Genomic DNA, 72,089 nt, shown 5'->3' on the forward strand with positions numbered 1-72,089 from the left:
ATTCTAAGACGATTTCTATGCAAATCGATGTAGAAACCAAGTTTCTAAGATGGTTTGAAAACCTTCGTACAAAGTGAATACTTTGCATGATGACAGTTTCAAAGACAGGTTAAAACCGTCGTAAAAAGTGTAAAATAACCGATGTAGAAAACTTTTTTTTGTAATAGTGGCTGAAACATATGGAATATTTTTCATGTGTTCCCACTCAAGATCATTTTTTGGGCATTGACCCAATTCAAGTCTATCACCCTTCACAATGGAAGCTATACTCGGTGAACAATCTTTCATGTTAACCCTCTCTAAAAATTTATTGATATTGGTTTCTTGAGACAAACCCAAAATGCATCAAGATATTTCAGTATGGATCTTAATGCCTATGAAATAAGATGCCTTACCTATATCCTTCATATCAAAGTTCTTTGAGAGAAACTGATTCACCTTATATAACATACCTTTATCATTAGTCGCAAGCAAAATACCATCCACATATAAAACAAGAAAAAAAATCTTACCCCCACTAATCTTCTGGTATATACATTGATCCATGACGTTCTCTTCAAAACTGAATGAAGATATAACCTCATGAAATTTTAAATACCTCTTATAGGAAGCTTATTCCAATCAATATATAGATTTATTAAGCTCACAAACTAAGTGCTCACCATTACTAGAGAAGAATCCTTCAGGTTGTTTTATGTAAACCTCTTCATCTAGATCCATAACTACTCAAAAAGAATATTTCTTAGACACAGGAGAAAATGTTTCTCTATAATCAATTCCTTCTCTTTGAGTGAAACCTTTAACAACAAGTCTTGTCTTATGTCTCTCAATGTTTCCGTGTGAGTCTTTCTTTGTTTTAAAGACCCATCTACACCCAATGGATTGTACACCATCTACATCTTTCATAGCATTATACCATAAATTTGATTCCTTGGAACTCATGGTTTGTGAAAACGTATTAGGATCATTTTTGGCTACAATATTATAGTTTGATTCTTGTAGATACACTACATAATCACTAGGAATTTCCGACTTTTGTACTCTAGTAGATCTTCTTAATGTTGCCTTATCATCTTGTGGAGGAGCAAGTTCCTCATTAGCAACTTGATCTACATGATCATCTTTAACACATTATAGAACTTCAATAATTGGTTTTCTAACACCCACTTAAACTTGAGGGTCGAGAATGACTATCAATCTATCACTTGATCCAGAAGATTGAGAAAGGGGTCCAAAGCTTCATCCTTAAAATGAAGTAAATGAAGATACATATATTATAAGTAATCATATATGAAGGTGATAAAGTATCTCAGGCCACTTGTGTCCATGTCTGGAAAACAAATATCTGTATGAATAATCTCAAATAGGTTTGAACTCCTTTTTGCACCCATTTTAGATTTGTTAGTTTGCTTACCCTTAATCCAATCCACACAAGTCTAAAAATCGGAAAAATTTAAAGTACCAAGTACCCCATTGTCGCAACCTACCTCACAATGGGACACATGAATGTCTATACTTTTTGATTTGGAAACACAATCAATCAAATGTTTATTCAACTTTACTCGTCGCTTATGACACCCCAAGGGTCTATTCATGTAAGCTTATCAGCCTCTACAAATATCATCTTCTTAGGTAATACACTATGGCGATAGGGACTGTCAGCGACAATGCATCACCAAAAGAGGAAAACTCTAGATGAGGCTTCACTGTTATCAAGCGAGTCAGGGACCCATCACGACCACAGATCAACCTCCACTCCCTATGGCTAACACAGACCCTGGTATAGGGCCCAATATCTCAAAGTGTGTGCAAAAAGTGTGGGTGTCATATGTGAACCGAGGAATCTAAGAATTACCCAACCCCACCTGCAAAACAACCAGAAAATTCCCAGGCAGATACAAGAAGTATAACACAGGTTGTCTATCCTACGATTCAATGGCACAATTTATTTACAACTACAAAGGTAATAGATACAAAGATACACACCAAGAAGTAACAACATAGCAAAGGTTATTTACAAACATGAGCGAAACAACAAATAAAAGAAACGAGTTTGAAGCTAAACCGCAAGATGAACGATAATGGAATTAAACTTTAATGAACATGAGCACCAAACAGGGATTAAAGAGAAAGGAAAAAGAAACAAATAAAAGGTCACGATAAAATTGCACACTCGATCAAATGACTTAATTGTCTAACGAGGTCCCCAGTGGAGTCACCATTTGTCGCAACCTACCTCACGACGGGACAATGAAAGAAAATAAAGAACAAGCGCGTTTGTCTCCTAGGGAGAAAAATGAGTGGGAGTCACCACCAAAGTTTATTCGAGGAAAACGTTAGAAAAACCAAAAGAGGTCTGTAAATTTTGAAAAGAAGGGTTCGAGAGTTGTTTACGCTTAGGGAAGGTATTAAAACCCCACGCGCCCGACACAAGGGATGACAACCTTTAATCGAGTGTGCAAAATGTGACTTCAAAATTATTTATTTTCCCTTATTATTATTATTATTATTATTATTATTATTATTATTATTATTATTATTATTATTTTGAATTGACAAGGGTGTTTCCCTTGCTCCTACGTATCCCCAGGTGCAACGAGGAAATCAGACCTACGTAGTTCTTTAAGTCTGAATGTTTTTTGAAAGATTTATTTCAATTGCGAACAAAGAGTCGTTAAGGCGTTAGACCTTGAAACGATCTCAAGTGATATTTGATGAAAAGAAGTTGGGTTGTGAATTGATTTTTTTTTTTCATTTTTGTTGTGTTTATTACCTTCCAATCTCACTAAAAAAATGAATTTTCATGACATTAGTGATTGACTAGAATTAAGTCTTACAAAAAAAATGAAATTACCAATGATAAGCAGAGAAGATAAATGCACACAAAATATCACAAAGGACCCATAAGGGTATATAGATTACATCAAAACCTTAAGAAAAACTAATCGACTGTTGCACAGGGTACAAGGTTAGCAACAAAAAAGATGTAGGAAACGATCCACGATTTAATTTGACAGCGCCTGGGCTTTGCTTTTTTCTTCTTCTCTTTCTTGTTGCATTTTTTCCTTTTGTTCCTTCAATTTCTAGCCCCTAAACCCTTCCTCCTGCATGCCTATTTATAGAAAAAAGTCATTTGGGGCAGGGGAAGCTCGCCTAGGCGAGCTGGAGCTCGCCAAGACAAGCCAGTTGCTTAGGCTTAATGGTATCAGCTCGCCCAGGTGAGCTGGTTGCTTAAGGTTGAAGGTATTTCATGGCCCAGGCAAGCCATATGCTAGCCTGGGCGAGCTAGGGTCCACAAAATTCCAAAAAATGACCATTTTGCCCCTTTCCATGTGGCTTTGGTTTTTGGGTCTGACAATCAAACATCAACCCTAAGCGACCCCTCAGCCTTGCGCCGCAACCGGTGCAAAACACTACAATTTGATTAGCAATGATCAAAACATCATACGTTAATGATAAAAGCATTATACTTAGATGAAATTAGGGTCTGACACCCATCATTTACTAATTGCTTAATTCTCTCAATGGAGATGTGTCACAATCTTTGATGCCACAACATAGAGGAATCCTCATTCACAACACATTGTTTTAACCCAACAAAAACATGTATTGAATTATAAGTTGCATCATTTGGTAAATTAGTAGAGTAAAGACCATTACATAGTTCACCAAAACCAACAATTTCATATTTATTCGTTAAAGTAAAACTAAAATCCGAGAAATTAAAATAAAATCCCAAAGGTGCTAGTCTTGAAATATAAATCAAGTTCTTACAAAAACTAGGAACATAAAAAGTCTTTTCTAAATGCATAATAAAACCACTGCTTAAAACTAAATTACACGTCCCAACGGCCTCCACGTGTGCACTCATCTTGCTTCCTGAATAGATGAATTGCTCACTTCCCATTGGCTTCCTTAGGTTTTCCAGACCCTGCAAGGTATTAGAAACATGGATTGTATAACCAGAATTAATCCACCAAGTGTTATGATTAACATTAACAATATTAGATTCATAACAGACAAAAGAAAATGGAGTACCTTTCTTTTCGAGCCAATTCTTAAACTTTGGGCAATCTTTCTTCATGTGTCCCTTCTTCTTCCAGAAGAAATACTTTGGCTCCTTCTTTATCATTGATAGAGCAGGAATCTTTCCCTTCTTCTTCACCCTTTTGCCCTCTTTCGTTTGTAACATTTCCTCTTTTTGAACACGCATGGTCAAAATCTCATTCACAGACCACTTGTCCTTATGTGTGTTATAAGAGATATTAAAAGGAGCATACTGATGAGGCAAGATACACAAAATGTAATCTACCAAGAAAGAATCAGACTTGGTCACCTTTAAGGCTTTAAGTTAAGCCACTATATCCCTTATGCACATGATGTGATCGCATACTCCTCTTATCCCTATGAGCTTCATGGATAAGAGCTGCATTATAAGAGTGTTGACAGGGGATTTATTCATCGATAGATTTCAATAAATCCTTGACATTATCGTGTTGATCAATAGAACCCTGGGTACTAGTATAAATGTTGGTCTTTATGAAAGTCACAAAAAGGTGATTAGACGTCTCCCACTTTTCACAAAGATCAACTGCATCTGAAGTGTTGGTCTCAGTAATAACTGATGGTTCTTTTTTCTTTATAGCATAATCAACATCCATGCAACCCAAATGGAGAAGAACTCTCTCCTTCCAAATCTTATAATTGTCACTCCTTAATTTGGGAATGCCATATTTGATATCAGAAAAATTCACAGATTGAGAAACTGCAAAGTTCAAAAACACATGCTCATCATCACAATTTAAGACTGAATAAATGTCATGTTTCGCCAATGCAAACATATCCTAATTCATGAATCTAGCTACATAAAACTTATTTGTGGGCTAAAGTCCTACTCAATTAGACTCATTGAATAACCTTGTGACAAAACTATCAAATTATGCTCATTTCCTTAATTCTTGTGGGTAGATTAAGAAATATAATTTGATATTCTATCCTAATTAATCATACAAACATGATAAAAATTTTGTGGGTATATTTCATCACATTACATATTACAATTAATGTTTCCAAAATTTAAATATAATTCTAATCAATTAAAGATGTTATGTCTACTCTCTAATTCATTAAAATTATATCCATCACTTAACATTAAATCTTTAAAGACCTAAATATTTACATTAACATCCTTAATAATGCAAAAAAAAAATGCATAAACATAATTTTGCATGTACAGCAACAAGTAACATGTGGGAGCTCAAATCCTGCATATTAATTAATGGACCTTTAAACTATTAACACACATTGTAGATAATTACTTTGAGTATAGGTATGTGATAGTAAGGTCAATTTGGCTCACATATTTCTTTGGACTACTGAATAAAGAGTACTTAGTGGAGTAAATATCTACATATGTGAGTGCAGCCAAAGGGAGGTCCTTACGAAGTTGAGCTATGGCTTCCTTCAAGTTCTGGTTAAATACTGAGCCACCTCATTATATCCTTTGCACAACCATAGCTATCTCTTTCAGTGAAGAGAAATTTTGCCAAAACCTTAGGGAGGCAACCAATGGGTTCTATATGTGTATCCAAAATGATCTAGTTGCCATATATATGTTCTTCATCATATAAGTTTCATTAATTTAGCCCAACAAATTAAGAAATATCTACTAACTAGAAATATAACTAAAAGGGTATTCAATATTATTTCATTAGCTTGACATTTGATGTGAAACTATTGACTATGTAACGTAAGATATTTAAAATGTTCATGGGCAAAAGTTATGTTACTACCCTTAATACGATACTTCTCGGTTTCTATAGTTTATGGTAGTTTTTTTCCCTAAATTTGTTTGCTAATATGAGCTTGTAAATAAGATTGAAATGTTTCTTGCCAATAGCTATATGAGGCTATGATGGATGATTTAACAAAAAGGTGAATATCATGTATCTTACACAATTCTTATGGAATACGGACAATTGTCTACATTATATGAAACTATGATTAATATATTGGGGAAGTGTATTAAAAAGAAGCTTTGTTTAAGACACTAAATTGTAATAGTGGCCTAACTTTCTCTATAGGAGTCACATAAAACATTATAAAAAAATTAATATATTGTGATAGTGGCCTAACTTTCTCTTATGTGAGAGTGACATCTACATTATTCAAAGTTTATTTTACCACTCGTTGGGGAAGTGTATAACAAAGAAGCTTTGTTTAAGACACTAAATTGTAAACATATAAATTTGAATGAAATGGAAAAATAATGATACCTATGAAATCAATAATGATTCATCCATCACTGAACCTTTTGACAGGTCTATGAAAATAGGTTTCTCTATATGGTGGTGATGGTGGTGCAAGAAAAAAAAGAGGAAGCAACCAAGATACTAGTGTCAGCATTTGAGGCACTGAAGTTAAAGATGGCAAGGAAATTACAATCTTTGGAGGACATTATAGGGTTTAGTATTATGGTAGCAATTGCATAAAATCACAAGGGAAGGCACATGTTTAATGTGAAACTTGGTAATGCTAGGAAGCTCCATTAGAGACATTAATTTGATAAAGAACAAAGCAAATTTGGATCTTTTATATTTGTTACTTGTTGTTACTCTCATAATATGGTTAGTATTTTTCACTCGTGAACTAATGCCCCAAATTCCCTAAAATAGTATAAATAACTAACAATAACAAAGGGATGGTACATCAAATAATAAAAGGTCAACACAACACAACATAACAAATTGGGTTAAGACTGGGAAAATAAGTTTAGGATAAGGAAGAAGATTATTAGAGTGGAAAAAGAAGAGAGTAACACATGATGTGTATGTTATTACTGACAAAAAGCTTAATACAATGAATGGGTTTAAAAAACACTTCCTTAGAGTCATTCTAACTAACTCCCATGTATAGGAGGAAAAACAAATCGAAAACAATTACAACAGAAAATGGTTACAAAATAGAACTAAATATAACTTGTTATCTGAGCCATCTAACAACTAACTAAGAGGACGAGATGCTCCTCCTGCAGCGCAATTGCACAAGCTCCACCAATAGACATTGGATGACTATACAGAAGAGCATTGGACTGAACGGTTCAAGTAGTGTCGTCCAAACACCTCTTTTGTCCAATAATTTCAACCTTGGTTTAGTAACAATTTTGAATAAGATATACAAAGTTATTTCCATCAACTTACATTAAGTAGATCCAAACAATGCATAAATTTGCTTTTGGGAATAATGTCAACTAGGTTTTCTTTTGTATCAATTTTATGGACTGTGAGTCTCTTCAATTCTCAATACGCATGAAGTGGCATCTAACATCAATATGCTTAGTCCTTTCATGATGAATTTGATCCTTGGCTAAATAGATTGCACTCAGACTATTGTAGAAAATGATTGCTTTGTTCTGAGGAAACCCAAGATTGTTGATAAGACCTTTTAGCCAAATACCTTGCTTTGCCTCTGTGTTAGACAAAGCAACTATAGGTTAAAGTGTAGCCTACCAACTAATAAGGGGATTTTCAATTGTGAAGACATAGCCTATCATTGATCACCTTGCATCTAAATATGTAACATAGTTAAAGTCTATATATCCAACAAGCGCCAAGGTGTGTCACATTGGTAGAGAGTCCAATATCAAATGTACCCTTAAGGTAATTGAATATCTATTTAATTGTTTGCCAATGTTCCTTCCCAGGTTTACCCATATATCTAGTCACCACATTGACAGCTTGTGCTAGATATGACCTTGTGAATACCATGGCATACAAAAGACTTCCAGCTACACTAGTATAAGGAACACAAGACATATATTCCTTTTCTAATTTTGAAAGAGCATCATTGAGTTTAGAGAGACGAATGAACGTTGTCAAAGGAGTACACATTGATTTTTTTTGTTACCATCCCAAAGCGATTCAACACTTTTTGAATGTATTCCTTCTAACATAAGAAAAACTTATTTTGAGCACGATCCCTCTTAATTTCCATGCCCAAAATCTTATCAATTGCTCTCATATTTTTCAGACTTGTCTCGAGATGTTATGAGCATGTCATCCACATAGAGAAACAAATAGATTTATGAACCATCTCCACCATACTATGATAAACACATGAACCATAAGGACTTTTGTTGTACTAATAAGAGACAATAAACTAATCGAATCTCTTATACCTCTGTCTTGGAGATTGCTTTAGTCTATAGAAAGACCTTTTCAACCTATAGACAAAATCTTCCTTTCCTTGCACCTCAAAACCTTCTGAATTGTTTCATCATAAATTCTTCCTCCAGTTTGCCATGGAGAAAAGATGTTTTCATATCAAGTTGCTCTAAATCTATGCCCATGGGTTCAAAAGAACAAGTAAAACACAAATGAATGCATGTCTTACAATTGGAGAAAAGATCTCATTGTAGTTCACACTTTCTTTTTTATCGTTGCCTTTAGCTACAAGATGTGTTTTATACTTGATGACTTCAATGCTTGACAACCCAAACTTCTTCTTGAAGATCCATTTGCATCCAACAACTCTTCTACCTTTAGGTAACTCAACCAAATCCTAATTCTAATTTTTCTGAAGCGATTCCATTTCCTCATTCATAGCCACCATCTACTTATCAAATTTAGCACGAGTGATTACTTCATGATAACTAGTTAGTTTGAATGAGTCAACTTCTTCAGCCACCTGCAATGCATTGAAAATGATATCATTAAAGTCATATCTTTTACATGCTTTGATTTGCCTTTGATAGTTCCTTAGAGCTGGAGAATGATTCACTAAGTAGAATGTTGTGCCGACTACCTTAGCCCAAAAACTTTTATTCAGTCCTGAATTTGATAGCATGCATCTGGCCCTTTCCAATAAGGTCATGTTCATTCTGTCAGCTACTCTATTTTGCTGAGAAGTATTTTGGATAGTATGATGTTTTAAAGACAAATATCATAAGAAGCGGGATTGAATTGTGATTTTAGTAATTTTTAAACCTTTTCGCAAACAAACAAAAAAAATTGTCTAAAAAGGAAACTTTGTAAAAATAGATAGCAAATCTTTTGAAAAAACATACTCAGATGATGCAAAATAAATACTTAAAACACAAGAATCGATTAAGCAGAACAAAAACCTAATAAAAAAGATATAGAAAATTTCTCCACTTTAATTCACGTCAATAAAGCCCACAATTAATTCAGCATTTCTCCTTCATTCACCACCAAATAGACACAATTTAAATTAGAAAAATATCAAGAATTGATCAAATAAAAAAATATAAGTAAAAAACACATAGACACGACTTTGGTGGTTAGAAAGACAAAGATTGGTGGTCTAAAATGACGTTATTAATAAAGTAGAACTATGATGTACTTGTATCACCCTCTTCTTTCCTTACCAACATCACCATGGCTACTCTTCTTCTGGTTCTAGAATTCAAATAGAGTAGGGATTAAAAATAAAATATTGAAATTAAAAAAAATCCAAGGAAGAGAAGAACATTCTCAAGTCAATCTGTATTGGAATTGTAACAAAGTCTGAAATTCTAGAACATACACATAAGCCAAAAATTGAAGCCATGTAGAATGCATAATGGTAGAATGAAATGTTGATCGACCATGAAAACCCACTCACCCTCCCTATGAATGTTGTTTGAAGAAGGCATAGCAAATCATTGGGGGGTGGGGTAGAATGGTAGTGGTTTTGCAGAAGAAGAGGAGTGACAGGTAAATGAAGAAAAGAGGGAGAAACTGGGGAAGTTGAACAAAAATTGTGGTTTGCTTGAGAGTGAGAGACATAGAAGTAGGAGAGGTGCAGTTACATTAAGAGGATGAAATGTGAAAAATTGTTCCAACCTAGATAAGGCAGTTACATTTTTACACGTACTTAAAAATGGAGAATGGTAAATATAATGTGTTACGTTTAAAAAAGTATCTAATTAAGATCCCAAGGTTGAAGATTGAATTTAGAGTCTTTTTCTTTTCGACCTTGTAATAACCATGCATAGAAAAATATCGAAAAAAATTACGTGATGAGATATGTCATGTTTCCATGGTTGCAAATTACGCAAACTATGTGAATTGGTATGTTGGCTTTTTCTTATAACCCGATGTAGATATGAATGCCAAGGGAGACATTGATGGTTGTAGAGAAAGGTGAAGAAGAAAGTTTGAGAAGATGCAAAGGTGGAGATAAGAAGGGGATAAATAAAATTAATTAAAAGAAGTGAGGAAATCAATTTTAAGTATTGTGCATGATATAAGGCACGATTAGTGGAATAATAGTTCTTCTTTCAATTGTTTCTTTCTTTCTTGTCTAGTGAGAGGAATATCCACATGACTTGATCACACAATCAGCACATGACACAAGCCTGTGCCCCTCTTTTTCTCTTTTTCACTCATACGAGCCTTACTTTAGCATATACTTGCTTTGCTTTTCTCACACATATTCTTACTTGAGCGTTGGAGTTCTTTGTTTTGCATGTCCCCCTCTCCAAGCCAATGTGTGAAGCTCGGGACCCACTCAACCACGTCCACCCTGACATGTCACAGTTTCAAATTTTGATAAGAACAATATAATAAGCATAAAATGTGTACACCAAAACATCACATTCCCTATATATGTGTGTGTGTGTGTGTATGTGTGTGTGTTAAAAAGGTAAAGGGTATGAGGAAATTTGCTAATTATTTAGGGTCACATTAAATTTGTCAATTATTTATATTTTTATTCAAAAATTATTCTTCATTTCTCTCTCCACTTAATTACTTCTTACCAAGTAATTAATATTTAGAGAGGGAATGCTATTATTAATATGATAAAAATAATTAATTCACCTGATTTTTACAAGAGAGTCTAATTAAGAGTGACAAGGAATAAAATGAAAATGATCTTATATATATATCATCCAAGGTAATAATAAATACTTTGTCGGATTGTTTGGATAGTAGTTGGTTTCTGAACAATATAATGGTTACTTGGATTCTGAAATGATATTTTCAGGATTCTTATATGTTGGTCGTGGTTGTAATATTACAACCACTAAATTCTACTTGTTTTCTCTAATTAGTCAAGTAGTTGGTTAGTTAGTGCATAAAATGTTGAGTAATTTCTCTTCTCTTGCTATAAATGTATCATAACACTACTAAAAAAAGGGCTTTCCACGATGCAATTTTTACGATGGTCGTGATGCAAATGTCTTAAAAATATACACAATGGCATTTTCGTAATTTGAAGTTGCTATACAAAGACAGTGTTACTCAAACCCGTCTTAAAATTACTTGTTCAATGACGAGTACTGCAGCATCGTTGTAGAAAGCACAATGACATTTATTTTATAAAATAAATTATTTTATTTAAAATGATTTAAGACGATGCAGATATTCACCGTCTTTGAAGCCGAGAGAGACAACGACGGTGATTTTATAAACACCGTCTTTAATTGGTTTAATTAAAATTAAAAATAATGCCCGCGTCTCTTTATCTGCTCTTACTTTTCACTCTGAAGGTTCTAGATCGAGAGAAGTAGCTGTGAAGAAAGAAGTTTGGTGCTCGTAGGTGAACAGCTCAAAGTTGCTCTACACCGGAACGACACCATCGGTGATGGCGGAACTTTTCTGCTCCGTCTTTGGATCCATGGCCGCGTAATCCAAATCTATGTAAGGAGCCAGTTTGGTTTTGAAGAACAAGTACTGAGATGAATTTAGATCTGTCTTCGGATTAGGTAGCAGCCAGGACGCGGCCTCGGCCTCCTCGATGCTGATGTCAGCGTCAGTTTCAGCGTCGGAGAAGAAGCGGTGGTGGAAGTTGATCGGCAAGGAGGCCTTGACTGAGTGTATGGACTCGAAGAATGGCATGATAGGGATGCGCTCGTGGTGGCTGGCGAGGGGGTTGGCGGAGTGGATATCGCGGTCGCAGGCGAGGCAGAGAGTGGCGACATCGGCCTTGTAGGTCACATGCGCCGGCGCCTACTCGCACACCTCACAGAGCACGACATGCGGGTGGGACGACGTGAGCTTGTTGGCGGCATGAACCTTAGAGTAAGGTCTGAGAGTAATTACTCATTATAGTGATTATGTTACTGTCATATATTAATTACTCATTATAGTGATTAAATCAATCTATTGTTGAGGCTCTAGAATGGCAGTGTAAGGTCCGAGAGTAATTCATCATGTTCTTTGCAGTTAAATTTTTGCTTAATTAACAATATGTCAATGAATAAGTACATAGGTATAATTACATTTGTTATGGAAAATAAATTTCTTCATTTCTAAGGCAAAGATTGTTTCATGCTAATGCTGCCATGATCCAGACCAAAGAAAATTACTACTATTGATATCTGACCAAGGCTATACAGTTTGTTGTTGTTTGGAATTATATTACAAGCCTTTATTTATGGTCAATTTGATACACAATTGGGTATGCAATTTAATATTGAATGAGTCCTAGTATCTATGGTCAGAACCTCGCATAACTCTCATACTCTGTATTGGCTGAGCCATATGCATAGAGCCATGCTTTTCACATGAACAAGGACTTAAAATGTAGAAATTATCTATATGTCTCTAGACTTTATAATGATTGCAAAAAATTGTAATTCTACACATTAAATAAAACTTTCATTGATTAATATCCAAATGCATGTTACTTATAATTTAGAATTTACATTCAAAGAATGAATTATTGTTTATTTAATTACTTTTTAGCTAAGGTTATTTTGTATCACTTCCATTGGCATTCACTGAAATATGTAATTTGCTCTAGACTATTTTCTGTCCCTAAATAACATAAATGTGGTGAAAAATCTTGTTGAAAGTCATTATTTTCTTTTCTTCAAATAGACACAACAATAATTTCTTGATCTTAATTACTTTATTGTGTCAGCTGATGCACTGAATGTTGCAAGGCTTGAAGCTAGTTTGAGACTACTGTAGTTTACTAATTAGTAATTACCAAAAAATATAACAATACTTGGAAGGTTCTGTTTGTGATGTTTCATTGTTTATATCTTGCAGTGTGTGGTATTGCTGCTTCACAAGATTTTTGGGAGGCTGGAATCATCATATTCCTATTCTCCATTGCTCAATGGCTTAAGACAAGAGCAACTCACAAGGTTGGTGACATCACTTTCCCCTTTCTCATTGATAGTTTGCTGCATTTTCTTACTTCAGTATCTCTTCCTACTTGATTAATGCCAAATTGTGTGCCTTTAATGTGGTTATCTTTGTACTCTGGCTTCCTTCTGAGGCATAAATGTTAATTCACTTATTTAATGTTTTGACAACTTTGCCAATGACAATAGGTGGTTGAGTATTCCCCGACAAATGTTCTATGTGCCAAGTTACATGTAAACTAGAACTGATTCTTAAAACATTGTAAGGATTTGTTAGAGGCATAACCAAGCTCCAATTTAGTCTTCTTGCTTAGGTCTTAACTGAAGGTCACTATATCGGATCTTGAAGAATTTCTATTTTCTTCTTTCTCACACACAAATCCCTGCTATTTAATAATATTGATATGAATTAATTCTATATGTGTCAAATTTATACTCATGACATTGTTTAATATTGATTAGCTTCTAGCTTATGGGATTATTTGCAACTATTATGTATTGAAATATTTTATGTTCTTTTAACATATATGAACTTATGCAGGGCATACTCATGTAGCTGAATACTATATTTGCAGGCCTACTACCGAATTTCCTCATCTTCTTTCCCATGTTAAGAAACCAATTGGCTACAGAGTGAGTTCTACAGTCTCTGTTTATATTTTTTTAATTTTAATTTTTTTAAGTACGAACTTATAAGCACTACTAAAAAAAGGCTTTCTACATCGCCCTATTAACATCGGTTATTGCTAAAACTGATGCTAACGAAAGCGCGGTGGCATTTTTGTAATTAAATGGAGTTACTTAACATCGGTTTTAGCAAAACCGATGTTAACTACTTCAAGTTAACATCGGTTATTTAAAAAACCAATGTTAACATGATGTTAAGATGAATATGGTAACATCGGTTTCGGCAAAACCGATGTTAACTTCATAGAGTTAACATCGGTTTTGAGAAAGCCGATGTTAAGGAGTTGATTTTAACATCGGTTTGTTAAAAAACAGATGTAATGTATTTGATGTTAACATCGGTTTTTACAAAACCGATGTTAACTATATTCAGTTAACATCGGTTATCCATAAAAAACCGATGTTGTTATGTTTATAAGTTAATAAAAATTGAGATTTCACAAGCCGCGCGCGCTCGAAAACCTTGCCCTCCCTCTTCTCTTTGTCATCCTCCTGCCTGAAATCGCTCTTCTGTTTCTCCTCCCGCCTGAAATCTTTCGGAAACCGCTCCCTCGACATCCACATTGTCCTCGCTCGAACCCACAGAACCCCCTACACTGCCGAAAAATCCACATTGTCCTTGCTGGAACCCACAGAACCCCCTACACTGCCGAAAAACCCACATTGTCGTCGCTCGAACCCCACAGAACCCACACTGTCCTCGCTCGAAGAAAACCCTACATACACTGTTGCTACTAGGGTGTTGAAACACTCGTGGGTGCTCAAAGCTTAAAGCTTTCTCCGCGAGGTACGTAGGTCAACTTCGGGTATGCTAAGTTTCCTTGGGTGTTCATGTTTTATTGATGATAATAATAATAATAATAATAATAACACGTCTTCAGTTGCAGTATTGCTGATTGAGGTACAAGGAAAGCTTAAAGTTTCGTGTCATTTTGTTAGATCTCACTGCCATTGTCATTGTTTGGGTTCGAGGTAAACTTAGTCTCTTTTTCATTTGTAGTTTACTTAGGAAACATGTTGAAGTTTGTCTCTGTTAAATCTATAGACTGCTTGGAGCACCAGTAGAGATAACTAGTGATAAGGATCCTGTTATTGTGAGTAATTTAGCTCACTATCTCATTATTTTGCATTAAGCAGGTTCATAACAAGTTAATGACACTTCTTGCAATTATTTTGGAGTTTGGGGCACTTGTTTGCTATGTCACAAATTTTCCAAATGCCTTCCATATAAATTTGTTTGATATATAACTTGTTTGGCATGTGTTTTATCTTCTATTAAAAATATGAAATACGAATGGTGATTATGCCTACTGCATGGTGAGCCTCTAGCTAGTGATGTTCATAGCAATATTATTTGCATACTTCTTTGGAATGTTTAATGACTAAGGTCTATGTTTAGTTGCGCTGGTAAGAGTTGCTAGATTTTTTGGTGGTTTTGCTTATTTTTATCATTAGCACACTTTCCTTCCCCGAGTTGAATGGTTATGTACGTTAGATCAATTACAAGCTGTTTCTGTCTCCCTCTTTAATCCATTTGGTTCTAGACTTCTGTCTCATGATAGATTCATGGAGATTAGCCTTTTCCCAAATTTCAGCTTGAATTTTCTTCAACTGCTGGACTTGCTGGTCCGAAGGCTGAGATGTCATATTGACCTTGTAGCTGCTATCCACCATATTTTCCTTCTTTTATTGGAAACCTTCGAGGCTGCTATGGAGGAGTGCTGGAAGAAATTATCCATGGGCCTACAATGAAGAACTCTGTCCTCCCTAACCCAGGAGTTGAATTCCCACCACAGAGGCATAACTTTTGGAAACCTTAACTCTGTCCTCCCTAACCCTTCACAAAGACACACCCACACACACACACACACGTACACACAGACACACACCCACACACACACACACACAGACACACACCCGCACACACACACACCCCCTCCATAAATAAAGAAATAAGGCCCTTACAGTAAAGTCACAAAGACACAAACACACAGACACACCCTGATGATTGGTTTACACACACCCTCATCACACACAAAGACACAAACACACAGACACACCCTCATCACACACAAAGACACAAACACACAGACACACCCTCATCACACACAGACACACACACACACATCGTAATCACACACAAAGACACAAACACACAGACACACCCTCATCACACACAAAGACAAACACACAGGCACACCTTCATCACACACAAAGACACAAACACACAGACACACCCTCATCACACACAAAGACGCACACACACACACACACACACACACACACACACCGTCATCACACACAAAGACACAAGCACACATACACACCCTCATCACACACAAAGACACACACACACACACACCCTCATGATAGACACACACACACATACCCATCTACAATAATAAACCATAAGCACCCTCCAAACCCATAATTTGAAATTTACCTTTTGTATGTTGTTTTATGTCATGAATGTAATTTGCTATATACACAACTGTTGTTCATGCTAAGTGAACCTTAGATTTTCGTTTGATACTGAATGCAATGATTCTTGCGGATAGTTTGCATTAGTCATTGTATTTAGTCTTGAATTTTCCGTTTGGATAGTTTGGGGAGACTGGTATTTTTATGTTAGATTCATTCGTGAAGGTTATTATTATTTTCATTAATTTGATTAAATTTCGATTCAATGCATTTCAAGTTGTTCTCTGAGTGCATACTTAATTATCGGGAAATTCATTTCACCGATGTCATGTTGTGTACTTGGAGACCAATGCGAAATGCTGCCGAAATTTAGTCAATTTTTTGTAAATAATGGTAACCCAAACGTTTGAAGCTAACATAAAAGACAGTTTTCCTAAATGGGATAGGGCCACACCTATAAATAAAAAAGTGAGATTTTCATGCATGGAATTGCTTAGATGGATCGAAGTTGGATGAATGAAAGTCGCATGAACCTAGAATATGAGGATGGTGTCGAACAGTTCTTGCAATTTGCTTCAGAAAGAGGTCGAGCGAATGAAGAAGGAAAATATTATTGTCCTTGCATCAACTGTTTGAATGGAAGACGACAACTACTCGATGACATACGAGACCATCTATTGTGTGATGGGATTAAGAAGAATTACACGACGTGGATATGGCATGGTGAAGTCACAGACATGCAGAGTGGGTCCCAATCTGAATCGTTTAATGTAGAAATGGGAGATCGATTGGAGGACATGATTCGTGACCTTGGACAAGAGTCTTTCCAGCAAGCACACGCCCCTGTATATGAAGGATTGCATAGTGATTCAAAAAAGTCTTTGTATGCAGGGTGCAAGAATTCCTTAACCCTATTGTCTGCTATGTTAAGTCTGGTTAATGTGAAGGCCAGGTATGGGTGGAGTGACAAAAGTTTCACCTCACTGCTTGAGGTAGTGCACAATCTGCTTCCAGAGGACAACACGTTGCCTAAAAGTTACTATAAGGCGAAAAAGATATTGTGTCCGATGGGTATGGAGTATCAGAAGATTCATGCTTGCCCCAATGATTGCATATTGTACAGACATGAATTCCAAGAAATGTCGAAATGCCCTATCTGTGGGACTTCACGGTACAAAGTGAAGGATGAAGAGGAAAGCAGTTCTGATGAAAACTCCAACAAGGGCCCCCCAGCGAAGGTTTTATGGTATCTTCCAATCATTCCAAGGTTCAAGCGTATTTTTTCTAATGAGGATGACGCAAAAGACCTTACATGGCATGCAAATGGAAGGATTTCTGATGGAATGGTCCGTCATCCGGCTGATTGCTCGCAGTGGAAGAAGATTGATGGTTTGTATCCGGATTTCGGGAAAGAGCCAAGAAATCTTAGACTTGGACTAGCCAGTGATGGAATGAATCCATATGGCACCTTAAGCACTCAACACAGTTCATGGCCATTTCTGCTAGTAATTTACAATTTTCCTCCTTGGTTGTTCATGAAGCGAAAATACATGATGTTGTCTATGATGATATCGCACCCAAGACAGCTAGGAAATGACATCGATGTTTATCTAAGTCTGTTGGTTGAAGATCTGAGAAAGTTGTGGGACGAGGGGGTTGTAGTGTTTGATGCATTTCGCAAGGAGACGTTCGAAATGCGTGCAATGCTTTTTTGTACCATTATTGACTTTCCAGCATATGGGAATCTCAGCGGTTACAGTGTTAAGGGTCATCATGCATGCCCCATCTGTGAAGAAAACACAAGTTACATACAACTTAAACATGGGAGAAAAACAGTCTATAGTAGGCATCGCTGCTTTCTAACACCCAATCATCCTTATAGACGACTAAAAAAAGCTTTTAATAGAAGTCAAGAGCATGATATTGCGGCGATACCGTTGATTGGTGAGCAGGTATATCAGCGGGTTCAACACCTGAATACTGTATTTGGGAAGACTCAAAAGAAGGATAAAAGTCAGAGTTGCATATGGAAGAAGAGGTCCATTTTCTTTGATCTTCCGTACTGGTTTGATCTTGACGTTAGACATTGTATTGATGTTATGCATGTGGAGAAAAATGTTTGTGACAGTGTGATTGGGGCGCTCCTTAACATTCAAGGCAAGACGAAGGATGGCTTGAATAGCCGTCAAGATCTAGCTGATATGGGCATACGATCACAGTTGCATCCAAGGTCTGATGGGAAGAAAATTTACTTGCCCCCAGCCGGCCATACTTTGTCCAAGAAGGAGAAGATAAGTTTTTGTCAATGTCTTCGTCGGGTGAAGGTTCCACAAGGATACTCTTCAAATATTAAGAACCTTGTGCAGTTGAAGGAGCTTAAGCTTGTAGGGTTAAAGTCTCACGATTGTCATGTACTCATGCAACAATTGTCAGCCGTGGCTATACGAGACATCTTGCCAAACAAAGTCAGGTTAGCGATAACTCGCCTGTGCTTTTTCTTCCATGCTATATGTAGCAAAGTCGTTGATCCTGTCAAGTTTGATGAGTTGGAAAATGAGGCCGCAATTATACTGTGCCAGTTGGAGATGTATTTTCCCCCTGCTTTCTTTGACATCATGATTCACTTGATTGTGCATCTGGTCAGAGAAATCAAATGTTGTGGTCCTGTTTATCTACGGTGGATGTACCCGGTTGAGCGATACATGAAGATCTTAAAAGGGTATACAAAGAATCTATATCGTCCAGAAGCATCTATTGTTGAAAGGTACATTGCAGAAGAAGCCATTGAATTTTGTTCAGAATACTTAGAGAAGGCTAAACCTGTTGGCCTTCCTGAGTCTCGGCATGATGACAGAGTGGGTTGTAAGGGTTCAAGAGGACTGCATGTGATCACTCCAAGTGTAGAACATTTGTTACAAGCTCACTTGTATGTATTGAACAACAGTAATGAAGTTTTGCCATACATACTTAAGCATGAAGCTTTAGTTGAACAGAATAATCCAAAAATGTCAAATAATTGGGTGTTGAAAAAGCATAACAAGACTTTTTCTGATTGGTTTAAAGATACAATCTTTGCATATGAGAATGCTTCAGAAACATTAAGAAAACTAGTAGATGGGCCTAAAATAAATGTTATAACTTGGCAAGGATACGACATAAACAAGTATTCATTTTACACAAAAGCACAAGATGACAAAAGTACAATGCAGAACAGCGGGGTCACCCTAAGGGCTGAATCTCAACACTTTGCAAGTGTCAATGACGCCAATCCCTATGTAGCTTCCATCCCTTACTTTGGGTTCATTGATGAAATTTCGTAGCTTAACTATGTGAAATTTACGGTATGTGTTTTCAAATGTAAATGGGTTGACAACAACACCGGTGTGCGCACCGATGATATAGGATTTACGCTGGTAGACCTAAAGAAACTTGGTTACCACAATGACCCTTTCATCATGGCAGAACAAGCTAGACAAGTATTTTACGTTCAAGACCCTTGTGATGAAAGGTGGTGTGTGGTTCTGCAGGGCAAAACAATTGGTGTTAATGTAGAAGATGATGATTCATACATGGACACCTATGTTAGTCCTTTGACCGCTCAAATCACTCCGAACGTTGTCGGAGAAGAAGAAGCTGACGACGTTCATGCTAATCGTAATGATCATGATGAAGGAGAATTGATTAACATCGTTTAATGTAATTTTCTGCAGAGACAGAGGTCACCAAAGCAAGTAAGTGACAACTACATTTTTTTCTGATTGAGGCATCGGTATTTTGTTTTAGATGGCATCCTTAGGACTTCATACAGCTCATGTTTGTCGCCAGTTTCATCATCCACCACCCTTACCTTCTCTGGCTTCTCATGTTTATTGTTGTTAAACCCATATTTATGCTTTCTTCCCTTCCTATCTTGTTTTATCACAACTTTAGCCGAATCTCTTATCTTCAGCACAGTCGAATCTCCTGTCTTATTCTCCAATGACACACTTTGATGGCCTGTATTTCTTTTCTTCATATGTTCTAGTGCTTCAGCTTCAGAATGCATAAAGCAATCTGAATTTTCCAGTGATCACCAAAGGCTTCTGCATCAGCATTGACACTCTCCACCCTCTTTGGTTTATGCTTCCGTGCTGCATTCCGTGCTTCCTCCTTATAAATCTCACATTTATTAGAGGTTGCACTAGAACGGTCAGCACCAATCTGTGCTTCTTCCTCGTCTACCAGCTCAATATCTTTCCTTTCACCTTTTGTTTTGTAAATTACAGTGTAGTTTACAAAAGCAAAGGTGAAACGAAAGATATTGAGCTGGTAGAGGTGGAAAAGGCGCGGCTTGGTGCTGATTCTTCTAGTGCAACCTCTAATAAATCTGAGAATGATAAGGAGGAAGCACGGAATACAGCACAAAAGCATAAACCAAAGAGGGTGGAGAGTGTCAATGCTGATGCAGAAGCCTTTGGTGATCACTGGAAAGTTCAAATTGCTCTAGGCATTCTGAAGCCAAAGCACTAGAACATATGAAGAAAAGATATACAAGCCATCAAAGTGTGTCATTGGAGAATAAGACAGGAGATTCAATTGTGTTGAAGATAGGAAATCTGGCTAAAGTTGTGATAAAACAAGACATGAAGGGAAGAAGGCATAAATATGGGTTTAACAACAATAAACGTGAGAAGCCAGAGAAGATAAGGGTGGTAGATGATGAAACTGGCGACAAACATCAGCTGGATGAAGTCCTAAGGATGCCATCTACATGTGTGTTTCTCAAGATATAGATATAGTATTTATATTCCATCACGCATCCATTGACTACTGATTTCATGTAATAGACTTTTTTAACATGCTTGCCCCAAATCACAATTAAAAAGCACAACTAAATCACTTATGACTTATCCTCTTTTGATTAATCCTATTTTGTATGTTGTTATATGTTATTGTATAAAAGATCATGGGTTCTCCACCTGCCTCCCCTCCTCCTCCTCCTCCTCCTGCTCCTGCTCCTTCGAACGCATCGGCTTCGCCGTCTGCCGTGAAGCGGACACGCAAAGCCTCACGTCTACGATCGTTGTCCACTAGACCACCTAGTGCTGAGAGACCAGTGGTCCATGTTGATCTTGCTACCGACAAGGCCGACGGTCCCCACAGGAAGAAATTAAGAACATATTTGGGGATTGTGGTGCGTGATAAGGTGTACGTCACCTACGAGAACTGGAAGGAGGTCCCTACTGCTCAGAAGGACCTGATTTGGGAGGATATTCAAGTATTTTTCTTTTCTTATTTGATTTTGTTTAATTAATAGCCAAAAAATACATTATTGTAACAAATAAACTTTAATTGGTGTTGTCAGGCGGAATTTGATATCCCAGAGGCTTCTGACAGTAGGACAAAAAGGAAGTTACTTCAGACTGTGGGGGAGAGATGGAGACAGTTTAAATTAGACCTCACGAGGAAATGGGCCCTTGCAGCCGATCAGGACGGTGTCGAGGACACTGTCTGTGAGAAATACAGCATCAGCAAGGAAAAGTGGGCCCAGTTTTGCCAGACTCGCAGAGACCCTTCTTGGGAGGCATGTTCCTTGCCATTTAAGTTGTTTTTCAAAAAACATGATGTTGTTATACTTCATTCTACCAATTTGAAACATTATTGTTTAATTTTTTCAAGATGTGCGCAAGAAGGCACAAGCCATCCAGAAGCAGAATATTGCCCCTCACGTTTTGTCTCGTGGGGGTTATGACTATTTGGAGCAAAAGCTCTTGGCTGAGAAGACGAAGAAGAAGTTGGAGGAAGTTACACGGTCAGGAAGTGTTGATGGCGTCATCGACCCTTCATCCCCGGTCAGACGCCATGTGAAGTGGAAGATGGCCCGCAAGAAGAAAACAAGGGAGATGACGACTGAGGCCGCAAAGGAAATCGCTGAGAAGATCGTAAGTCATTTTCAACTAACCATTACAATTATATTTCAATATTTTGTGAATGCCATGTACCACTGTATGTTTTCTGTGCAGCCCTTTGAGGAGCAGGCCACACAGGGATCCTTCGTCCCCCATGGACGTCAGGATGTTCTCACCGCTGCTATTGGACGTTCAGAGCACCCTGGACGTGTCCGTGCTGCTGGAGCTGGTGTCACTATCAAGCAATACTTTGGATCAGCTCCACGGACGTCCCGCAACTCTTCCTCCCTGCCTCCCAAAGAATTGCAGCAGTTGACCCAACAAATCAGGGACCAGCTAGAGGAGTCCATCACAGAAAAAGTGATGCGGCACCTCATGGCATCATTCAGCCAGATGCAGTCCCAGATTCAGTCCCAGATGCAATCTCAAGGACTTGCACCGCCTCCCGACCCTCTGGTTGGTCCCTTCGGTCCTCGAATAAGCACAAAGGGGAGTTGTGTTGATCCCTCAGGAAATGACCCTGAGACGGGTGACTCTGATAGGTGCGGCTTGTACATAGAAGCAGATCTTGCCCACCTGGTTGCCATGGGAAGAGTTTATGAGGGATCCACTATTGTTCATAACACTCCTTTGTTGTCTGGCCAAGTAAAGGTGAGTGTGGAGGAGGTTACAAATGCAGATGCTCCAGTTCCTGTACCCATTGATGAGGTTTCCTTAGTGGGGCAGGCACTTCACACCTTCCTTGCTTGGCCGACACATCTGGTCAAGTCTTTATCACAACAGGTACTTATTGTCCTTACTGTATGTTTCTTCTTTTTAAATTAATTCATTAAGTGTGCCTCAAATTAGGCCATTTAACTTTGTTTCATGAACAGGTAGCCGTGTCTCAGGCAAAACCACCTCCAAAGCCTGATCTGGAGGTCGATGATCCGCTTTATCTGATGACATTGACCATCCCAGAGCTTTTCTTGAGACCTTATCAGGTTAGATGGGATGCCACCGTGTTCAGGGTCTTTAATCCAGATTTCCCCCTCTACATAAAGCACGAAGACCTTTCCGAAATCGCCCACGGTGGTTAATGTCTCAACATATCAGTGTTACAGTTGTGGATCCTGTAAGTCATTTTATATTACTTTTAATTACCTAAGTTATTGCTTTCAATTCATAAATATTTAACTTTGACTTAACATAAACAGGCATCTCACTGAAACATGTATGCGAGCAGGGAATTCTGATATCTATGGATTTCTCGAGCCACAGTCCATTCAGAGGTCTGGGCAATCGCAGTTTGAGTCTGAAAGTTACATAAAGACTTGGATGCAGAGTTCAAAACGCGATGTCTATCTTGGAACCTACCTAAATGGGTAAGTCACACAAAATAACTGAATTTAATTAATATATGTTTACTAATGTACTAACCCATATTAATCTCCATTGCAGCGGACACTGGCAGATGGTGGTCATCCTGCCCAAGGAACACCGAGTTGTCTGGTTTTGTTCATTGCATAACAGGCCAGACAACTACCTTAAGGGGATTATTAATAGGTTAGTGTTCTTTTCAATACATTTGCATTGAAATATCTCAACGTACAACACCAGTTTTCAATACTTTTTGTCTATTACACTAAATACATAATGAAATTTGGATATTAATTAAACAACTAGTGTGCAGACACATAAAGAAATATATATAAGTGGAAGTTTTATGTAAATGACGTACCTTGACGACAATCCACCTAGCAGGAGCCTTTGATTTAGGGTGTGGAGCATCATCAAGACCTTTTAAAGCACTGTTCCAGATGAGTAACAATTAAAAACTGGTGTTGTACGTTGAGATATTTGTTACTCATCTGGAACAGTGCTTTAAAAGGTCTTGATGATGCTCCACACCCTAAATCAAAGGCTCCTGCTAGGTGGATTGTCGTCAAGGTACGTCATTTACATAAAACTTCCACTTATATATATTTCTTTATGTGTCTGTACACTAGTTGTTTAATTAATATCCAAATTTCATTATGTATTTAGTGTAATAGACATAAACGAAGTACTGAGTGCGGCTACTATGTGATGCACTGGATGTCCACCATCATTTTAGGAACTTTTAGGAATAATTGGGAAGCACTAAGTTTATTTCAAACAAAATCGATTTATTTATAACTTGTATTACATTATTAACTTATTATGATTTATTTCATCATGCAGTATTTTAACGATCCTAGACCATTGGAGCCAGAGAGATTAAAGGCATTGCGGATCCAGTGGGCACAGTTTTATCTCTGAGTTAGAGATCAGACCTAGGATTTAGGGACATTATCTTTAGCTTAGTTTACTTTGCTTTAACATTTTTGACATTTTCTATGTAATATGAACATTGAATTCATTTGATGATTGTTCTTTATGATAAATCAATTATTTGATGTTTATTATCATTAAAACTACTTGAAAGCAGAATAAAATGTTTATTTACTGTGAATTGGGCTTGAAATTGCATTTTACAGGTACAATTTTGGGTTTATTGTAAAAACAGAAAGTATATATAAAAAAAATACTTGAAAACAACATCGGTTATTAACAAAAACCAATGTTAATATGGTAAACAACATCGGTTATTTACAAAAATCGATGTTAACATGAACCTTAACGTCGGTCATACAGAAAACCGATGTTAACTTTTCTACATTAGCATCGGTTATTCATACATAACCGATGTTATTGTTTCTATATTAACATCGGTTATGTATAAATAATCGATGTTAATGTACATAAGTTAACATCGGTTATCTACACATAACTGATGTTAATGTACAAAAGTTAACATCGGTTATCTATAAATAATCGATGTTAACTTTGTGCATTAACATCGGTTTTCTATGAATAGCCGATGTTATATACAAAGACGTACAACAAATAAGTATATGCATCATCAACGTTGACATCGGTTTTCTACTGAAACTGATGTTAATGTAATATATTAATATCGGTTGTTAGAAAACCGATGTTAATATATTACATTAACATCGGTTCTTCGAGAGAACCGATGTCAATATATAACATTAACATCGGTTTAACTACAAAACCAATGTCAACTTTCGTCATGCATACACTTTTTTTGCTGTAGTTCTTTGTGTTTAACATCGGTTATTTAGAAAACTGATGTTATTATATTTATGTTAATATCGGTTTTTCAAAACCGATGTTAACGATGATACATTCAACATCGTCACTTTCAACATCGGTTTTAGAGCCGATGTAGAATGCCCTAAATAACCGATTTTAAAAGTGTAATTTCTAATAGTGAAGTCATGAAAATGTTAGAATCTTAATTGAATTAAAACTAAAAAATTACAAACTTACAAGAATTATAAATGAAAAAAAAATCAAAGAAGCTAAAATTGGAAAAATACCAACTTATAGACATTAAAATTAAAAAAAAAAACTTATAACATCTCTTAAAGACTTTGTCCTTTGACAATTAATTATTTAGTAACAACTAACAGGAAATCTATGGCATTTTTCAACGTTTTCTTTTCTCGTTTTTAATTGTGTTCTTGAAAAAAAAAATAACACACTTGTTTTTTTTAATCATTTTCATTTTGTTATCAATTTTAAATTCCTTTAAAATATTAGATTTCGTGAATAAGAAATAAAAACAGAAACATGTTATAGAATAAAATTAGGGACATATTACACTTTATTTCAAATATAAATGGCTGCAATGATAAGCATATGAAGCTCATTAAAGTTATGTGAAATTTCTCTTACATGCCCTTTTCAAGGGAATGGGCGGATCTGTGAAAGCCCCAGAAGAGATTAAATCAAAGACAACCTTGTTAGCTGCTTCAGTGTAGTGGGTTCCATCCCATACCACTCTAACAGATGGTCTTTCGCATGAACCCACAACAATATTTGTGCCATTGACCTGTATGGTTCCTCCACATCCAACACTCTGGCTGAAGTTGTACGTCCCTCCATAGCCACAACAAGCAACATGCGGGAGTTCAAAGCCTACACATTAATGAAACTTTCAGCTAGTTAACAACACATTGTATATAGAGAGTATAATGTTGGTTGGATGGTTAAAAGGAGAACAGAGGAGGAAGAGCTAGCTCATGGATTTATATATATGTGTGTGTGAGAATTTTGAGGACAAATGAGATAATATAATATGGTTATAGGATCATTATTTGGCTCACCATATTTCTTTGGGTTTTTGAATAGCAAGTACTTAGCAGAGTAGATATCTACATATGTAATTGCAGCCAAAGGAAGCTCCGTACGAAGTTGAGCTAAGGCTTCCTTCAAATTGTGGTTAAAAGACTGAGCCACCTCATTATATGCCTTTGCGCAATCATAGCTATCCCTTTCAGCAGATGGAAAATTGGCCAAAATTAAAGGGAGGCAACCAATGGGTCCTGTGTTGTGTATCCAAAATGATCTGGCCCCCATGTTGTATATGTTCTTCATCACACAAGTTTCACCAAATTAGCACAGTAAATTATGAAATCTATTAACAATAGAGATAGCTACAAAGGGTATTTATTATGCAACTACCTTTATATTTGATGTGAAACTTTTGATTATATCAGGTATAGTAGCATTAAATTGCTGTAGGGTCATGTTACCAAAAAAGCCAGCTGTAAGATCATTTTGGCCTATATCAAATGTGTATAAAGCTTCATGAAAATACTCTTCTTTTGGCATCAGTGTTGCAAATACCCCACCTGCCAATAAAATTTTTAAGAAAACTCAAAGCATATCAATCATTATTTAATAGGATGAATATCATAACGTATGTATCTTAGCTGGACAAATCTTAATTGAAATTCAGATTCACCAAAAGATATCAACCAAAATAAATTCTTAATTTAATTACCTTGCTCTCTAATGAACTGTGTAGTGGGTTTAAAACGTTGGAATTGCGAGTACTGAACTCCAAGGGAGAAAGGACTGGATCTAAAACTTTGTTGGGGTATGATTGTGGATCCTGCTGTTGCAAAGCTTGCGCCACGGGAGAAGTTGGTCCCCAGCGAATCAAGATATGGACTCAGATAAGGGAGTCCAAAACTCTGTGCTGAAATTTCAAGGTTATGAAACAAAATAAGAATTCAAATCCTTCATCAGGCAATAATATGCATAATAAAATTGCTTCACGTGACAAGTCATTCGATCATGTATAGACTTAATTATTAATTTTGGTCTAACATGAAAAAGTGAATGAATATATTATCATGTATCATAGCTGTACAATGATTAAAATGTTCATGGACGTACGAAATTTATTTTACTTATCGTTAATTAATATCTACCCTTCATATTTTAGTCCTAGATTTTTATATATGGTAGCTCCTTTCCTAAAGTCGTTTTTAACTAAAAAGTTATATATATCGATGTCATCGTTTGACCAAAAAAAATTTGTTGGTGAAAAAGGTGGAGGACAAAGAAAGAATGAAAAGAAAAATGGATATGATACCATGATAGCAACACATCTACGTTACTCACAGTCACAGTATATATATGATCACCACGTGCTAGTGAAAAAGAAGCCCCCTAAGAGACATTAATTAGACATGTAAACTATATATGAAAGAAAAAAATAAATAATGTTACCTAAGAAATCAATAATGAGTCGACCATCAGAGAACCTTCCAGCAGGTCTATGAAAATAGGTTTCTCCATTTGGTGATTTTGGTGCAGCAACAAAAAATGAAGCAGCCAAGCCACCAGTGTCAGCGTTTGAGGCACCAAAGTTAAAGATGGCAGGGAAATCACAATAATATTGCTTTGTGGCCATTGCAGGGTTATTCAGTATAGTGGTAGCAATACATAAAATCACAAGAGAAGAAGACACAAGTGGGATATTGTGAAACTTGGTAATGCTATGAAACTCCATTGGAGACATTATTCTGGAGAGGGACAAAGGTACTTTGGTTTGTGTGTCTTCATATATATATGTGTGTGTGTATGCTAACAAAAGCGTTGACCTCATTGAATAATTTGATTGCTAAAGGAGCATTGCCGGTCTGATCTTCGTCTATGTCAATCTCGTGAATGGTCCATATTCGCTAACACGGACGTGAGGATCTCTATTTGTTGTTTAGGTGAGAATTTAATTTTAGACAATCAATTCCGTGTAGGCTTTCTGACCACTTGGAATATTCTATTTTGGTGCAACCCCTTCGCCTTGAAGTATTCTTTTTATGCTTAACCCCTTGGAATATTTTAAACAAAGAAAGTATGTATCACCGTCAAACATATTTTTTTAAAACAAATTCGTTATTAAAGCATTATATTGTTGAATTTGTTGATTAAAATTTGTACATTATAAATAAGATTCACAAAAATTGTGATTTTTAATAAATTTAAGTGAGACTAAACAAAATACTTATAACTTTATATTTTTATTATTGAAAGATATTTTAAATCATTAAATATTTTCCAATAATTTTTTTGTAAAATAAATACAGTTTCGTAAAAACAATTTGTTGCATGTGTAAAATATTTTCAATAATATATTAACTTTATAGATTTTATATGAAAATATTTTAGTCTTAAATATTTATATAGGTTTTATATCTTTATATTAAAAAGTAATAAATATTTTAAATAAAATATCATTTAATATAAAATTAATAAATATTTTCCAATACAATATTTCTTACTTTATAAAATTAATATCATTTATCTATAATATTACCTATTAATAAAAGTATTAAATGTTTGGTATAGATAATTTTTTTTTTTGGTATAGAAAAATATATTCTAATTGATGGCCAATGAAATTTTATTACTCTATAAGTATTGATATTTTTATAAAGTAACGTAAATTTTAAGACATGGCAAAATTTAAAGCTAGAGAATGATTTAATGGCTTGAAAGTGAGGAAAGTCACTATGACTTTACTTATTAAAGTTGTTGACTAATGCAAGTTAAAGAGTGTGTTAGAAAGTAAATTATTTGGATTTCTCTTTGAACAAAATTTCTATACTAAGGCAAGTTGAATATAACTTATTTGCTTTGTGGAATTTTTTGTTTGTTCTTTTGAATAAATGAAAGATCCTCAAAAAGGTTTCTCTAAAATTTTGGAAAAATAATGAAGATTGTTGTCTTATTTGGTAAAGAAAGATAGAATACGACATAAAAAAATAATAAATTAATTTGATATTCAAGAGTCATAAATTCGTTAAATTGAAGAATGATTCTCAATTATTAAATTTATTAAATCTTGAATTTTGATGAACTTTTTTTAAGCAATTCACAAAAGACAAAATGGCATTGAATCTGATAAGTGAGATTCTGGATTATTATTTCATTTTTATGGTAAAAAATTCATTTATACTTGTTATTTCACAAGAAAAAAAAACAAGGCACTAAATATCATGATCTATAAAATATTTATTATTTTATATTTTTATTTTTGAAAATAATAAATATTTTTGATATTATTTTATAAATTATAGCTTTATAAAAAAATTGTACGGTATATAAAAAGAATTTATCAATTATATACTAACTTCATTAATTTTCATCTTGAATATTTAAAAAAATATCTTTATATTTATAAAGTAAGAAATACGTTCATGTGTGGGGCTTAAGCATGACAAGGGAACTGACAGGGAGGAAAAATGGTCACGCTTAAGCATGGGTGTATGTCAAATTTCTTTTGTGCATTCTATTTGAATTTCAATCTTAAATGCTTATTGATGTGTGTGGACCTTAAAATGGAATGAATGCAGTAGATATATATCTTGTTATTTTCATGGGATTCACATTCATATGTTGAGATTGGTGTTTGATTATGAGAACTTTTATGTTGTGCAAAGTCTCGTGATGTTTAATGAACTATATCAGAGTTCATGATGGTTGAGAAAGATATGAATGGTGAATTGATGATGAATTGGTGATAAATTTAATTGATATGAATGGATTGAGTTGATAATGAGGTATGAATTGGTGATAACATACATGCATTGATGAATGACATTGAATGTGCATAGGCATGTAAGTTAGGGGTACTAAGAAGGCCCCAACCTAGTATTGGAGGTTGTCGTGATGACTAATGGTAAAAAGGCTTATAGAATGGATGGATGGGTGAATTCCTAGATAGGTTAAGTTTTTTGCAAGTCTTATATAGGTATGCTACTACCCACGCTTTTCCATTTTCAATAAAATCACACACTTCTTCCATAGGGTTATTTCGAGTTTCCTCGAATGGTCAAAGTGTAACTATGTTAAGGAATGCACTTGGGTTAATCACTCAAAAGGTGAAATTTCCTTGGAGTAAAGAGTTAACATGGCATACCATTATGCATAGACATGTGCACTTGTATTTATGACTAAAAAAAATGATGTGATACTTGATTAGTTGTGGGAATGCAATGATATTGAAAGTGTGAATGATTTATATAACTCTTTTAATATGATGAACTTATGTTGCTTCTATTATATGATGTTTCTTTTTTAAAAGGAATTTGCCCTTGTGTTTTTTGTTGAACTGTGATGATTCTGTTATTTGACACAGAAGTAGATTATGATGTAGCTTCTAAGGAACATGTCACTCATGATTGATGTGGACTTGGTAGTGGACTTAAGGATGGAATCCGACCATCAATATCATTTATTTATGTTTTGCCTTAATGGGAACCAGCTAAGGATTTAGATATGGTTATGGATCTGTGTTGTATTTATCCCCTTGATGAGACTATTGAGATTTGTTTTGGATATTTCTTTATGATGTTTTGATGATGTAATGCCTTAGGGCACAACAACCTTTATGGTTAATGATGTCGAGACTTTTATGTGTAATTTTTATATGACGTGCTTGGTATCTTGAAAAAAAATTACATGTACTTTCATTAACTAAACTAATTCAAGAGCTTTGAAAAGGACTAAACATGACACTACTAGAAAATAGGCTTTTAACATCAGTTTTTTTTCGACTTTCAACATTAATTTTTAACCGATGTTGAAACTATCGATGTTAACGAACTCAATGTTAACGTCGGTTTTTATAAAATCGATATTAACATACACTACACAACATCTGTTTGTTAGAAAATCGATGTCGTATAACAAGCAATAAACCAAAAAAAATGTAAAATATGCCAAAAAAACATGTTTTTCTAAAAACCCATGTTGTGGTACATAAACCAACATCAGTTTTTCCTAAAATCGATGTTGTCATGAGTGCACAACAACATCGGTTTTTCTACAAATTGATGTTGTGAGTGCACAACAACATCAGTTTTTAGGAAAACTAATGTTGTCAGGCATAAAATAACATCGATTTTTCTAAAAACTGATGTTGATTTATGCACCACAACATTGAAATCGATATTGTTTTTTGCAATTTTTTTAATATCTTGTCTATTTTTTTAATATTACCCAAACTTGCAAATTAAAAAATAGATCAATCCAAGCAGTTTCACAGTACAAATTTTTATATTATTATTGAATAATTACTATCAATTATAAGAAATAGTTAAACAAAACAATAATTTTAATTCATAAAATCATCTACTATAATCTAATCTAATTAAACTATATATACAATTGTAAAATTCCTTAAACACCTAGTATTTCAGTTTTAAGTTTGAGATAACATATTTCCCACTCAATGTGAATTGCCTTTAATCTCTTTGGTTCCAATGGTCTTCGATCAGTAAAATACTGCATGATATAATAAAACATAACTTAATCAGTATAAATAATAACAACTATAACAAGTGAAATTAGTTTTGAAGTAAACAATTATCATTTCCTAATTATCCTTGAAACCTCCTAGGACTATCGTTGACATCCAATGCATCACATAATTGTTGCACTCAATGTTTCCTTTTTGCTTATTACACTAAATTGAATAAGATATTAAAAGTTAACCGAAAATCTGTTAACATAGTAATAAAATGTAATTTTTAAGACATCAACCATTGTTTAAATGACTTACTTTAATTGGAATCCATTTAGCAGTAGCCTTGGATTTACTTTCTTAAATATCGTTGAATCCCTTCAAAGCACTAGTTAAGAGAAACATGCATGCATATTGTATAATTAAAATATTGATGTCTTACAAATGATAAAGTAAATGTCTTACAAATTACAACTGACCTTTAATAATTTCTTTCAAGTAGTTGTAAGGCTTATTGTGCAAGAAACAGAACCAGACAACAACATTGCCCTTAGGACATATAACAACTAGTTGTCAATGTGCACTGCATTGGACAACATTAAGTTATTATAGTGCATACATTATTTTAATTTATATGTTCAATTTTACTTAACCATTCAAGTAGGCTCCTAGGTAAACATCTCTCTATGAATTCTGCATCCATTTCTTAATATAACCCTCACATTCAAATTATGATTGCCCAGATCTCTGTATAGACTATGGCTCAAGGAATCCATTTAGACTTAACTCATTCATATTCTTATTGTTGTTAAAATAAAGTAATTTATGCATGAATTTAAAACAATCAGTTATGTAATGGACTGTAATGTAAAGTGAGTTACAAAATCCATATTTGTATAATAGAGATGTTGAGACATTAACCACCATGTGCTATTTTAGAAAGATCTTCATGTTTTATGAACAAGGGGACGTCATCATTATACACCCAAACACAATTTAACCCACGACATCTACATAGGTTTGAGGAAAAGCTCTGGGATCGTCAATGCCATCTGGTATAAGGGATCATCATTAGGTTCTAGCCTTTCTACAGGTTTCATTGGTCCTTCAGCTTTATGTTTATCCTACATAGTTAATAAACATAAGTAAATGAAAATCATCACTTTATTTGTTACAAATCCTTTTTTAATAATAACAAACACAACAAAAGCAAATACCTATTTTGAAATAGGTATTAAGGGTCTGCTCCACTAAACTGAACCACTTGAGTGGGTATAGGGACGCGAGCATTAGCATATGGAACTACATCAACATCAACCTTCACTTGATCATTGCCCAAAGGAATGTAGTGGATAGTTGTTGACCCCACATAAACTCTTCCAAGGGCAACCAAGCGGGGAGAATTGTTATCAACATACAACCCACATTTGTCTGATTCACCTGTGTCTGGGTTCTGCCCTGAAAGTTTGACACTACTTCCCTTTATGCTGAAATGGGCACTAGAAGGACTAACCTCAGGCTTAGGAGGCAATAGGAGTCCCTAAGATTACATCTGCGGTTGCATCTGGCTGAAGGACAACATTAGTTGTCGAGTCACTTTTTCAGTGATCGGCTGCTCCAGTCAGTCCTTGATTTTTTTGTGTTAGCTACTCTAGCTCTTCGAGAGTGATATACGTAGATGTGCAGGAGCTTTTTGGAGTTGGTCCAAACTATTGTCTAATTGTGACACCGGCTCCAGCAGCACGGGCATGGCCAAAGTGCTCTAGTCGTCCAATGGCAACAATCAACACATCCTAACGTCCATGGGCGACAAAGCTTTCCTATGTTGACTGCTCTTCAAAGGAATCCTGTAGTCAAACAAAATACTGCATGAGTTTATGGACTATTATTGTTATTATAAAAATTGACCATTGAAATAGAAAATAACTTAACAATCCTATTTGCAATTTCGTGTGCTGTCTTAGATGTCATCTCTCCAGATTTTTTGGTGTGAGAAATCATTCGCTTCACGTGTTGTCTAATGGGAGATGAAGGATCAACGATTGTTTCTGTGCTCCCGGATTGGGCTGCTTGCTCTAATTGTTTCTTTTTTTTCTTCCATTTACTTTTCTTCTAGTAAATCATAACCCTCATAAGACAACACGTGAGAGACAATGTTTAGTTGTTGGATGGCCTGAGCCTTCTTTCTAACATCCTCTCACAATTAGATAGAAACTTATCAACAAAATGCGCATGAAAATAATGCATACCTATCATGAAAGATCTCTACAACTTTGACAAAATTGTTGCCACTTTTCTTTGCTAATATCGTACTTTTCACAGACAGTGTCATCGTGCTCCTCCTTGCCTTGTGCCAAAGCCCATTTGGAAGTCAAATCTGACTTAAACTGTCTTCATCGTTCTCTTATTGTCTTAAGGATTTTCTTCTTTGTCCTTTGGTAGGATGCTTCTGGAATATCAAATTCTGATTATGTTTAATTTTGTTTCTATGTCTTTGATCACTTGTTTTGTGATGTTTGATTAAGTAGTTATGCTTTCTTATAATAGTTGTAATGTTTTTCTATGAATGAAATGCTATGATCTTTCCCTATTCACATCATATATTTGTCTGTTTACTCTATGAGTAGTTGTGACTTTTTGGCCTTGTTATGCAAAAAGAGGGAGAAACATTGCATTAACATTACATTACGAAAATGTAGTGCATTGCATAGATACATTCGTTTACAACTATACTTAATGATGATGATGATCATATGATTTGGCACTTATCTTAGTGTTCAGAAACTTTCAGGTATTTTAAGAAAAGTCTCAACTCTCAAGACTCTCCAAATGCACTCAAATGGTAATTTAAGTTTGGCATCATTAAAGCCAAAAAGGGGGAGATCATTAGAGATAGGGGGAGCAATATGAACACTAAGCTTTAGAGCTTGAAGAAGTTTTGTCTTTTTACATGCCCAACTCTTTGAGTGACATTTGTATTGATTGTTGCATCTTAATCTCTATCTTTTCATATGTACGTCATGCATCTTAATCTCTATATATTCATATGTAATTGTAAATATGGAAACAAGTAAATATAAAAAAAGATTACATCATATGATGTTAATTAGTTCTCCTTCATCATGATCATTACAATTTGCATGGACATCATCAACTTCTTCTTCTCCGTTGATGTTAGGCATTTGTGTGGAGAAAGGAGTGAGGCAAGTATCAAGGGTTGAATCATCATCTTCAAGATTAAGACCAATGTTTTTTCCGTGTAGAGCCATTGACCACCTTTCATCACATGGATCTTGAACGTAAAACATCTGTTTAGCTTGTTTTGCCATGATGAAAGGCTCATTTTGATAAGCTAGCTTCTTCAGATCTACCAACGTAAATTCAAAATCATTGGTTCGCACACCCATATTGCTATCAACCCACTTACACTTGAAAGCACACACAATGAATTTAACATAATAAAGTTCCCAGATTTCTTCAATGACTCCAAAGTAAGGCATGGATGCCTGACGGGGATTGTTATCATGTATAGTAGCAAAGTGTTGGGATTCAGCCCTAAGATCAACCCCACTATTTTGCATCGCACTTTTATCGTCTAGTGATTTGGTGTAGAACAAATACTTGTTGATATGATATCCCTTCCAACTTCTAACATTTCTTTTAGGTCCATCTGCTAACTTCCTTAATGTTTCAGAAGCATTATCATCACCAAAGATTGTATCTTTAAACTAATTTAGGAAATTCTTGTTATGGTCTTTCAACACCCTATTCTTGGTCATTTTTGGGTTACTTTCCCTGACTAAGGCTTCATGACTAACTATGTATAGCAGAACTTCATTACTATCATTCAGTATATAGAAATGAGCTTGTTGTAATTCCTCTAGACCCGAAGTTATAACATGCAACCCTTGTGAACCCTTACCTCCTACTCTTTCGTCATGCCGAGACTCAGGAAGCCCAACTGGTTTTTCCTTTTCAATGTACTCTGAACAAAATTCAATAGCTTGTTAAAGATAGGGGGAACAATATGAAGACTAAACTTTGGAGCTTGAAGAAGTTTAATTTTGTCTTTTTACATGCCCAATTCTTTGAGTGACATTTGTATTGATTGTTGCATCTTAGTCTTTATCCTTTCATATGTACATCATGCATCATCATGTAGAGGTTGGAAGATTGTTTCTAAAGTTAAAAACTTCTTCAATGCATAAAAATCTCTATTTTAATCGATTGCAAGGTTGTTCGTAATCAATTACACAAATGTCTATAGCTTGTAGAGAGACTTTAGTTTCGGTTTAATCGATTACTAGTTAACCATAATCGATTACATAGTTCAGTTAAGACCATGTCTGGTTTTTCATGAGTCTATTCTCTAATTGATTGCTAGGTGATTGTAATCAATTACTTCATTCTTAAAGGTGTTCCCAGAAGTGATCAAGAACACTTTAATCGATTACATCAAGAATTTAATTGATTACATTGTTCTTGAAAGTTTTCCAGATGTTGGGAAGAACACTTTAATTGATTAAAAAGATAATATAATCAATTACATTGGATATTTAATCGATTACAGGCGGTTATAACTGTTTTCACTATAAATAACAACAATGTGTTCTCACTTTGAAGAAGGAAAAAGAGAGAAGAAAAAGTGCTTAGAGTAAGTGTGCGACTCACAACTTCTAGACTAGGTTTTTTCTAAAGCTCTCATGGTAAAAAGTTAGTTGTGAATTACTTGTGACATCAAGAAGAGACTCATTCACTCAAGCAAAGGTTCTTGCGTGTGATTGATCAGGTTGTGTCTCTCTTTGACTCAATTTTTTGTGTGTTTTACATGCATGAATTTATGAAGGCGTGTTGGAATAGGTTTTTCTAGTTTTGGCTAAGGTAGGTTTCTCTTAGGCTCTTATTTACAAAGGACCCTAGAGTTGGGTACCTTAGTCTCTTTTTCTGGGGTAGGAACTGAGATTGATTTTCTTGTAAGAATTCTATATGCATAGTGAAAAGCTAACTCAGTTTGCATTAGATAATTGAAGTAGTTTCTCTAGAGATAGAGAGTGAATCAGTATAAAAATTGGTGTACATTTTCTCTTGATCTTATATTTCTTTCTCGTTGTATTCTTAATCAATTTGTTGAAGTTTAAAGAAAATATCTTTTTGAATAAGAACTTTAATAAAAAAGATTTTGTGTTAAGGGTGATTGATTAAATATTGGTTTTAACAAAAGTTTATGATACAATCCTTGGAAAAGAAAGTTTTTCAAAACTCTATTTCTTTGTTTGATTTGATTTAGAACCAATTCACCCCCTCTCTTGGTTTGTGAGTTCCATAATCTTTTTCCATAGCTTCTTCTGCAATGTAGCTTTCAAAAATGGATGTTTAAGGATGGTGTAGATTCTTTGTATACCTTCTTAAGATTTTCGTGCATCACTCAACCGCGTACATCCATCGTAAATAAACAGGAGCACACAATTTAATTTACCTCACCAGATGAACAATTAAGTGAACCATGATGTCAAAAAATGAAGGAGGAAAATACATCTCCAACTGACACAAAATAATAGCAGCCTCATTTTCCAAGTCATCTAACTTTACAGGGTCAATGACTTTGCTACAAATGACATTGAAGAAAAACCACAGGTGAGTTATGGCATGCCTCACTTTGTTAGGCAAAATGTCTCGAATCACCATGGCTAACAGTTGTTGCATCATGACTTGACAATCATGAGTCTTTAAGCAAACTAATTTCACATCTTTCAACTACATAAGACTCTTAATATTTGAAGAGTATCCCTATGGCACTTTGACATGGTGCAGACACTGACAGAAACTTGTCTTCTCCTTTCTTGACAAAGTATGACATACTGGAGGTAAGTGTATTTTCTTACTATCAGACATTGGATGTAACTATTCAGTACACCCATCTCAGCTAGATCTGGACGAGTATTCAAACCTTCATTTGTCTTGCCCTAAATTTTAAGAAGCGTGTCGATGACACCATCACACACATTTTTCTCCACATGCATAAGATCGATACAATGCCTAACATCTAGATCGGACCAGTATGAAAGATCAAATAATATCAACCTCTTCTTCCATATGCATGTTTTACCTGTCAGCTTCTTTTGGGTCTTTCCAAATATAGTATTGATGTCCTCAACCTGGTCAAGAATCTGCTGACTAGTTAATGGTATCGGTGCACTTTCATGCTCTTGACTTCCATTAAAAGCTTTTTCCAATCATTGGTAAGGGTGATAAGGTTTCAAAAAACGTCTATGTCAAGTGTATATTATTTTTCTTCCATGTTTCAGTTGTATGTAGCTTGTGTCTTCTTCACAAATATAGGGCATGTAAGATGGCCCTTAACATTGTATCCACTCAAATTCCCGTATGTCGAATAGCCATTAATGGTACAAAATAGAATTGCACGCAACTTGAATGTTTCATTTCGATATCCATCAAACACGATAAACGGCCCTCTCGTCCCACAACTTTATCAAGTCTGCAATCATGGGGTTGAGATAAACATTGATGTCATTTCCTAGTTGTCTTGTGCCCGATATCATCATAGACAACATCACGTATTTTTGCTTCATGCACAACCAAGGAGGCAAGTTGTAAATTACTAGCAAAATAGGCCACGAACTATGTTGAATGCTTAAACTACCATAGGGATTCATTCCATCAGTGACAAGTCCAAGCCTAAGATTTCTTGCCTTTTTGTCGAAATTTGGATACAAACGATTAATTTTCTTCCACTGGGAGGAATCAACTTGATGGCGGAGCATTCCATTGCAGTTTCTTCCATCTGCATGCCATGTAAGATCTTTTGTATCATCTCCATTAGTAAACAAACGCTTAAACCCTGGAATGATTGGAAGATATCATACCACCTTCGCCGGGGGGCCTTTCTTTATGCTTTCGCCAATGCTATATTCATCATCGTCCTTCACTTTGTACCATGATACCCCACACCTGGGGCATTTATCCAATTCTTCAAACTTATGTTTGTACAGTATGCAATCATTAGGTTATAAATGAATTTTCTGATACTCCATACCCATTAGACACAATATCTTCTTCGCCTGATAATAACTTTTTGGCAACGCGTTTTCCTCTGGAAGCATATCCTGCACTACCTGAAGCAGTGAAGTGAAACTTTTGTCACTCTGCCCATATCTGGCCCTGGCAACAATGTCAAAGACTTCTTGCACCTCGGATACAAAAGTTTCTTTGAATCACTTTCTGATGTATCATACATAGGAGCATGTGCTTGCAGAAAACACTTTCCAATAGTTATAATATTTAATGTATAAATTATTATTTATATAACTTTATAATTTATATTATTTATTTAGTAATAATAAAAATATACTTATTTTTATTCTCTACACATTTAAAAAAGGTAAATATACTAGTAGATTGAAAAAAAGTAGATTACATACTAATCTAAAAGAAAGTAGGTTTCGTTGAACCCAATATTTTTTAAACAAACCCGTGCGCGTATTCGTCCAGCAAAAACAATGTTCCTATTTGAAGAGGAACAAACATATTAATAATTTGAATTCTAGCTAATCCCAATCATTGATAGGAATAGTTAAGAACAACACAAAATTCTTATGCGTAATATTGAGCCCCTATGCGTAATCTAACGTTCCCAAGTTTCACGTTTGATGCTAATCCTAACAGCAATTATCTATTACTACTACTCATATTAGCTGGTTATTCGCGAGATCAAAATACAGCCATACAAGCACATTTTCATGACAAATTTCACCAAACATATTTCATGCACATTTTCATCAAACAGAATTCATGAAACAAAGTTTTCAGAAGCCACAATTGGTTCAACACAAACACACACAGGCACCTTTCACACTTTAGATGAAACCAAATGAGAAAGAGAAGTACCTGCCGGAGACACGACACTCCAGCGAGATATGGCGGCACCAACGAAGTGGAGACCGAGAGGAAGCGAGAATGGAGAGGAATAGGCGTGAGAGCAGAGCTAAGACGGCGACGAAGACGGAGACGAATAGAGTGGAGGAGCTGAGACGAAGAGGAAGAGGCGCAAGAGAATAAGTGAATTAGGGTACGGAGGCAATATATATTTTTAAAAACTGAGTTCGTTAACATTGGTTTTTTTGAAAAAAAATCAATATTAACTTATCATTTCATCACATCGGTTTTTTCAATAAATCAATGTTAATTAACTAATTTTATTTACGAATATGTCATCGCATTTTTGTTAACATCGATTTTATCAAAAATCGATATCAACATAGTGACGTTAAATCTATATTTTGTAGTAGTGAAAGTAAAAAAAATATAAATAAAATAAATAAAGAAATAAGTACAAGAGTGTAAGTTAATTAACAACCAAAATTATAAATATCCAAAAAAAATATTTTTTTATCAATAAAGTAACATTAAATTATATAAAAAATACTATATAAGCATGTATATCTCTACCGTTTTACATTTATGAGCTACGTCAATAGATATTTTCACTAAGCACTTTTAATTAAAAAAGCTAGTTTAACAGCTTTCATCTACTTACTATCAACATTCATCTATTAACTAATTTTTAAACTTCCAGTAACTTTTAGCATTTAACAAGTTTTTTAGATAATTTTGTCAAACATATAGCCATCATCACCATAATTTTAATTGAATTTGACATGCCTTGGAGAAAAACTATTTTTTAATGTAACTCTTCAATTATTTATTTTTATTTAACAAGTCTCTTAGACCCCACTTAACTATCAAATAAATTTTTGTTTAAACATGTTTTAAGTCTCTAATAAATTATTGATTTTGATTTTGAGTCTTTAATAAAAAAATTTGTTGTATTGAATATCCGATATATTAAAATTTTTATTTTAAGTCCTTAGAGTATTTGTGACACCATCTTAATGGTTGATATATATTGGGAATCAATTGTTGAGATGGTGGCACATCATCATTGAGAAACTTAAAACAAAAATTTTAATATAATGAAATTTTTTATTGAGAAATAAACAAAGTCATTTATTAGAAATTTCAAACATATTTAAGCCTAAAACTTTTAATGTTATCTCTCATGTTTTTCTAAAGAGGTATTATGATAACCAATAATTGTCTAATTTATATTTATCTAATAAAACTCTATAATTTAGAGTATTAAATTAAATATGTAAAATTTATTATATAATTAGGCGATGAAATGTTTAAAATTAATAAGTTTAAAATAAGCTTTTGAAATATCTTTAGGAAAATAGTAATTCTTTTCTTTTAATGAACGACATCAAGTGTATGTAAAATATTTTCAGAAGAAAATTTCAGCATCGTAAATTGTAGATAAAAATTGATCATGCATTATAAGAAAGAAAAACAGTGATAGTTTAAAGAAAATTTTAGTTCAGGGATCGACTAACATTTAAATATAAAAAATTTAGGTTTAAGGGTAAAAAAATTGCAGAAAGTCAATAGGAAGATAATAGCTAAGATAGAGTTTCAATTAACCTTAATTAATCACAAAATTGATGATAAACTGAATTTAATTAGGTCAAATTGAGTTAATTAACAATTTTGAGAAATTACAAAGACAGGCCTAGCAAAATTATAAAAGTTACTAATGTGTTATTTGTGTGTTGCCAAAAGAACCTTGCAATAACTATCAGGCTTAAATGTAATTTTAATTTCCATATTTTTTTAAATTTTTAATTTTTTTGGTCCTCCTATTTTAAATTAGACACATTTAGTTATTCTATTTTTTAAAATATTATTTTAGTCTCTTTATTTTAAAATAGATACATTTAATTTTTCATTTTTATAAAATTTATAATTTTAGTCTATTAGTCAAAATGAAAGGATTGACTATTAATTTATTAATTGAAAGTTTAGATTAAATAAATAATTCCGCGTGAAGTCATTAAACTTAATTATATCATATTAAATTCTTACCGATCAATGTTTTTCAAATTTAATGGAAGAATCAAAATTATACATTTCACAAAATTAAAAGGTTAAATATTTTTATTTTAAAATAGGTCAACTAAAATTATAGATTTTAAAAAATATAAAAATAAAATATTTTTATTTTAAAATAAAAGAATCAAAATTACATATTTTAAAAAATATGAAAACTAAAATTACATTTAAGCCTAATAACTATTAATTTTAAAGTATGTAGCTAGCAATATAAAAAAAATTGAATTAAAAAATAGAAACTTTAAGAGACTTGACGCTGCATTATCTCCATAAAATCTGTCCTATTTGACTTTTAAAAACTTTATCCAAAATAAGTTAACTCATCTAATCTCACAAAATTTCTGCTTCTCCCACCTACTTTAAGACTTTTGGCCGTAATATGCTAAGTACTACTTTAAGATAGACTTTTGGTTAAAGTGACAATAACAAGCTTAGTAACCACATCCCATCCACATGTGAATGATAGATATGGTAGTCATAGCTACATCCACGACCGTCACGCAACACACTACATATATACATTAATTTATTTATTTATTTTTTCTTTTCCTAGTGACCAAATTTAACTCTATAAATATAAAAGGATAATTTATTTAATTTGCTGCTTGCTATTTACACAAGAATGGGCCCTTCACTCCTTTCATTTTTCTCTACATAATATTATCAAATCATACCTCACCCGTCATCTTTTTTATCTTTTAATCTTTAATCTAAAAAAAAAAACTAATTTTCTTCCTCCTTGAAAAATTATGCATGAAAAAAGGCTTAGATATTAGGTAAAAATTCAGTTGTTGGTCCCTTAACTTTTTCAGATTTTAATTTTTAGTCTATCTAATTTTTTTCTATCATTTATTCATATTACTCAAAATTAGCTCCAAATATAAAATGATGAGAGACTAAAAATGAACAAAATAAAAACTAATTTTGAGTGATAAAAATAAACGAGAAATTAAAAATGAAAAACAAATTCTAAAGGACTAACAATATTGATGAAAAATTAATAGAAGACTTTAGTCTAAAAAAGTTAATAGAAGACTTTAGTTGTAAAAAAAATAAAAGGACTAAAAATCTGAATCTAAAAAAAGTTAATAGATTAAAAACTTAATTAACCGTATTTTTCATAGCTAGTCACAAACACCTTGTTGTAAGCTCTCTTGTGGCTTGAAGGAATCAAGAGAAATTAAATCAACTTGGGAGAGACAATGTGGTTAGGATAAATAAGGTGGGGGAAGGAATCACTTAGTCTTCACGAATCTCCACATTTTTTTATACTGATGAAGACCTTGTTGTAAGCGCTTTTGTAACTCAAAAGAAACAAAATGAATCAACTTATTTGGAGAGACAAGGTAATTAGAATAATTTAGTTAGGGAGATCGAGAACTCACTTAATATTCATGGTAGTATAAGAAGTAAAAATAATATTCTTTAATTAGGAATTCCCTATAATTCTAAGATGATTTTTGCTTATCTCCCATGTATTTTTAAGCATTAAATCTAAATTAGTGAGAGATCAAGAGATGCATATTGATATATTAAGGTTTTAATATTTTTTAATCTCCATAATTTGATTTTTTTAGACCCTAGCTAAAAAATTATTCAGTCATTTTAGTTCCTGAAACATTTTTGTTTTCTTTAGAAAAAAAAACCTATCAAGAGATGACAAGGTAAACAAAGTGCCTATCATCCCACCAATGTCATCCAATAAGGTATATGGACTAAAATGACAAAAACAATTTATAAGAAATAAAGAAAACAAAATAGTCAAGTTGTGTTCTCTTATGTAATACGTTAGTGACACACCGTCATTGAAGCATAACCATGCACCATTATTGCCTCATGATCAAGTAGACAAGGAGAAGAAATAAGCGGATGTGGTGTCTCTTCCTCTAGCCTCAAGAAGGTTTCAAAAGATAACGATCAATTTTTGGTGATACTATAGTGGAAAAGGATTATAATAATAATAATAATAATAATGAGAACAACAAAGAAAATGCAAAGAACTTTGAGATACTTGGCTACATGGAGTGGTACTTGTAATAATTTGGTCCTAGCATTTTGAAAATCTGTAACGCTCATTAGTTTTAGAAGCCAAATTGAATGGCTGTTAATGGGTGGTAATGACCACTAATGAATTGTAATAGCCAATAATGAGTGGTAATGGCTAGTAAATGCATTCTTGATGGTAGAATGCCTATATAAGCACATAAATTTGGTCCCTAAGCTCATCCCTTTCGAATTCAGTCTGATACACCATGTAGAGAAAGAAAGAGAGAGAGCTTGGAAGAACCAAAACAAGAAATTCTTCATGGCAATGACTGGAGGTATGATTTTGATTTTATTTTCCACATTTTGTTAATAACTTGTGTTTCTTTTGTAGTTTGTAATATCACAGGTTAAAGGTTTAGTCTAACATTTGGTATCAGAGCCACAATTGCCCCTACCTTGTCCATTTTCGGTTTTCGATATTTTTTCGATTTGATTTTGTTTATGGTATGAAGGGCCTTGTTTCTTAAAAATAAGATTAGAAATCTGTATTTCGTTTGATTTCCTTAATTTTGGCTTTTGAATCGTGAAAAATGGTGTCCAAATGACTTAAAAACAACCAGGTCTGTGTATGGGTCGGGTTTGTCCCGCTAGAGGTTGAAGATGATGAATAGTGTTTAAAAAAAATGAAAACTCCTACATTTTGTGTTAGCTGGGTGTCGAACAATTGACTCGAAGAAGGCTATAGTACGTGCAAGCCACTAAACTAGTGAAGCTTTTCTAATATGCAATTGTTTTTAATACGATATATACTCATTCTGCTTTACATTTTTTGGAATTTTGATTTAATTTATGCATGAATATATTCTGGAAAATTTTATTCTATGCATAAATATTTGAAATCAAATGCATAATATTATGTTTCAATTATAAAATTATATGAGAATCTTATTCATAATTATATTGTATCTTGATTTCGAAATGCAAAATACCATTTATTCTCATATAATAAAGTTTTATGTCTTAGTGATTTTTATAATTTTGATTAATTATGGATTAGCCACAGCATCTATATTTGATTAAAATTATATATTAAGTTGGTTAAAGATCATATAAGGAATTAGACATAATATTGTAATTAATTATACTTATATAATGAATTTTATCTCACAGAAATTTTTATTATATCTGTATAATTAATTGGGATAAAATAACGTATTATTTTTCATGATTTACCCACAGACATCATGATGTATGTATAATTTGTCGATTTTATCATAAAGTAAATATTTACGATAGAAATTAAATTATTTTCATGTTGTACCCGTAAAGCATGAATATTGAGCAAGTAATTTGAGTATTCTATCATAAGGTTTAATTGTTTCTGATTGAATTAAAAATTTAGCCCACAGACAATTTTTATGTCACAAGATTCAATTTTATGGTATGTTTACATTGGTAAAAGATACAATTAAGATTAGTATGCCTCAAATTTTGACATAAGGCTTTGGATTTTACAGCTTCTCAAACTATTAGTTTTTCTGATATTCAATGTGATGTTCCCGAACTCAAAGGAGATAACTATAAGATATGGAAGGAGAGAATTCTTCTACAATTGGGGTGGATGGACATAGACAATGCTATAAGGAAAGACGAACCACCTGCAATCACTGATGAAAGTAGCCCAGCTGACGCTGCGCTATATGAGCGGTGGGAGCGATCCAACCGGCTTAGCGTGATGTTCATTAAGACCAAAATCTCGGCTGGGATAAGTGGTTCTGTTGACCAGCATGAAAAGGTCCAAGACTTGCTTAAGGCCATTGATGACCAGTTCATCACTTCAGATAAGACTTTAGCAAGCACCTTGATCATGAAATTCTCTTCTCTTCGACTCACCAGTGTGAAAGGTGTGCGTGAGTACATCATGAAAATGCGAGATATTTCAGCTCAACTTAAGAAACTAGAGGTTGATATGTCTGAGTCCTTCCTAGTGCATTTCATTTTGAACTCCCTTCCTCATGTATATGGGCCATTTAAGATTTCCTACAACACACATAAAGATAAATGGTCTATCAATGAATTAATGACCATGTGTGTTCTGGAAGAAGAAAGGCTTGTAATGGAGATGGGTGAGAGTGCATTGCTGACTACTGCTTATGGGAAGAACAAAGCAATTAAGTCTCAAGCTAATAAGAAGAGGAATGGTAAAATACCACCTCAAGCTGATATTAAGAAGGTGGCAAAGTGTTTCTTTTGCAAGAAGAAGGGACACATGAAGAAGAATTGCCCCGGGTTCTAGAAATGGCTTGAGAAGAAAGGTAAATCAATCTCATTAGTATGTTATGAATCTAATATGGTTAGTGTTAATATTAACACCTGGTGGATTGATTCTGGATCTACTATTCATATTGCAAATTCTTTACAGGGTATGCAAAACCTAAGGAAACCAGTGGGAAGTAAGCAAAGCATTTTATCAGGAAATAAGCTAGGCTCACATGTGGAGGCCATTGGAACTTGCATTTTGACTTTAAGTAGTGGCTTTATTTTAAAATTAGAAAGGACCTTTTATGTACCAAATTTTTCCTGAAACTTGATTTCTATTTCAAGACTTGTACCGTTTGGATATTCCTTTAATTTCAAAGACACATCATTTGAGTTATTTTATAATTCTGAATGTGTTGGGAATGGTATCTTGTCTGATGGTCTTTATCTTCTTGGTTTACAAAATAGTGCCACTTATAATTCTATGCATGTTCAAACTGGTATTAAAAGGTGTAATATTAATGAGAATTCCTCTATGTTATGGCACTGGAGATTAGGACATATCTCCATTGAGAGGATTAAAAGGTTAGTGAAAGATGGGGTACTTAATACTCTAGATTTTGCTGACTTTAAGACTTGTGTGGACTGCATTAAGGGTAAGCAGACCAACATGTCTAAGAAAGGTGCTAACAGGAGTTCAAGCATATTAGAAATAATTCATACTGATATTTGTTGTCCAGATATGGATGCACGTGGTCAGAAATATTTTATCACCTTTATAGATGATTATTCACGATATATGAATGTTATTTGCTTCATAACAAATACGAAGCATTGGATGCCTTCAAAGTCTTTAAGGCTGAAGTTGAGAACCAATGTGGCAAGCAAATAAAAATAGTGAGATCAGATAGAGGTGGAGAATACTATGGTAGATATACTGAGAATGGACAAGCACCTGGTCCCTTTGCAAATTTTCTTCAAGAACATGGGATTGTTGCCCAATACAGTATGTCTGGTTCTCCAAATCAGAAGGGTGTGGCAGAAAGAAGGAACCAGACATTATTGGACATGGTGCGGAGTATGCTTAGCAACTCCAATCTTCCTAAATCCTTGTGGGCTGAAGCACTAAAGACGACAGTGTATATATTAAATCGTGTTCCAACCAAGGTTGTCCCAAAGACACCTTTTGAGTTGTTTAAAGGTTGGAAACCGAGTTTGAAACATATGTGCATTTGGGGTTGTCCGTCTAAGGTGAGAATATATAACCCACAAGAGAAGAAACTTGACCCAAGGACCATTAGTGGGTATTTCATTGGATATGCCGAAAGGTCTAAAGGTTATAGGTTTTATTGTCCACATCATATTACTAGGATTGTGGAATCAAGAAATGCAAAATTTATTGAAAATGATTTGATCAGTGGGAGTGATCAATTGAGGGACTTAGGTTCTGAAATTGATTATATAGAATCTCAACCTTCCACATCAAATGAAAGATTGGTTGTAATTCATACCCCTCAAATTCAAAGAGATGATGAACAACACATGATTGGCATTCCACAAACTGTTGTTGATAATCCAGTAGATCAAGTTGATCATCAAATTTATGAAAATGATGAACAACCAGTTGAACAACATGATCCCCAAGAAAATGTTGATGCAACATTAAGGAGGTCTACTAGAGTAAGAAAATCAGCTATTCCTAGTGATTATATTGTATATTTGCAAGAATCTGATTATAATATTGGAGCTGAAAATGATCCTAAAACTTTTGATCAAGCCATGAGTTGTAAAGAGTCAAATTTATGGTATGATGTCATGAAGGATGAGATGAATTCCATGCAGAGTAACAAAGTTTGGAACCTTGTAGAGTTGCCTAATGGGGCAAAGGCAATTGGATGTAAATGGGTCTTTAAGACCAAAAGGGATTCATTAGGCAACATTGAGAGATACAAGGCAAGACTTGTTGCTAAGGGATTTACTCAAAAGGAAGGAATAGATTACAAAGAGACTTTTTCTCCAGTATCTAAGAAAGATTCTCTTCGTATAATCTTGGCATTAGTTGCTCATTTTGACCTTGAGTTGCAACAAATGGATGTGAAAACAACTTTTCTTAATGGTGATTTAGAGGAGGAGGTTTATATGAAACAACCTGAAGGTTTCTCCTCTAATAGTGGTGAGTATTTGGTTTGCAAGCTTAATAAATCTATATATGGTTTAAAACAAGCTTCCCGTCAGTGGTACCTTAAGTTTCATGGGATAATTTCTTCATTTGGTTTTGATGAAAACCCCATGGATCAATGCATATACCACAAGGTCAGTGGGAGTAAAAATATGTTTTCTTGTTTTATATGTAGATGATATTTTACTTGCAACCAACGATCGGGGTTTGCTACATGAGGTGAAACAATTTCTCTCTAAGAATTTTGACATGAAGGATATGGGTGATGCATCTTATGTCATCGGCATTAAGATTCATAGAGATAGATCTCAAGGTATTTTGGGTCTATCACAGGAAACCTATATTAACAAAATTCTAGAGAGATTTCGGATGAAAGATTGTTCACCAAGTGTTGCTCCCATTGTGAAGGGTGATAGGTTTAATTTGAACCAATGTCCAAAGAATGACTTTGAGAGGGAACAAATGAAAAACATTCCTTATGCTTCAGTTGTTGGAAGCCTCATGTATGCTCAAGTATGCACAAGGCCTGACATTGCTTTTGCAGTTGGAATGTTAGGAAGATATCAGAGTAATCCAAGTATTGACCATTGGAGAGCAGCTAAGAAAGTGCTAAGGTACCTTCAAGGGACCAAAGATTACATGCTTATGTATAGACAGACAGACAATCAATATGTGATTAGTTATTCAGACTCAGACTTTGCTGGTTGTGTTGACTCTCGTAGATCAACATCTGGGTACATTTTCATGATGGCTGGTGGAGCTATTTCATGGAGGAGTGTTAAGCAGTCTTTGACTGCTACTTCTACCATGGAAGCTAAGTTTGTCTCTTGTTTTGAGGCTACATCACATGGTGTATGGCTTAAAAGTTTCATTTCTGGGCTAAAGATAGTCGATACTATTTCAAGGCCTTTAAGAATTTTTTGCGATAACTCAGCTGCTGTCTTCATGGCTAAGAATAACAAAAGTGGAAGTCGAAGTAAGCACATCGACATTAAGTACTTAGCCATTAGAGAAAGAGTAAAAGATAAGAAAGTGGTCATTGAGCATATAAGCACTGAGTTGATGATCGTTGATCCTTTAACTAAAGGCATGCCACCGTTTAAATTTAAGGATCATGTAGAAAGAATGGGACTTGGTTATGATTGTATACTTATATGTTAAAATTGAAACTTTTATATTATGATATTTTCTCATATTTGGGTGCACATTGATTTATTTGAGAAAAATTATGTTTTGGACCAAGAATAAACATTGGGTTTATTCATTAAGTTTTATTACCACTTTGAGTATATTGTTTGGGAAATTGAGTATATTGTAATACATGGATGATATTACTCGTTATAAGAGGAACTATCGCTATGATTCGTATATTCATTTCTTAAGAAGATTGAGTATTAAGTCAAAATGTTTGGACCAAGTGGGAGAATGTAATAATTTGGTCCTAGCATTTTGAAAATCTATAACGCTCGTCAGTTTTGGAAGCCAAATTGAATGGCTGTTAATGGGTGGTAATGGCCACTAATGAATTGTAATAGCCAATAATGAGTGGTAATGGCTAGTAAATGAATTCTTGATGGTAGAATGCCTATATAAGCACATGAATTTGGTCCCTGAGCTCATCCCTTTCGAATTCAGTCTGATACACCATCTAGAGAAAGAAAGAGAGAGAGCTTGGAAGAACCAAAACAAGAAATTCTTCATGGCAATGGCTGGAGGTATGATTTTGATTTTATTTTCCGCATTTTGTTAATAATCTGTGTTTCTTTTGTAGTTTGTAATATCACAGGTTAAAGGTTTAGTCTAACAGTACTTGGATCTGGTAGATGAGAAAATAGTCAAGTGTAACAAAAGAGAATCCAGATCCAAATAAAAGATGGTGGAGGAAGATTAGTGGTGGGTGGAAACTATGGATCACATTAGGTTTTGGGTTGCTTCCTTAGTGTGGTGGCTTTTGTGGGTGAGATGGTGGAGAAAAAGAAGACAGAAGGTTAGCAACAGTGGTCATGAACGAGGGTTTAATTCTTTTTATATATTAATGGATAAATAGATATTTTTGTTCCTGAATGTGTAGAGCGTTGAAAAATTCGTCTCTGAAAGATGAAAATTAAAATTTTAGTCCTCAAAAGTGTAACAAATTTATCCATCAGTTAACTTCTGCCCGTTACCGTTAATGAAAGAACCTATGTGACACAGAGGGACAAAAATGTCACAAAAATGATCGTCAACCTGACCATATTTGATTGTCTCTCCAAAAGTGAGTCATAGGAACAAATTTGTGATACATGAAGCTAGGGTAACAATACTTGATGTCACACATATTGCCTTCTCCCTCTCATGTCCATAATTCTCCTCCAAGCCTCCTAGATGAAAGGCCACGACATCCAACACCTCTGGGCCCACCTCCAGTACAATGCCATTGCTTTTTCCACCATCCCGGTCCTCGACTCCACCCTTTAGATCATGACCCGACCCACCTCGTCTATCTCCTGGACCACTCTTGCTACCTTCCCCCTCAGCACCTTCGCGTCCTCTTTGGCCAGTTCATGGACCACTCCACCCTCATCGGCAACTTCCTCCCCTCCTCCTTTGACTTCCAACGCAAGATTCTCCTCTGCTTCGGCCTTTGTGAACACACCTACGTCCCCCAAGCCATGCACTCCATCCCTACTCGCCCCTTCAAGGCCACCGCTAGGGAAGAGGCCGAGCAGGTCATGTTTGGCGCCCTTGACAACCTCTTCTCCAACACCAACGACAAGCTTAAAGACATCAGAGTCCTCGTCATCAACTCTAGCCTCTTCAACCCCACCCCTTCCCTCTCTGCCATGATGGTCAACAAGTACAAGCTCTGTGACAACATCAAAAGCTTCAATCTTGGTGACATGGGCTACGGCACTGGTGTCATCATCGTTGATCTCGTCAAGGACATGCTTCAATTTCACTGCAACACCAATGCCGCCATCGTCAGCATCGATAACATCACCCAAAATTGGTACCCTAGCTTCATGTATGACAAATTCGTCCCTATGACTCACTTTTGGAGAGTCAATCAAAGATGGTCAGGTTGACAATCATTTTTGTGACATTTTTGTCCCTATATGCCACGTAGGCTCTTTCATTAACGGTAATCGATGAAAGTTAACGAATGAATGAATTTGTTACACTTTTTACACTTTCACAGACTAAAATTTGAATTCTCATCTTTCAGGGATAAATTTGTCAGCACTCTACACATTCAGAGATAAAAATAACTATTTACCCTATATTATTCCGATTAAATATCAATTTACTTCCTATAAATTAAGTATTTTAGTTTTAGTCCTCTTAAAATTAAAATTATTTTAACATTTAGTCCTTGTAATTTGGATATTTTTTGATCCCCATAAAATCATTTTAGTCATTTTAGTTCTCTTGTACATGTGAATAATACATGACAGGATGACACGTATGTCTACATGAATGACATGTGATGCAATAATGTGATGACAATCTATTTGTCATATCATATTTTTTTAATAGATATTTTCTAATAACAAGACTAAAAAATAAAAAAAGAACTAAAATGAGAAACATAATTTTATAGGAACTAAATATACAAAAATGACCAAGTTACATAAACTTAAAAAAATATTAAAGTCATATATTAATTATGAAATTAAAAAAATAATTTTCATCTTGAATGTTCAGCCAACAAAAAGAAACTAGAAGTCCTAGGTAAATTGTAACTGCTTTTTGTTTGATAAAAATAAGAAGAAAAACAAACTAGAAGTCCCATGTCATCGTTACTTTGTATCTCCCGTTCGTTACTCCTCCCAACCCGTTAACCGTAGACATTAAAAAATGTTTTTTTTTAAATATATAAGATCGGATCGTTTGGATTCTTCTGCAAGAACTGTCCTTACACTGAAGATTCAGATCCTATCTCTTGTATTGCATCTTGACAAGAACAGATCTTAAGAGCAAAATTTTTGCTGAAGACCAGCGGTAAAGATAATAAAGATGTTATCAGTAGTATGAAGTATTATTTTGTCTTAAATTTTATTATTACTAGGATTTACCTTACAAGATTAAATCTATCAGCCGCCTATGTTGACCTGTATTTCGTGGGATATATAGCATACAATCAATACACCCGACAAAGACATTTGCATCATTGCATGAATCTACGTACTCATGTCAATTTATTTATTGCGTGCTTTCATGATCAACTGTAGCATTTAAGATCATCTTTTATTTCTTTGTACCTGTTACCAGACGTTTCTGCCGCCCCCATAGCTGTAGTTTTCAAGTTGTTGTTGTTTGATTTGATATGTAGCCTCGTATTATCATAAAAAACAAAAAATGGAAGATTTCTGAACATATTAAAACAACTAAAATAAATAAAACAGACAAATACATTTTTTCCTAAAATATAGTCGCGTTTGAAGTTTGGTTCCTAAAATTTTTTGGCTTTATTTTTAGGTTCTGTTCCTGTAACATTCCTTTCTTTAGTTTTGGTTCTTATTATTTTCCTTTAGTTCTTAAAGAAAATAACCTACATATTATAGAAATTAAAATGAAATATATATATAGAGAGAGAGAGAAAGGATCAACCTTAAAATTTAAAATCTATTTAATAAATATACTAGTATCATATATATATATATATATATATATATATATATATATTTTCAAAGAACACTAATAGAAAATAAGTTTTTAATATCTATTTTTTTGGACTTTCAATATCGGTTATGAACAGATATTGAAATCCACTCTACAATATTAGTTCTTCCCACACTACTTTACGATGCTAGAACAACGAGGTTGTTTCAACGGACGATGACAATTTTATAAATATTGGACACATTAACGACGGATTTATGTAAAATCACCATAAACACTTTCAAAACCATAACGGTTTTGGTCAAAACCATCGTAGATAGGTCACCTTTAAAGATAGGTTTGGATAACCATTGTTGTATTCAATGTAAATTAATTTAAAAGCCTAAGCGTTGCGTCCACTCGAGCGCCATGTCCTTTTTTCTCCTAGGGTTTTTTCAATTCCAAATATTCCTTCCTTCTACAACCAAGCCATGTCGCTTAGGCCAAATGTCAAAATCGAGGTTCGTTGCAACTGTTACAAGGTCACCATCAACGTCGACGAGGGCCGTCGGAGAAAAGAGATCACCAGCCTTTGTTGACCATGACCCTGCTCCTTCTCTCTATAAGCTAAAGACGTCGTCTCTAACTCCAACAAGGATGTATCAACAACAATGATTACGCCATCAAGTGCAATGTCGATGATGACTTTGATGCCTTGACAACTTCTAAGGTCTCTGAAGCCAAGCGGCCGGGTCTGTGTTCCACATCATTACCAACAAACCTCTCTCACAATCTACACTTAGGTAATTTGTTTGTTTATTTGTTTATTATTGATTTCAAATTCCACTCTTGAATGATTCCAATTGGAATGAATAAGAATGACTTTGATTGTGGATTGTGGATGAGTTTAGTTATCGGTCCTATAACTATCTTTTTTCTTTTTCGTGTTTTATACTTTTATTTTATTCAATCTATGATACGAGCACATAAGCCAGTGTCTAGGCAGAAAAAAGTAAGGTGATGCCAATTTGTAAGTGTGAAATTGAAAATGAGAGCAAGACATTTTTTTATACTTGAATCATTTTTAATATATTATTATTATTATTATTATTATTATTATTATTATTATTATTATTATTATTATTGTGATAGTGATGTTTGTTATTCTGTGTTCATTCTTTAAAATTTAGTGGGAAATTAATGAGGAGGATGAGAGACTAATGGAAGCATTCATATCGAAGGAGCAAGAAACACTTGTAGACCTCATTGTCCAAAGAATAAAAGAAACGAATGCTTTTGTTGCTTCAGGCAATATAAAAGAAACCGATGTCATAATATCAATACATAAAATCATCTATAACCTAAGCTAAACATAACTCTACAATTGTAAAATTTCTTAAACACCTACTTCTTCATTTTTAACTCTTAGAAAACATCTTGCCCACTAAATGCAAACTGCCTTTATTCTCTCTGCTTTCAATGCTCTTGGATTAGTAAAATACTGGATGATATAATAAAGCATAACTTAATCAGTGTGAATAATAAAAACTATAACAAATGACATTAGATTTTAAGTAAACAATTACCATTTCCCAATTATCCTTGATAAAATATATCAAAGAGAAAAATAATTCCTAAAGAAATACCCTAATGTCCTGATAGTTGTAGGTGAGGTAGCTTTATTAATATAAAATTTGTAGTTGGTGGGTTCGTAAAGTATATATATGATGATTATCTATTTTTATAATGAAGGGCCAGATAGTAGCACGAGTACTCATGTGAACTAGATGGAGTTTCTTTGTAATTAACTGGAACTTCTGGTCCCTTTCAATATATTCTCTTTGTCTTTTCAAAAAGAAAAAAGAAAAAAAAAACTCATGCCTTGGTAAAAGACTATAGCCTTATGGCAACATGCATGCTTAAGTGGAGCTTGTCGTGACATGCAATGCAATCAACCAATTAAATCATTAGCATGGTAAGATACTTTTGCATTATGAAACAGTGGAATTTCACATGTCCTTACAATCAATCATGCAATTCGGTTGCAACCCGCAAGCACAATTAAACTCAAAAGACCTAGCTACACACTTTACACACATACACACTAAACATTTAAGCATAGAGAAAAAAAAGGTTATTTTAAAGATGAAAACCAATTAAGAGTGTCATAGGAAAAAAGGAGAAAAGTTCTTATATAAAAGGCATGTGTATTGAATTTGCAATTAATCTCCAACTAATATAAACCATCGTTTCCAAAACTGCCTGATGACAAGATACAAAGCATTTTCTTGATCTTGCATTAGGGACTTGAAGTCACGGTCCTATATTATTTCAGCAGTATTAGAGTTCGATGTTACAATTATTGTGTTAACATCAATTGCTACTTGTATTTTACTGTTTTGACACATTATGCGTTTTTTTATTTGGTAGACAATGCTTTGTTCAATGACTAGACAAATAATTCCTTTTAGTGTTTTAGCAAGCGGCACTTGTGCTCAATGCTTCTCATCAATTTCATTACACCTTGGACTTAAAGAAAGAAGAAGAGACAAAGTAAGTATTAAGAATTGTTATAGTGCATACACGAGCCATTCAAGTTCTATTCTTGAGTTGACTTTCTTTATCATTGCTCATGTTGCATGTCTTAAGTGAACTAATTAATTAATTTACTCTATTAGGCTGCATATCAATTCAAGGAAGTTGGGCATATAAATGGTGAGTTATTAGATTGTTGTCACTATTATGTCTACAAATTGTAGTTTACTAATAATTCAAATTAGTTTTCCTATTAATCTAGAACTTACTCTTGTCTCCTAATTTGTTAGAAGTAACTAGATTTTTATTATTGTTCTGCAATTTTTAAAATTTACTCTCTTGATGTTATTTTACTTATCTTATGTTGTATATCTTTTTCTTCGATTTTTATTCGGCTAATCTGCATATGAGTTCAGTACTTTGGTTTGTTTGGCTATGTAGGTTGTCAGTTCAAGAGTAAGAACACAAATTCATTTTCTTAGTTTTCTAAGAATAAAAAACAAAGTTGTAGAGGGAAATGTTAGTGATCTTCTGTGACAGAGAACCCAAGATCTGTGACAAACGGAAGCGTTCATGTAGCACAGGAAAGAGAAGAATATGTCGTGTGACATAGCTTGTAGTTGTGAATGTAAGGGTTCAACCAATTGTAGGGATTCAATTAATCAACCTAATTTGATTCTAACAGACAATCATCAATCCTAATCACATGCTTTCTATCAATGTAGAGAGAAATTACTGCATAAAGATGAATAAAACCCCATATTGTGTTCCCATACTCAAAATCATGATGAAAACTAAATGCGAAAGCGTACCTGGATTAGCCATAATGGAATGATGAAAGATTGATGAAGATCAAGGTTGTTTTTATGATCTTCCAAATGTAGAGAGCCCTTTTTCTTCTCTAATTTTTTCTCTTCTTCTGACGGGGATAAAAAGAATAGAAAAGTGAAACTGTACGTCTGTCACTCCTCTCTACAAATGGGGACCATAACCTCCAGTATTGGTAACTGCCATCAGTTACCCCAAATTTGATAATTATAATTTGGCCCCTCATCAAATTATAATATCACTAATGATATTTACACAATTATCCTTTCATGACATATATGCCCCTTAGCCATAATTTTATATTGATTAGACCACTTTAATATTTTAGCTAGTAAAATAATGGCCCTAACTCATTCAATTATGCAATTATGTGATATATAATTGCTAACAATCTCCCACTGGTCACAAATATATATATATATATATATATATATATATATATATATATATATATATATATATATATATATATATATATATATATATATCCTTACAATCCTTATGAATGTGTTAGACTTTATGAGCTCAAAATTTGCCATTACATGCCTTAAGCATATTCCAAAAATCTTGTCCATTGATTACATTCGCACGTAGAACCAAAGCAGTTTTCATTGTATCAATCACAACAAAACCCATCAATGATCACTAATGCTAACAGAGTCATATGACATAGACTCATCATGAAATGTGTAGCATGAAAATTACGTGAAGATGGCTTGTACACGTCTATTTTCAACTGGTTCTACTTTACCTAAATGAGATCATTTAATAACCTTAATGTACAAAGTGTAATTACTGAATAATAAAACACACACACACACACACACACACATATATATATATATATATAACCAAATATATCCAAAAGTAAATGTATGCATACATAAAATCTAACATAGAACATAAAATACATAAAAATGACTAACTCCCACTAAACCAAAGTCAATGTATGTCATCGGGCCCGCCGCCTTTGGATGACAAAAGGCGCAGAAGACGACGTTAGTCTCTGTGTGCTATCATGCTCTGAGTCTTAGAGATAGCAAAAGAAAAGTTTAAAAGTGCGGGACCAAATGGTTCCCGCATGTCATCTGGCCCGCCGCCTCTGGATGACAAAAGGCTCAGAAGATGACGTTAGTCTCTGCGTGCTATCATGCTTTGAGTCTTAGAGATAGCAAAAGAAAGTTTAAAAGTGTGGGACCAAATGGTTCCCGCGTGTCATCGGGCTCGCCGCCTCTGGATGACAAAAGGCGCAGAAGACGACGTTAGTCTCTGCGTGCTATCATGCTTTGAGTCTTAGAGATAGCAAAAGAAAGTTTAAAAGTGCGTGACCAAATGGTTCCCGCGTGTCATCGGGCCCGCCGCCTCTGGATGACAAAAGGCGCAGAAGACGACGTTAGTCTCTGTGTGCTATCATGCTTTGAGTCTTACAGATAGCAAAAGAATAGTTTATACGGATGACCGCTTGGGTATTTTTGCCTGTCACATGACTCCAGGGTCAATATGATAGAGATTGTGGGGTGGCCGACAGAAGCGAGGCTCTTGCTCCTACGTATCCTCAATGAGGAACTCAGACCTACGTAGTTCTGGATAACTTTGAGACTAAAAATAGTCTCAGTGTTTTCTTCACTAAAATGCGAACATGCTTTAGTAAAGAGACAAAACTTCCAACCAATCAGAGCAACATATGCTTTTCGGATGAAAAACAATGTGTCTACCGGGGAAGGGGAGTATGCTGATGAAATTTTCTCATAACCATAAATGAGACTTTGGATGTTAGCATTTCGTTTCTAAATGACCATTTAGAGGAAACATTGGGTTCAACAAAAATAGAAGAAAATCACTCAAAGTGTATCGATCTCACACAAGTAACTATTTCATCCTAATTCCGAACCATAGATATGCCATGACTTGACTTTGCAAATCATTTCCTATCAAATCAAAGATTACATGCGTGATCATGGATTAATAGGACTTTTTCTTGGAAATGAGTTCTTTTGGTGGGAACTTTGGCTTTGAGTGTCGCTGGCCTTTTCCTTTTCTGTTTTTGTTTAGTGCGAGGTGAACAAGTCACCAGCGCACAGGATTTTGGTTGGTAATCAAAGGGAGAGGACCACTTTAGGTCGTGGTTTCCTTTCTTTTTGTGCTTACTTGGTGGTAACTCTGTATTTGTTCAGATGTTGTCTGGTCCAAAGACCTTTTTGCATATTTCTTCTGTTTTCTTTCGATCCTTGATCGGGAATCTTCTTTCCTTTCTTTTTTTTGCTTTTTCTCAATCTTTGATTGGGAATTTTCTCTTTTTGTTTTCTCCCACTCTTTTGATTGGAAACTTTTCTTTTTTTGTTTTCTTTCGAGGGCAAGGATTGACATTCTCACCCTGGGTCAAGGTTTATGGTAAGTTGGGATTTTGGCTCAAGGCTTGTAGAACGGCTGGACATGATATATGTTAGGGTTTGGTTTGGTTCAGGGATAAAAGGGATGTCCCACATTATTTCCATGACACAAATGCAATAATGATGATTTGGAAATTTTATGCAAAACTAATCACGCATGCACCTATGTGGACACTCAAGTATCAAAGAATTTTTGGTCATGTGATGCTAGGGCTCATAATTCATTGTCTCTATTTTAGTCAACCCAGTGTTTCCAAAATATGTTCTTTTATCAATTTGTGCATTCATCCGAGTCTATTTTGGGTGTTTGAAAAAACTTTCACAACATTTACCCTTCAGGCGTATACACATTTTTTCAAAAACTGATTATGATCAGTGAATTTTTTCAAAGAAAAGTTGGAAATTATTTCTTTTCATAAGCATATTGTTTTTTAGCTAGACAACTTTTTATTTTTATTTACTTTCTTTTTTTCTTCCTTCTTTTTCTTTTCTTACTTGCTCTCTTTTCCTTTTCCTCTCTTTTTTCTCTTTTTTAAGTTACTTATCATTTGTTCATTTTTCTTTTTCTTTTCCTCTCTAAAAGATCGTGAGACGAGGGCGCATACTACCTACTTACGTCTAAACATAAGGAAAGTGAAAAATGCACGAAATGGTAAGTCGCAAAAACGGTGACGAAATAACTGAGAGCCATAACGCCGAAAAATAATAACAGCAATGTTAGTAACCATGTGGACAATAACAGAAAAACAGTAATGTCAAGCAATATAGACAATAATAGAAAACATCAATAGCAAACTAACTATAAAAAAAAAAGAAAAAACAGTAATGTCAATAACAAAAGTGCGGTGACCTCGGTCACGTGGCTCCGCTTCCTCCCAAGAAACCAAGCAAGTCTGTCATCTCCTCATCCATGCGGGCCTCCTCTGCATCGTCGGGAGCTCCTGCAGGCGCCTCCTCCGCTTGGGCCTCGGGCCAATCTCCGGGCCATGTGACCTCAGCCCCAAACTGCTCTGGAGTAGGGCATGCAAAAGGAGCGAAACCCTGCCCCTGCTGACTGAGGCTGAACCGGTAGAGACACTCATGTATCTGCACCTGCCCCCGGTGGTTGGCCGCCTACTGGCGATCCAAGTGCTGTAGATAACGCTCCATGCCTAGTGATCCAGCGGGATCAGCCTGATGAGGTGGTGGCTGTGCGTCTGCGGCCTGAGGTGCATCACCCTGCGCCTGCCTAGGCGTGCAATACTTCTCAATGAAGGCCTGGGTGATCGGCGGTCGGATCACCTTACTAGGTGTGACGGGAACCCCGAATGATTGGTAGAGGCCCGTGATCAATGCTGGAAACCCCAAGGCCCTGTTAGACTTATCCGGGTCTAGAGGGTGCCTGGTGGGTGGCATACCTGCAAATAAATAGATGGCATCAGCAATCAACTGAGCCACATGGACGCTCATCCGTGTCAGGATGGCATACACCAGCTGACACTTCGGTAGAGGAAGGTCAGAGTTATGATCACTAGGCAGGACATTGCTGAGCAGCAACGTCATCCACATCTGGGTCAAGGTGGTCATGCTGGTGCACATGATCCGTACCCGCCTCCCTGTAGCGGTCCGAGCGAAATCCTGACCCGGTATGCATAACAGCTGGGCAATGGCCTCCTCGTCAAACCCATCGGTCCTGTTCCTCCTCTGACTAAACTCGCACTCCTGGCTTTCCTCCAAAACTAACGGGTCACTCAGGAACTGGCTGAGGGCATCCGCGCCAAAGGGAATCCATTGAACCCTTACCCATGACCGCATGTCCCGCACTCCCTCTTCTGTGGGCCAAGCATTAGCATAAAACTCCAGGACTATATCTGGGTCAAACTTAGCCATCGGAGTGACCAGTGATGTCCAATGTCGACGGGCTATCTCTTCCTGAAAATCTGTGTACTCATCGTCCCTGAGCTGGACGCGTCTGGAATGACCATCCTTTGATGGCCTCGAAATGCTGCTGGTGCTCGGCGCTCCTGAAATGGTGGCTATCAAATTCGGGAGCGGCACTGGTCCCTTCAGTCGTGGCGTCCCTCCTAGATCTCTTCGCGAAAAGATTTTTCGGAGCCATTTCCTGCGAGGACAAACATTTGGAAAGTTAATTTACAAGGAAATGCTATTTTAAAGCAAAAACGGCATGCTAATCTTTTCGATTTAGAACAAACTTGTGCACATATTTCCTTAAAGAAGAACATTTACGAACGTGCACATGCGCAAAGTATCCTGCTATTTATCAATATACAAGGATATTCAAAACATTCTAGTTACCACACACATATTTTTTTTGAAAAGAATTCATATATGCATGCTCAAGGTATTGTATCAGAATTACACATGTCAATATTCAAAGTATTTTGCTACCAAAAATTACCTACGCACATTTGGAGTATTTCATTAACATACAAATTTTTGTTGTTTCATTCACATTTATTTATATATGCACATTGGAGAGCCAATCTCATGTTATACACACACTTGCATTTATTTGAAAAGGAATTTTCATGTCATTTATCTACACTTGAAAGGAAATTCCACATCATATATTCATTTTGGGAAGCATTCGCGTGCCACATTCAACATGTGTACATTTTTTTTTGAAAGGCTCCTTATGCTACCTACCCACAAATATACATATTTTGAAAGGCATTTTTATGCTACCTATCCAACATATACAGATTTTTGAAAGGCATTATTTGCTATATACCCACACACTTTGCAAGGCATTTTTATGCCGTACATTCACACACTTTGCAAGGCATTTCCATGCTATATATATTCACATATATACATACCATTGAAAGGTATTTTCCATGCTACCTAGGTGCAAGGTATTCCTCATGAGGCAGCCAATTTAAATTCTAGTCAAAAAAACATCTCAAGCACGTCCTAATATTCATGCATCTTTTACATTCAAAACGAAAAGCTTAGATTCCTAGGTGTAAGTCATGCTTTCGGCACTTTAGTCTAGCTTCTACAAAACTGCCCACACACTCACAATGACAGCCATACGTACACAATTTGTTTCATAAGCTAAGTTCCACAAAATCATGCGCAAATGCCATTGAGGCATTTCACCGAACACTTGCTGGGCGCATGTTTAGGCATGAATAGCAAGGGAATGGGGGCAATGTGGCATGCCCCATTACTCCAGAATACACCATAGGCCTAGGGCCATCCCCTACAACCCCTTAATTCAATGAAAACAAGCATGGATTCACATATGAGTTGCTTCACGAATTTTGCAAAAAATGAACAACTAAAGCACTAAAACACATCAATGGGGAGCCAAATAATCAAGGGAAAGTGCACTTACTTGTAGGGAGTGGGCAAGAGTGCAAAAATGGAAGCAAAAACACAAAAATGGTGACTTAGGGCTGCAAAAATTCGTGAATCCTGTAGCTTTCTTCTTTTTGAATGAGGGGGGAGAGTTTTTGGGTGCAGAAAACTCCCCCTCCCTCGTTTTTTATATTTGCAGGTGCAGGGGTGCTAGCCCAGGCGAGCTAACCTGCATTTTTTTTTGAAGTCTCAAACTCATATTCTCTTCTTTTTAAAAGATTGCTATGAGAAAATTATAGCAGACAGGAATCCCTGGGGAAACCAAGAAGAACACATAAAAAGAAAAGAATATGCAGCGATATCCTTAATTGCCTCAGATTCCAAGCATAGTATCGCTTGACAACATCAAAGTTCATGGGTAAAGGTAGCTCCTCGCCATCCATGTTGGTAAGCACCAGGGCCCCTCCGGAAAAAGCCTTTTTCACGACGAAATGTCCTTCATAGTTCGGGGCCCACTTCCCTCGATTATCATTAACAGCGCGGGACATCTTTTTCAGCACAAGGTCCCCCTCATGGAACTTGCGCAAGCGCACCTTCTTGTCGAACGCATTCTTCATTCTTTGTTGATACAGGCGCCCATGGCTAATGGCTGTCAAGCGCTTACCTTCAATAAGGTTGAGTTGGTCATAGCGTGTTTGAGCCTACCCTGATTCTTCTAAACCTAATTCTGCTAGTATTCTCTAGGAAGGGATCTCTACTTCAAATGGGAGTACCACTTCCATTCCATAAACCAAGGAATACGGCGTTTCCCCAGTAGAAGTTCGTACCGAAGTTCGGTATCCATGCAAGGAAAAAGGCAACATCTCATGCCAATCTTTGTATGACACTGTCATCTTCTGAATAATTTTCTTAATATTCTTGTTAGCTGCTTCCACGGCTCCGTTCATCTTTGGTCGGTAGGGCGTGGAATTGTGATGCTGGATTTTGAAATCCGTGCACATTTCCTGCATCATCTTGTTATTCAGATTGGTGTCATTGTCAGTAATGATCTTCCTAGGGAGTCTGTACCGACAAATCAGCTCCCTCTTTATGAATCTGACCACTACACTCCTCGTGACATTAGTGTAGGAAGCCGCTTCGACCCATTTGGTGAAATAATCTATTGCCACGAGAATGAAGCGATGACCGTTTGAAGCCTTGGGTTCGATGGCCCCTATGACGTCTATTCCCCACATGGAAAAAGGCCAAGGGGTGGACATGACATTCAGGGGATGAGGCGGAGCATTGACATTGTCCGCGAATGCTTGACATTTATGGCATTTCCTTACATGGATGCAGCAATCACTTTCCATGGTGAGCCAGTAATAACCTGCTCTTAGGATCTTCCTGGCCATAGCATGCCCATTGGTGTGCATTCCAAACGAACCCTCGTGGACTTCCTCGATCATGTGGTTCGCCTCTTTGGCATCCACGCATCGCAGGAGAGTCATGTCGTGGTTTCTTTTATATAGTATGCTCTCGCTCATGAAGAAGCCGGCCGCCAATCTCCTCAATGTCCTTTTATCATTGTCGGAAGCCCCCTGTGGGTATTCTTTGCTTTCAACAAATCACTTGATATCGAAATACCAAGGCTTACCGTCCCGTTCTTCTTCCACCTGACAACAATGCGCGGGTCTGCCACGACACCAGAACTCAATGTATGGTAGGTCCCCGTGTGGTGTTAGCTGGAACATGGATGCCAGAGTAGCAAGCGCATCCGCCATTTGATTTTCCTCCTGGGGAACGTGAGGGAAAGAGATCTCATCAAAGGAATCAGCCAACTCCTTGATATAGGCTTTGTAGGGTATCAGCTTGGGGTCTCTAGTTTCCCATTCCCCTCTCAGCTGGTGAATCACCAGTGCCAAGTCCCCGTACACTTTGAGCAGTTTGACATTAGAGTCAATTGTTGCCTAGACGGCCAGGGCACATGCTTTATACTCGGCCATATTGTTGGTGCAGTCAAATCCCAACCTGGTCGTGAAAGGTACACATTGATTGTCTGGAGAGACCAATACTGCTCCAATGCCATGGCCTAGAATGTTTGACGCTCCGTCAAACCATACAGTCCATTTGTCCCGGTCCTCGTCTAGTTTCTCCTCAAACAAGGCCATGATGTCCTCATCTGGGAATTCGGGATGCATGGGCTAATAGTCGTTGAGAGGCTGCTGAGCCAAATAATCTGCTAAGGCGCTTCCCTTTATCGCCTTTTGGGTGACGTAAACTATATCAAACTCGGATAGCAAGACTTGCCACCGGGCGATCCGTCCTGTGAGAGCAGGCTTTTCAAAGATGTACTTAACCAGGTCCATCTTGGATATCAACCAGGTGGTATGGCTCCGCATATATTGTCTTAGACGGTGGGATGCCCAGACTAAAGCACAACACGTTCTATCGAGCAGGGAGTAATTCATTTCACAGGCCGTGAACTTCTTACTCAAGTAGTAGACAACACGCTCTCTCTTCCCGGACTCGTTATGTTGCCCCAGCATACACCCCATCGACTCGTCCAAAATCGTCATATACAAGATGAGAGGCCTTCCGGGTACTGGTGGCATAAGCACAGGAGGGTTCATGAGACACTGTTTGATCCTTCCAAACGCCTCTTGACAATCCTCGTTCCAGCGAACGGATTAGTTTTTTACGTAAGAGTTTGAACAACGGATCACAAATAGTAGTGAGCTGTGATATGAATCTGACAATATAATTCAAACGCCCCAGGAAACCTCGGACTTGCCTCTCAGTACGGGGTTCCGGCATCTCAAGGATGGCCTTCACCTTTTCGGGGTCCACTTCTTTCCATTTTTGGCTTACGATGAAACCTAGCAATTTCCCTGATTTGAGCTCGAAAGTGCACTTAGCGGGGTTTAACCTCAATTGATACTTCCTAAGCCTTTCGATCAACTTCCGCAGGTTGACAAGGTGTTCCTCCTCAGTCTTAGATTTGACAATTATGTCATCCACATAGACCTCGATCTCTTGGTGCATCATATCGTGGAACAAAGCTACCATGGCCCGCTGATAAGTTGCCCCAGCATTCTTGAGTCCAAAGGACTTCACCTTGTAACAGAACGTTCCCCATGGGGTGACGAAGGTAGTCTTTTCCATATCCTCCGGCACCATTTTTATTTGATTGTAACCAGAGAACCCGTCCATAAAGGAAAACAAAGCGAAATTGGTTGTATTATCCACGAGGATATCGATGTGCGGCAAAGGAAAATTGTCTTTGGGACTGGCTCGATTTAAGTCCCGATAATCCACACACATTCACACCTTCGCATCTTTCTTAGGGACTGGTACAATGTTGGCAACCCATTCTGGGTACCGAGCGACAGCCAAAAAACCAGCATCAAATTGTTTCTTTACCTCTTCTTTTATTTTCAAAGATGTCTCGGGCTTCATCCTCCTCAGTTTTTGTTTTACTGGGGAACACTTGGGATTTAGAGGTAATCGGTGTTGTACAATGTCAGAATTCAAACCGGGCATATCTTGGTACGACCAAGCAAAGATGTCTTGGTAGTCTTTCAGCAGGGCTGTCAATTCTTCATGGATGGGTGTGGTCAAACCCGTGCCTATCTTTACTTCTTTTTTCCCACTGCCGGTTCCTAAGTCCACTAGTTCCGTCTCTTCTTGATGAGGCCCTATCTCTTGGTCCTCATGGGCGACTATCTTCTCCAACTCTGGGAAGTCCCACATCCTCGTCCTCTTCATCCTCCATTTGATTCGTTTCTTGCTCAAAATCGATGGTCGGGTCCCAGGTATTAGTACCTTCGAAGGACTCGTCGTCGGATCTGGCGTTTTAAATGTAAAGAAATAAACATGCAAATGGATGAGAATAGGTAGAGACGTAGGAACAGATGAAGAAAGATCTTTTATATTATAAATTTAGGAACAAAAGACATAAAGCCTTAACAAAAGAAAACTCTAAAGCCTAGGGCCAACTGTAGAGTTGAAAAGCCACAAAGGGTTACATTATGCTTATTGCGTAAATGTCTGGGCGTTCCTCCACTCGCCAATTTCCTAGTCGGAAACTAGGAGGGCATGGTCACACCAAATCCGATCCACTCGGAGAATCATCTTCGCATATCACAACGACTTGGCCTCCGTGTCCTAGACTCGCGCTTATAAAGCCTATTGATGTGGCAGGGCGGGCCTCCTTTGACTTCTTGTCCCAATCGCGAGCCTTGACCTCCGCTCTTCCTTCCTGCAATGTCTTTCCTTATGTCCGCTTGTGTGGGTTTATAGCCTAACCTAAACTTCCCACGGTTTCCTCTAGCGCTTATCAGGCAGGTTATGTTGTCGTTGTCCTTGCCCAAACCCATTTCGGGCTCGTAACCATTCCCCAACATCACTCGGGCCATCATTACTACCGCATCGGACAGGCATGGTTGCCCAGAGAAGAAATCTACAGAGGCAATGCTAACCACCTCAAAAGACTGGAAGGCTGTTTCTAATGACTCCTCTGCGGCTTCTACATATGGCATAGAGGACGGGCAACTCACCAAGATGTCTTCTTCGCCCGATACGATAACCAAATGCCCCTCCACTATGAATTTCAATTTTTGGTGGAGTGTAGAGGGAACAACTCCCACCAAATGGATCCACGGGCGCCCCAAAAGGCAGCTGTAAGCGGGGTTAATGTCCATTATTTGAAAGGTAACCTGACAGATATGGGGGCCTATCTGTACAGGGAGGTCGATTTCTCCCCTAACCTCTCGGCGAGTGCCGTCGAAGGCACGAGCTACCATGAAACTTGGCTTTAGATGGGAAGCATTAAACGGTAATTTCTCCAAAGTGCTTTTGGGCATTACGTTTAAACTGGAACCGTTATCGATAAGCACCTTGACTACGACGTGGTCCATGCACTTAACTGATACATGCAAAGCCCTGTTATGCCCTCTCCCCTCGGCAGGGATTTCTTCTTCGGCGAAGGCGAGATAATTGTTGGCGGTGATATTATTGACGAGTCCTCCAAAGCCCTCTACAGAGATATCTTGAGCCACATGAGCTTCGTTCAAGACCTTTACTAGCAAAGCCCGATGAGGCTCAGAGCTCATGAGTAATTCCAAAAGAGAGACCCTGGCCGGGGTTTTGTTGAGCTGTTCAATGACCTTGAACTCGCTATACTAAATAATGCGGAGAAACTCGCTTGCTTCCTCTATCGACACTTCCTTCTTGCCACAACCATCCCTTTTCTCTGGAAGACCCTTCACTGGAATATCCTCGTTCGGAGTGAGGGTCGTTTTGTCATTTTGTTCTTCCACCATCTTGGCCTTTCCCTTAACGTTTGCGGGTTGTGTCGGCAGGTCGGGGGGTGCAAACACGTGACCGCTGTGGGTCACACCGCTCAGCCCCGTGATATTGGTTACCTTGGCCGACAACAAACTGATGTCGATGGCTTCTTTTTTCCTTTCACTCGGAGGTGTATACCTCCACGGGACTGCGTGGCTATTTTGGTATGGGAAAGGAACAAGTTTAGCTGCCGAGGGGTATCGGGGCTTTTATGAGGCTGCGTCCTTGGTAAAGTATATCACCAACGGTTTAGGCCTTCCAAAACTTCTCTCATCCGTGGACTGCATACATATATATTGCTCTTCCCTCCCCTCATCGCCGACTTCCAGTCGGCCTTGATCTATCATTCGTTGCAACAATTCCCTCACTGATAAACATGATTCCATGTTTTGTAGCTCGCCGGGATGCAACAAACAAGAATCCTCTTCATGCCCACCGTGGGGAATCACACATCCCTTTTGTAGGGCCTCAAAGATAAACCTCCTAGGGGTCGCCACGTCCTTTAAAGGCTTAGACCTGCGCGGCCTATTTGACTCAATGGAATTAACCACTCCCCCTCCATGATTGGCGAGCGGGTTGGTTTTCACGTTGGGCCGATCCTCTTGAAATGTTAGCCATCTGGTGTCTATCAAATGTTGGACCTTGTATTTAAGGGCCAGGCATTTTTTGATGGAATGCCCCAGGGTATTCCCATGGTACGTGCAAGTTGCGTTAGGATCATACCACTTTGGGAAAAGGGGTTGGTAGACATTCTCGAGAGTTATCACGGCCATTTGGTTGGCGATGAGGGACGACAAGAGGTCTTCGTACGTCATTGGGAGTGGGGTGAATTCTGGAATTGGCCTCAGGGGAAAGTTCCTTATCGCGTTGGAAACGACGCCAAAGTGGGCATTGCCGGTCGGGCAAGTCATGGTTGGAGCTGGAGCTTGGGGGGCCTCCCTCTGGATGGGGGCGGGCGCCTTAGGCCGTACGGGTGCTGAATTGGAGGAGTTCCTGGCGTGAGCTGAAAAGCTCAGATGATGTTGCGCATACTGATGCGTACCATGAGAGGTCTACGGGGGCTTGACCCATGCGGGCGCCAAAGTGACAACATGGGTATCTCCTTCCTTCCTTTTTGCCCCAGTTGCTCCGACTCTTTTAACATTGGTACTTGTGGAGGAAACGTAATCGAACTTCCCTCTTTTCAACCCTACTTCGATTCTTTCCCCAGCGAATACCAAGTCCGCGAAGCTGGAAGGCATGTAGCCTACCAACTTCTCATAGTAAAACACTGGCAAGGTGTTTACCATCATGGTAATCATCTCCCTTTTGACCATGGGAGGGGCCACTTGTGCCACTAGGTCTCTCCACCATTGTGTGTATTCTTTAAAGGTCTCACCTTTCTTCTTAAACATATTCTGTAGCTGAGTGCGATCAGGAGCCATATCGAAATTATAGTGATATTGCCATAGGAAAGCAGTAATCAGGTCCTTCCAAGTACGGATGCGGGAAGCTTCCAAATTAGTGTACCAAACAACCGCGGCTCCAGCCAAGCTATCTTGGAAAAAGTGTATTAACAACTTTTCATCCCTAGAGTGTGCCCCCATCTTGCGACAATACATCTTGAGATGGTTCTTAGGACAAGTCGTCCCTTTATACTTGACAAAATCAGGCACTTTGAATTTTGGGGGGATGACGGCATCCGGTACCAAGCAAAGATTCGTCATGTCCACGAACGGATAGTCACCAAAGCCTTCAACAGCCCTCAATCTCTCCTCGAGGAGATCGAGTTTCCTTCTTTCTTCGGCCGCCGGGGGTGGTCCTTCTGTGGACAAGAATATTGGTTGTGCTGTGAGGTTGGGCTGAGGCAAAGTGTTAGGTGTCGGCCCCTCAACGGGGATCGGGGGGTAGAACTCAACATCCCCTTGGGCATACTCTTGATGATCTTCGTGGACCTCATCGGGCTATCGAGGAGGCTCCCCTTCAAGGATGGGGGAAAAGACATGACCCGCGTTATCCTGCATGACTAGCGGCGTGAAATTAGGCGGCAATCCATAAGGGTAAGCCACCCGGTTGTATCCCAAATGGGGGTTGCTGTTGTGCCCCAGTCTACTCCTTCCTCGTCCTACCACATTTGGGGGAGGATGGTGCGCGGTGGCTAGGAGAGTTAGGTCTGCTTCAGCAGCCGAACTAACAGCGGCAGCGGTGGCCACGTTTTTCTCCATGAGTTGCCTCATTCCTAACATGGCCTCCATCATGGAAGCCATTTGTTCTTTTAGAGCTGACATGTCGGCTTTCATCTGTTCCTGTGTCTCCTCTTGATCGCCCATCGTTCTAGATTTGGATCTGGTGCGATATGGATGCCTTGGGGCACGTTTAGTTATGGTGTTTTTCCTAAAAAACCAAACGTGAGGAGTAGGTAAAAAAATAATGAATGCATGCTAGAGATAAAATGCAGGAGTGATTTGATTCGCACTGACTTTGGAGCAAAAACATGGAATAAACTCATTTTATTCAAAAAGTTATAACTAATACAAGCTTCCTTGCGGTTTCTAATTATATGGGCCATTAGATCTATCGTATGCTGACAATAGCCGAGAAGTCCGTGGATCTCCTCGGGGGTGGAGTAGGTGTCCGCCATTGCTTTGGCCTTGGCTAGTAATCGGGGAAGTTCTTGACTCCCATTCAAGGTAAGAGCAAACCGGTCAATCCACATTGTTGCCTCTTGATGTAACGAGTCGATCACCCTTCCTCTAGCCTCCTTTTCTGCGTACACTTGGGCATACTTGTCTGCCACTCTATGCTCGTGGGCCGTGGCTAGATTTAGTTCTTCTTGGTACCTACTGACGATGGCTAGCATGTTGGTCTCTGTTTCGCATAACCGCTGAGACAAGTTTCTTTTGGACCTCGAGCAAACCTTTAACTCATCTTTTAAGATCAAACTGTCTACTCGAGATTGGTCCATTTCCTCTCTCCGGAGCTTAAGCTCACTGTTGCTGCCCCACAGAGCCCCTCAGAACTTGTTCCGGCCATGATGGAAGCTTTCTTGTGGAGCTTCTATGGAGGCTGGATCTTTGAGCTTCAATGAGGTCCTTTAATGGTGATTTTCCACCATGGAGATGCAGCGGAAGACAAAGGAGAAGAGGTAAGAGGCGACGCCATCCACTAGGAAATAAGCCATGGAAGAAGGAGCTTCACCACCAAGATGAGCCATGGATAAGAAGCTTGGAGAGGATGCTTCAATGGAGGAAAAGAAAGAGGGAGAGAAAGAGAGAGGGGGGAGCACGAAATTGAAGGAAGAAAACGGGAGAGAAGTTGAACTTTGAGTTGTCTCACAAGACTCTCATTCATCAAAGTTACAACAAGTGTTACACATGCTTCTATTTATAGACTAGGTAGCTTCCTTGAGAAGCTTTCTTAAGAAAACTTCCTTGAGAAACTTCTTTGAGAAAACTTCCATTTCTCTTAAGAAAACTCCCATGGAAGTATGAGATTTTAATGTTAGCCTCTTGAGGCTTTCTTTCCTTTTCTCTTCTATGGGAGTGAGGTCTAAGATGTGACCTATGCCTTCCTTCGTAATAGTCACGAAGTTCTTCACTTAGGCTTTTGCAAGAGTTATGACTACTATAGGAGGCATGTTTTTCTCTTTTCATTTCTTTCATTATTTTTCTTCTTCCTTCCTCTCTTATTTTCTTTCTTTCATCTTGACTTATTTCTTCCACTCTTTTTTTTCCTTTTTCTTTTCTCTCTTGTTTTTCTTTCCATAACTTGAGGGAACTCAACTCATCTAAGATTCTAGATAAAGGGTCTTTATGACTAGTACCCTCGCCATTAACACTAGATGAATGATGACTCATGTTGGTTTCTATGTTGTGGTTCTTTCTTGTTGGAGGTTTGAAAACAAAAGGTAAAAGAAACTATGGTTGAAACTAGCCAAAATAAACACTAAAAGAGGTGTGAAAGATAAGGTAAAAAACTAATTGGTAAAAGGAAAGCTATCTAGGCGGTTTGACAATGGAAGGTAAAGGAAATAAGCTATGAAAGTAAGCAAGAAATGTAAACTAGGCAAATCCTAAGAGTGTTTGGATGACCACATTCAAGGCTCCCAACAAAACACTCACTATCCTAAGGAAAAATTGCCAAAAATTATTACACAAATGGAAGTTTGGTAACCTATTGGAGGCTCCCAACACACTTCCAATGAAAGGCCTTTTTGTTACAAAACTTGAAAGCAATGAAGGTAAGTAAATTGCCAATTACAAAATTACAAAACGGTCCTCAATTTTGGTGGTTGTTCTCTCTTTGGTGATTCACTCAATTTGGAGTGCTTCTTAGTCCAATAGCTCTTAAGGTGGTTGGCCCCTTTCTTCTTGACTCAAATTCTTCAAGGGATGACACCAATCCTCCTTCCAATTCCCTATATGGCAACCCATAAACAAGGAAACAAAGTGATATGAACCCTCATGGCACAAGGGCTGACTTAGGATCGTCTAGGATTAAACCTTGATGGAAAATGCGGAAATTGATTAAGGAAAGGATGGAAAATAAGGTAGTTAATTTCGTGGGTCTTAATAAGGTGGTTCTTGACATAAAATGGATGAATGGGATGGTAAAACGTAGGTTAAGTGGTGGCTGGACAGAAATATAGAAATGGCAATAATTGAAGCTACAGGGCTCCAAATGAGGTGATTCCAAAACAAGGTGAAAGGTCTCGTTTAGAAATTCAAGTTAGGCTCAAGAATCACTTAATTTGAGTGCGTAAAATGGGAGTTATGACCACGAGATAATTCTGGGCAGAGGTGGGTTTTCTAGAATTGTGGTTTGAAAGAACAAGGGTGAAGATTAAAGGAAGGAAATAATCACTCTTTCCAGCGAGGGCAACACACAAAGGTTGTGAAAGTCCTTTGATATAGCCAGAATGTTCTTGAATCACTCAAGAATTTAGGAGAATCACTCTCACTAAGATAAAAGAGATAAACTCTAATTTTCTGAATAAAACTCAACTTGTGTTTATTGATAAAATGGTTAAGCTTATATA

General features: G+C 36.5%; 1 protein-coding gene and 1 pseudogene across 1 annotated transcript; both read right to left on the reverse strand.

Annotated features, from left to right (window-relative positions):
- Positions 1-11,480: 11,480 nt before the first annotated feature.
- On the reverse strand, positions 11,481-15,457 carry LOC114383971 (annotated as a pseudogene).
- Positions 15,458-25,732: 10,275 nt separating this feature from the next.
- Positions 25,733-28,134, reverse strand: LOC114384955 (esterase-like). The gene is made up of 5 exons (XM_028344811.1): positions 27,700-28,134; positions 26,966-27,163; positions 26,644-26,813; positions 26,286-26,550; positions 25,733-26,097 (listed from the first exon to the last, which is right to left on the reverse strand). Exons 1-5 carry the CDS (start codon positions 28,076-28,078, stop codon positions 25,835-25,837), a joined length of 1,275 nt encoding a protein of 424 aa, XP_028200612.1. The 5' UTR covers positions 28,079-28,134; the 3' UTR covers positions 25,733-25,834.
- Positions 28,135-72,089: the final 43,955 nt, after the last annotated feature.

The sequence above is a fragment of the Glycine soja genome, chromosome 14, assembly GCF_004193775.1.
Source record: "Glycine soja cultivar W05 chromosome 14, ASM419377v2, whole genome shotgun sequence".
Taxonomy (NCBI): domain Eukaryota; kingdom Viridiplantae; phylum Streptophyta; class Magnoliopsida; order Fabales; family Fabaceae; genus Glycine; species Glycine soja.

Coding starts and splice junctions, on each gene's coding strand:
- LOC114384955 (XM_028344811.1), bottom strand. CDS start 28,078: ATGAGGTCAACGCTTTTGTTAGCATACACACACACATATATATATGAA. Junction 26,814..26,965: donor ACAGTTCATTAGAGAGCAAG/GTAATTAAATTA, acceptor TTTTATTGGCAG/GTGGGGTATTTGCAACACTG. Junction 26,098..26,285: donor CAAAAACCCAAAGAAATATG/GTGAGCCAAATA, acceptor ATTAATGTGTAG/GCTTTGAACTCCCGCATGTT.